Source organism: Gastrolobium bilobum, unplaced genomic scaffold (assembly GCF_033153095.1).
Source record: "Gastrolobium bilobum isolate Gb01-03AN ecotype WA unplaced genomic scaffold, APGP_CSIRO_Gbil_v1 utg20970, whole genome shotgun sequence".
In the NCBI taxonomy this organism is placed as follows: domain Eukaryota; kingdom Viridiplantae; phylum Streptophyta; class Magnoliopsida; order Fabales; family Fabaceae; genus Gastrolobium; species Gastrolobium bilobum.
This window is the reverse complement of record NW_026897067.1, coordinates 120,419-192,507: the sequence shown is the minus strand read 5'-3', so window position 1 is coordinate 192,507 and position 72,089 is coordinate 120,419. Positions and strand designations below refer to the sequence as shown.

The 72,089-nt window shown below is 34.3% G+C and overlaps 4 protein-coding genes and 2 non-coding genes across 7 annotated transcripts; 2 read left to right on the top strand and 4 right to left on the bottom strand.

The window, feature by feature from the left end:
* Positions 1-28,221: 28,221 nt before the first annotated feature.
* On the bottom strand, positions 28,222-30,450 carry LOC133303815 (exocyst complex component EXO70C2-like). Its single transcript, XM_061503792.1, has 2 exons — positions 29,715-30,450; positions 28,222-29,645 (listed from the first exon to the last, which is right to left on the bottom strand). Exons 1-2 carry the CDS (start codon positions 30,448-30,450, stop codon positions 28,222-28,224), a joined length of 2,160 nt encoding a protein of 719 aa, XP_061359776.1.
* A 333-nt stretch (positions 30,451-30,783) lies between these two features.
* On the top strand, positions 30,784-35,588 carry LOC133303816 (uncharacterized). Of its 2 annotated transcripts, none has more exons than XM_061503793.1 (7): positions 30,784-31,300; positions 31,934-32,096; positions 32,628-32,828; positions 32,902-33,147; positions 34,389-34,536; positions 34,851-35,073; positions 35,182-35,588. In XM_061503793.1, the coding sequence occupies exons 1-7, from the start codon at positions 30,985-30,987 to the stop codon at positions 35,517-35,519; spliced, it is 1,635 nt and encodes a 544-aa protein (XP_061359777.1). In that variant the 5' UTR covers positions 30,784-30,984; the 3' UTR covers positions 35,520-35,588. The 2 variants fall into 2 exon arrangements, with proteins under 2 accessions (XP_061359777.1, XP_061359778.1); XM_061503794.1 differs by having other exon boundaries at positions 31,174-31,300; positions 31,934-32,034.
* A 1,858-nt stretch (positions 35,589-37,446) lies between these two features.
* LOC133303823 (U2 spliceosomal RNA) lies at positions 37,447-37,645 on the bottom strand. Its single transcript, XR_009750517.1, has one exon. It is a non-coding gene; the product is annotated as a U2 spliceosomal RNA (small nuclear RNA).
* Positions 37,646-39,210: 1,565 nt separating this feature from the next.
* On the bottom strand, positions 39,211-39,315 carry LOC133303821 (U6 spliceosomal RNA). The gene has a single exon (XR_009750515.1). It is a non-coding gene; the product is annotated as a U6 spliceosomal RNA (small nuclear RNA).
* Positions 39,316-41,383: 2,068 nt separating this feature from the next.
* On the bottom strand, positions 41,384-42,993 carry LOC133303814 (zinc finger BED domain-containing protein RICESLEEPER 2-like). Its single transcript, XM_061503791.1, has 5 exons — positions 42,376-42,993; positions 41,982-42,270; positions 41,765-41,898; positions 41,539-41,715; positions 41,384-41,434 (listed from the first exon to the last, which is right to left on the bottom strand). The coding sequence occupies exons 1-5, from the start codon at positions 42,991-42,993 to the stop codon at positions 41,384-41,386; spliced, it is 1,269 nt and encodes a 422-aa protein (XP_061359775.1).
* Positions 42,994-62,663: 19,670 nt separating this feature from the next.
* On the top strand, positions 62,664-68,078 carry LOC133303809 (probable serine/threonine-protein kinase PBL7). The gene is made up of 6 exons (XM_061503784.1): positions 62,664-62,793; positions 65,773-65,966; positions 66,086-66,275; positions 66,391-66,779; positions 67,600-67,977; positions 68,035-68,078. Exons 1-5 carry the CDS (start codon positions 62,664-62,666, stop codon positions 67,972-67,974), a joined length of 1,278 nt encoding a protein of 425 aa, XP_061359768.1. The 3' UTR covers positions 67,975-67,977; positions 68,035-68,078.
* Positions 68,079-72,089: the final 4,011 nt, after the last annotated feature.

Genomic DNA, 72,089 nt, shown 5'->3' with positions numbered 1-72,089 from the left:
GTAAGGTGGCGGTGGGGCCCACATCACTTAAGTGAACCTTGCCACTTAGACCTCACCACCAAATCAGCTCAGTCTATCTCCTCCCTTCACCAAAAAACCGACCCACCTCCATGGGAGTGGAAGAAAAGCTTCCAAACTTCTTTCTCTCATAACTCCTTCAATACAACCTCAAATCAAGTAAAGTTTGTGAGCAAAGTTGTTGGAAATCATCATCCGAATACATCTCACCTATTAGTTTTCCTTGAAACCCTCTCATTTGAGAGAAAAGGGGCAAAACCAGCCACGAATTTTGGAGGAGTTTTGTGATTTTGGAGTCGTGTGTTCAAGCCATTGCTTGAGGATCACTTGGAGGGGTCTTAGGACAAGCTTGTGAGTATATTTCAACCCTTTTTATGGCTTGATTCATGAATCTAAATTTTGAAAACCTAAAGCATGAGTTGTGTAATTGATGTAGTTAGAGAGCTCAAATTGAAATTGTGTATTAGATGAAAGTGACTTAGAATGATGTTTTAGAGTGATTAATGTCATAAAAATTATTGGTGAATTGTTTAGTAACTTAGCCAATTTTGGAGTTGATGATGCATGACTTTGTGAATTTGATTGGTTGTAGGATTGTGTGATTGAGTTGTTGAGTGTTTGTATGAGTTAATAGTAGGATTGAATGAGGTGTGAGAGTGTTGAATTGGATTGAATACCCTTTGATGGGGGGCCATGTACATTTCGGCCAAGAAAGCTAATTATGGGGTGTGATGTTGTAAAATCATGTAATGGATGTATAGTGTGGTTAAATGGTATTTAGAGGTGTGGTGTGATAAGTGGATGCATGGAAAATCAAAGGAAAAATACTTGGATTGTGTGGAGTTTTCGATTGGACCTAGAGTGGAAAAAATGGAAAAATGGTGTTGTGGTGGTGTAGATTGGAAAGTGGGACCTAAAATGGTGTTGTGGCATTAGGATGCTAAAGAAAAATAAAAAGAAAATTTAGAAAAATATTTTGGAAAATAAGCCTTGCATGGCCGAACCTACCATGTGTAGGGGAGGAATTTTGATGTTTTGTAATCTTGGTGGATTTCACCTTGTATTGATGATCCTTGTGTGATCATTGTAGGTTGCCTCCAGCGAAATTGAACTCGGAACCGTGAGCTTGGTGGGTTGCCTTTGATCCCGGACCAAAGGGATTTTGGCAGTTCTATTTGTACCAAGCTCGAGAACGTACTGAATTGGAGCTGTAAGAAGGAGATTATTCAGGTAATCCTTTGGTACTGGAGTTTGATTTCCATGTGTGCTCCACCATACCCGTTGAGGGTAGTAGTTGGAGGTGTATTTGAATAATATAGTATAACATGTTCATGCATTTTTGAATGTTAGTGGTACATTGCATGTACCGAGTCTCTGGCCAGTAGACAGTTGCATTCGGGCGTTACGGACTTCCACTGGATAGGTCTCCATGAGGGAGTTCTAGTTGACTTGGGGTCGTGGTGTGTGATCGTAGAGGAGAACACTAGGAAGTCTTGGGTGGATATGGATGGAGGGTGCCTTGATTGATGTTCTAGGAACACTCCTTGGTTTGAAACCCGTAGGCTATGTGCCGAGGCCACTAGGCCGGACGTTGCGTGGTATTGGCATTGACCATTCCAGCTTCGTCGTATTTTGTTTCTCTATGCTTCCCTACTTCACTAAATCCCTTGCTTTATCCCGTTTTAAATGTTATATTATATTATTGATATGCATCGAAGTGAGCCATTGGGCGGAGTATTCTCCAGAACCTCTGGGTTACTGAGATATATCTGTATATCTCACCCCGCTTTGGGAACTTTATTTCAGCTAGTGCCAGTGGTGTCGGAGCGGCGGGAAAGAGGCCCGTAGGGTGAGCTCGTGGATTATGATGTATTTTGCATTTTGTGGCCATTGGGCCTAGGCTATACTTAGGGTATGTACAATGTATGTAGGGTTAGGCTTATGCATTGTATCATCGTTGTTCATGCCTTATTTTGTGTAAGTTGAGCTTATGTTTATCATGATTTATTTTGGTGGATTATTCTGTATATTTGGAGAATTGTTGTAATAGTTGTAAAGAAGGTTGTAAATTGTAATTCTAAGACTCTATGTAATACTGATGCATGTATATGATGAAAGGGCAATAGGCCTATTCTAGGATTTGATTTATGTTTTATGTCAAAGAATTGCATGCAAAGGAATTAATGTGATTGAAATGGTTTAATATTTTATAATGAGATAATTGAATGGAAAAGTAAGCATATTGATATAAATTGTGAAGGGTTGTAAGAGCACCAAGGCATTGCTGGTCCTTGAGTGCCACCCATGTCTATTAGGTACTTTTGAGGTTAGATAACACACCTTTAAAGGTGGGATTTATTGGAAAAACAAAGGAGACTCTGGCAAATTTTCTAAGAATTGGCAGAATTTAGGTGAACTTTGGAAGAGCATATCTCCCTCCACAAAAGTTCAATAGGGATGTGCCATACACCGTTTTAAAGCTTGAGATGTCAACTACCTTTTATCTAAATTTGAGAACCAAAGGAGAACCACGCAGTCCTATAAAAGCTTGTGAACACGGACTATCCAGAACGCACTTGGCAGGGGCTATTTCTGGCAGTTTTTGAAAATTTTATTCCCGCTTCATTTCTTGTTCAAATTAGGTGAATGATATGTAAAATTGAAGCTTGAGGTGTATAGTTTTCTGTATAAAAATTTTAGAGCAATTGGTGAAGTGGTTTGTCCGAAAAAAATTTAGAGCGAAGGCTGTTTTGGGTGCTGTTTGAGGTTGGCTGGCAGATTTTCTTGTCCAACTTCAAACGACGATATCCAGAGCAAATGAGAACTTTATGACTCGTGTGATAGCTCTTCAGAAAGGTAATTAAGTCTAGAATAACATACTAAAATATGAGAGGTACACGACATGCGGTTTATCCACAGAAATTAATAGACCGAACCATATTCGGATAGGTAAAAAACGTAAAAGTGAGATTTAGGCTAAGAGGGTTTATGGGAACCCCTTAGTGACTTGAGATAGGTAATATATGATATGTAAGTAGTTTAAATAATTATTCCGCAAAGAGTTTACAATTACAGTCATAGCTTTTAATTATTACGCTTTATTATTGTTTTAAATGCTCGCATAATGAAACAGAAAAAGTTTACTCGCATTTTTATAAATGAATTGCTGTGATTGTAACTGCGCTTAATATCATAATCATTGTTAACAATACCGGTACGTAACGAGCTGTTACATTTTATGGTATCAGAGCAGTTTACTAGGAAACTCTGATTGTTGTATGATTGTGTTAAGTGCTGTATAGTTGTATGTAGACTCTTATTGATTATTGCATATGTGATTCCTTAGCGTGGGTCTGATCAACCCATTCCTTTGTGTTACATGTGTGGTCATTATAAGAAGCCTGCATGGCAACCCTGGAGCACCTAATGTAAGTCCTTAGCCTGATGTTGTGGCTGCAGTGTTGACTGCTCCATGGACAGAGACGGCAGTAAGTAAAATATGAATATTAGAGGACTGAAGGAAAACTAATTTAGATGTTTTATCTGACCCTTTTATGTACAGTGTTATCATACATAAAATTTGGGATTTTATGACTAGTAAAGAAAAGGAGATGAGATAATATCATGAAGATAATGTTAGTAAACCTCTCCTATATGTGAGGAGTAGTTAAAACAATTATGTACAGGTGAACATAGTGATTTGACTTTATTATGATGAGTGACTTGGAACATGATGAATTATTGAAAGCATGTGAACAGGTAAGCTTAGGTATGAGCCTAAATAATTTGATATTTGATTAGAAGTTATAAGTCCCTGATTTGAGGGTGTAAACTTGAATAAATTGAGATGATTAATGTAGAGAAATAAATGGAATATTTGAAATCTGAACCTGAGGGATGTGCTTATTTGGAATGATTATGTCAGTGATGTGTTAATTTGAGATATATTGGAATATGAAATTTAAATCCATATAAGTAGGTAGTATTGAATAATCATAGGTGGGGTGAATTAATTATCTGTTAGGTGTATAAGGACGAAGTTGAGAGAATCACTAAGGATGGCATATGATAAATGTACAATGAAGGCACCATTGTAGTTAATAGCTGTCAATTCTAATTGGCAGACTTGTTATAGGTAAAATGGACAGGATGTATAAATTGTATTATCTTACATGAAATGGTAATGAAAAGTTATAGGAAATTATGATCCAGTGGGGTGTATGGATATTACTATAGTAGTGTGCTTGTGAAATAATCTGATAATTGATATGAATTTTGGAGAAAATAATATGATGTGATATAGTATATATACATATAGATATGGTCTCCTAGTTGTGGAGATGAGACTTTCCCTGGAGCAATGCACTGTGTGGATTGTCAGGTAGTGTTGACCAAAGAGTAGAACTATAGTTAAGGGATACTCTTGGAAGTACCCATTAAATCTTATGTCTAAGAACATACTAGGCCTACAGGCCATCGAATAGGCTTATATGTCATTGGATAAACTTACATGACAAAGGATATCCGTAAAGGATAGGTGGATTATACTTAATGGACTGATTGTCAGTCTACATCTTGAAAGGATAAATAGACAATGATCCTGTGATGGCTTAAGTGCCAGTATATATATATATATACCTCGAGTGGACCTGAGTGTCAGCACGCATATTTCGTGACCAGGAAATTGTTCTGGGTTTCCATTTGGGGATTGAATCCTAAGAGGTATGACTCTTGTAAGCCCAGGTGGACATTGTTTGAAGTGGAAATCATCGGATGGCCTCTGTGTGCGGATCGCGTGAACCAGTAAATGATGGCATTCCTCGTAACATATTGAAGAATTGATAAACACAGTGATGATATTTTAAGCGTAATGGATATTCTACAACCACCAAGGGGAGTAACGAGCAAGAAATAATGGACAATGGATTTGAACTGGAACACGATAGAAGGAACTACTAAGAGTTAGGAAATATGTACAAAATTATGAGAATATGAATTCTTGTAATAGTGACTATTTTGTAAACCAGGTTAGAGGATTAACCAAAATGAAAATAAACTATCGGTGGGAAGAATTAAACGAGGAAGTTATAATGAATTTACCTATATGTAATATGTTTATATTATACCACTACTACTATTATTATTGGGGGTAGCCCCATGTGAATATACCAAACACATTTTGCCGTTATATACGGATATGATATAGACACCAAATGGACAGGGTCCATGTGTGATTTGGAGTGTATTGGGTACACATTTTGCCGTTGTATACGGATATGATACAGACACCGAATGGACTGGTTCCATGTGTGATCTGGAGTGTACTAGGTACACATTTTGTCATTATATATGAATATGTTATAAATATGAATTCCCCTGTGTACTGGGTGCATATTATATGACTTGATATTACTATCTCTGTGCGGCTTATGTGCCCGGAGAGTATGAATATCTCTGTGCGGCTTATGTGCCCAGAATGTATGGTTATCTCCGTGCGGATTATGTTCCCGGAGACTTTTGCTATCTCTGCGTGAACTATGTTTCCGAAGACTATTATTATCTTCTATAAGGACTTTGATGCAAGGAAGTATCCTGCATTGATGTGACTGCTTGTACAGATGAGATGTCTTATGTTAATGCACATCGAAGATTGTGCTAAGTGAAGAACGCAAGATGTGATGTCAGATACTTTAGGTGAACAGTAACATGTCAAATTGGATAAATTATGTGAGAGGTCATGAGATGGTATATTGAGGTGTGATTTCGAAGCACTCGGTGGTGTGTGGATGTGTGCACCAAATGTGGTGACATGAATTTTGGGTTTCACGAAAATTGTGAAGTTCGTTGAGATTCTTACCCTATGTGAAAGGAATAGTAATTTGTTTAGTACTGATGGATTGAGTAAATATTCATCTAGGAAGGCTTGTGAGGATGAGAAGTTAAGTTAAGACAATGGCCTAATGGTCTTCAATGGGAAGTTAGTTGTGATGAAGTTAAGTAATAATAACTGGTAACTTAAATTGTGTTCGGTTGAAGGAAAAGTGGATAACTCTGTGGAGTAACTTGGAGTATTATTATGTTTATACATGCTTGGTGGGAGAATTATATTCTTGGGAGAATTATATTCTTGGGAGATACAATATATGGATAGAATTTTAGAAATTGAGTTATGGATTAAATTAGTTTCAGATGATTAAACAGTTATGTTTGGGAAATTTCTGTGAGAAGGGACTTATATGCAATAATATGATATAGTATATTGAGATGGACACTCATGACCAAATGTCAATGATTACAAAATTGAGGTATAAATAAGTGGAAGATATGTTTAAATTACAACATTGGCATTGAACGAGAAGTTAAAAATGGTTAGTTGGTGAAAAGATTAGTCATGAGGCCTTTGATGCGGAAGTCATTGATGGATGTTGTATTTAGGCTTCGAGATGGCTAAGTTGATAAATAGATGAACAATGAGTGTAAATTATAAATATGACGTTGTAGATAGAAAGATTCATGAATGGAATTGTGGGTGAAGACCTTGAAATGACTGATAGGAAATATAAACTATGATGAAGATTGTTAATCCCTGGATCACTAAGAGAAAATATAGTGGTAATTATCTAAGAAGATGTGGAGACATGTGATAAAGTAAAGTAAAGTATATAAGTATAGATTTCACTGTGAGTTGGGATTATAGGATACTGTAGGGTATCGTTGAAATTAGAAGGTACATTCTTATGAAAAGCTAAGACGTCAATGAAATTGTAAGATTAGTATCATTAGTGAATAGGACTGGTATGTTGGGGTATTGTTGAAACAATATTGACAACGAAGGAATTGAACCACTATAGAAAAGAGAGTTAAAATTTTCAGGAAATGACCGATAAATATACTTGGGGACCATCGGATGTTGTTGCACATGACCTTGGGTCAGAAAAATAGATAAAGATGAAAATGAAGTGAGGTTAGACAGACAAATTTGTAATATAGCTATATTGTTCCTTATAAAATTAGTGAAAGTGCAACTGTGGCCCATGGAAAATTTAAAATATTGTGAATTAAAAGTCATATTACCAAAAGTGGCAAGTGTTTGAGAAGGATTGGGGAACGAAGAATACCACAAAAAATGAGGATATGCCTGTGACGAAAGTAAAATGATAAAGACGCACACCTGAGGAGGCGACTTGAGAGCGGAAGAACGTGATTCTCCGGCTATATCCCAAGTTAGTGGACCGGTACGATGCTAATTTTGCGGACAAAATTTCAAAAAGGAGGGGAATATAACACCTCGTATTTCTAAACGTATAATTATACATGAAAATAAGGATTAAAGGGTAGGATTAGTGAAAATCTTGAAATTAAGGCCAAAATACAAAGGAAGGGTAAAACTGTAATTAGCCAAACACGTAACCCTAGGAAGGTAAAATTGAGTAGGAGGTCTCAAATGAGAAAACTAATCCTGAAAATGGATTCAGAACAAAAAATTGAGTGGCTAGGCAAGTTTCTAAAAATTTGGTGAATAATGTTTTTATCGGGTAAAAATATCGCGGTACAGTTGCACCGTAAAATGCGCCGAATGAATTTTGAGCTCTAGGTTTGGTTAAAAGTTATAAATGATACATAGGACTAGGAAATATGATTTCTGGTGAAAATTGATGGAAATTAATGTGTTTGGGGAAGCGTGCCCACAGCGCATAACAGCTTAAAACTGTAATTTCTCCGAACGACCAGAAAACTCCGGATTCATTTGATCAAGGGCAATTAAAGGACAATGGTTAATGTTAAAAATTAGAGTTTCTAATTAGTTTAGAAAATTATGAACGTTTAGCGGAATAAGAGGAAAATTCGAATTAGTTTGAAATCGCGTGAGGTGGCGGTGGGGCCCACATCACTTAAGTGGACCTTGCCACTTGGACCTCACCACCAAATCAGCTCACTCTCTCTCCTCCCTTCACCAAAAAACCGACCCACCTCCATGGGAGTAGAAGAAAAGCTTCCAAACTTCTTTCTCTCATAACTCCTACAATACAACCTCAAATCAAGTAAAGTTTGTGAGCAAAGTTGTTGAAAATCATCATCCGAATACATCTCACCGATTAGTTTTCCTTGAAACCCTCTTATTTGAGAGAAAGGGGCAAAACCAGCCACGGATTTTATAGGAGTTTTGTGATTTTGGAGTCGTGTGTTCAAGCCATTGCTTGAGGATCACTTGGAGGGGTCCTAGGACAAGCTTGTGAGTATATTTCAACCCTTTTATGGCTTGATTCATGAATCTAAATTTTGAAAACCTAGAGCATGAGTTGTGTAATTGATGTAGTTAGAGAGCTCAAATTGAAATTATGTATTAGATGAAAGTGACTTAGAATGATGTTTTAGAGTGATTAATGTCATAAAAATTATTGGTGAATTGTTTAGTAACTTAGCCAATTTTGGAGTTGATGATGCGTGACTTTGTGAATTTGATTGGTTGTAGGATTGTGTGATTGAGTTGTTGAGTGTTTGTATGATTTAATAGTAGGATTGAATGAGGTGTGGGAGTGTTGAATTTGATTGAATACCCTTTGCTGGGGGGCCATGTACATTTCAGCCAAGAAAGCTAATTATGGGGTGTGATGTTGTAAAATCATGTAATGGATGTATTGTATGGTTAAATGGTATTTAGAGGTGTGGTGTGATGAGTGGATGCATGGAAAATCAAAGGAAAAATACTTGGATTGTGTGGAGTTTGCAATTGGACCTAGAGTGGAACAAATGGAAAAATGATGTTGTGGTGGTGTAGATTGGAAAGTGGGATCTAAAATGGTGTTGTGGTAACATTAGGATGCTAAAGAAAAATAAAAAGAAAATTTAGAAAAATATTTTGGAAAATAATCCTTGTATGGCCGAACCTACCATGTGTAGGGAAGGAATTTTGATGTTTTGTAATCTTGGTGGATTTCACCTTGTATTGATGATCCTTGTGTGGTCATTGTAGGTTTCCTCTCGCGGAATTAAACTCGGAACCGTGAGCTTGGTGGGTTGCCTTTGATCCTGGACCAAAGGGATATTGGCCGTTCTATTTGTACCAAGCTCGAGAACGTACTGAATTGGAGCTGTAAAAAGGAGATTATTCAGGTAATCCCTTTGTACTAGAGTTTGATTCCCGTGTGTGCTCCACCATACCCGTTAAGGGTAGTGGTTGGAGGTGTATGTGAATAATGTAGTATGACATGTTCATGCATTTTTGTATGTTAGTGGTACATTGGATGTACCGAGTCTCTGGCCAGTAGACAGTTGCCTTCGGGCGTTACAGACTTCCACTAGATAGGTCTACATGAGGAAGTTCCAGTTAACCTGGGGTCGTGGTGTGTGATCCGTAGAGGAGCACACTAGGAAGTCTCGGGTGGATATGGATGGTGGGTGCCTTGGTTGATGTTCTGGGAACACTCCTTGGTTTGAAACCCGTAGGCTATGTGCCGAGGCTACTAGGCCGAACGTTGTGTGGTATTGGCATTGACCATTCCAGCTTCATCGTATTTTGTTTCCCTATGCTTCCCTACTTCACTAAACCCCTTGCTTTATCCCGTTTAAAATGTTATATTATGTTGTTGATATGCATTGAAGTGAGCCATTGGGCTGAGTATTCTCCAGAACCTCTGGGTTACTGGGATATATCCGTATATCTCACCCCGCTTTGGGGACTTTATTTCAGGTAGTGCCAGTGGTGTCGGAGCGGCGGGCAAGAGGCCTGTAGAGTGAGCTCGTGGATTATGATGGATTTTGCATTTTGTGGCCATTGGGCCTAGGCTAGACTTAGGGCATGTACACTGTATGTAGGGTTAGGCTTATGCATTATATCATCGTTGTTCATGCCTTATTTTGTCTAAGTTGAGCTTATGTTTATCATAATTTATTTTGGTTGATTATTCTGTATATTTGGAGAATTGTTGTAATAGTTGTAAAGAAGGTTGTAAATTGTAATTCGAAGAATCTATGTAATACTGATGCATGTATATGATGAAAGGACAATAAGCCTATTCTAGGAATTGATTTATGTTTTATGTTAAAGAATTGCATGCAAAGGAATTAATGTGATTGAAATGGTTTAAGATTTTATAATGAGATAATTGAATAGAAAAGTAAGCCTATTTATATAAAGGGTTTTATAAGAGTTATGTTGTAGGAAAAGTGATTGTGTTATGTTATAGAGATTCGTTTTGCGTGCCAAAGTTTTTTTTTCTTTTTGCTGCGGGCCCCACAAAATAATGTGTGTGTAGGAAACTTTTTGTGGTCATGTTAAATGATAGATGATAAACCCTTATATAAATTATGAAGGGTTGTAAGAGCACAAATGCATTGCTGGTCTTTGAGTGCCACCCATGTCTATTAGGTATATTTGAGGTTAGATAACACACCTTTAAAGGTGGGATTTATTGGAAAAATAAAGGAGACTCTGGCGAATTTTCTAAGAATTGGCAGAATTTAGGTGAATTTTGGGAGAGCATATCTCCCTGCACAAAAGTTTGATAGAGACGTGCCATACATCGTTTTAAATCTTGAGATGTCAACTACCTTGTCTCAAAATTTTAGAACCAAAGGAGAACTACGAAGCTCTATAAAATCCTGTGAACACGGACTATCCAGAACGCACCTTTGCAGGGGCTGTTTCTTGCAGTTTTTGGAAATTTTATTCCTGCTTCATTTCTTAGTCAAATTAGGTGCATGATATGTCAAATCGAAGCTTGAGGTGTCCTGTTCACTATATAAAAATTTGAGAGAAATTAGTGGAGTGGTTTTTCCGGAACAATTTTTAGAGCGAAGGCTGTTTTGGGCGCTGTTTGAGGTTAACTGACAGATTTGCTTGTCCAACTTCAAACGACGATATCCGGAGCAAATGAGAACTTTATGACTCGTGTTATAGCTCGTTAGAAAGGTAATTAAGACTAGAATAACATACTAAAATATGAGAGGTACTCGGCATGCGGTTTATCCGCATAAATTAAATGACCGAACCATGTTCGGATAGGTAGAAAACGTAAAAGTTAGATTTAGGCTAAGTGGGCTTATGGGAACCCCTTAGTGACTTGAGAGAGGTAATATATGATATGTATGTAGTTTAAATAATTATTCCGTAAAGACTTTACAGTTACGGTCACGACTTTTAATTATTACGCTTTATTATTGTTTTAAATGCTCGCGTAATGAAACAGTAAAAGTTTACTCGCATTTTTATAAATGAATTGTTGTGATAGTAACTGCGCTTAATATCATAATCAATGTTAACAATACCGGTACGTAATGGGCTCTTACATGACATGACACAGTAAGACACGAATAACTTTACAAATTAACATTACTACCAATTATATGTTAATGTTACAATTTACACTATACAATGACTCACTAGTAATGATTAATGGCAACTAATGTCAACATATAGATATAACGATGCATATTCATATATATGACACCACTTTAAGCCAAAGTTAATATGTCTAACATCATATAATGATATACATACATATTAGGGTATACAATATTATATTATTATTAGTACTTTTTTTGTATTATTATAGGATGTTATGATTCTCTAGCGATTTGGATGGACATTGCCACATTACAAGAAAAATCGTATTTGGAGGTGGTTATATTAGCATATTGAGGCGGTTCAAACCGCCTTTAATTACTTCAGCAGGCGGTCAATGAAACGTCGATGTTATCACCATCGCGAGGAAATCTGGAGCAATTTTCATGAACTGCTAGAATAACCGCCTCCAAACGACAATCTGAAGCAGTTATTTTAACCGCCTCCAAAAGACATTTTGAGGCGATTATTCCAAAATACATTCTGAGGCAGTTATTTTAACCGCCTCCAAAAGACATTCGGGGACTGTTATTTTAATCACCTCCAAATAACGTGTAACTGCTTGCAAATAATAGGTAACTGTGATGCCTCAATAATGTGTTCAAGTTTTCCAAAGACAATTACTTAAATCGCCTACCTAATGGTTTTGCATAGTGCATTTTTTTACGATGACACAAGCTTTATAGTATTAAGCTCAAGTGTCTTTGATGGACTCTTCAATAAGCCTCTTGGTGTGTACTTGTATTCAAGTGTAGGTGAGTGTTAGTGTATGTAAGAACCCGCACCATTAAATATAGAATTATAGAAATTAAATAATAATTAAATGATGATTATTAGATAGAGACATAATTGTTTGAATTAAATCCCTCTTAGGAAAATTATGAACATAGTGTTATTTGGAATAAAACTGCGAGTAGGCAAATTACTCGAAAATTTAAAAAATCAATTGAGATTTTAGGAATTATTTAATAATTAGGTAATATAATTAGAAGGAAATTCTAATTGTTTAAATTAAATCACTTTTTAGTGAAAATGTGGATGCTGCATGTTTCGAGGTGAATATGCGATTGACAAAATTACCCGATAACTTAAAAATAAATTGTGAGGTTAGAGATAATGTAAGGATTTAGACAAGTTAATTAGAAAAAAAGTCTAATCATTCAAATTAAATCACTTTTCAGTGAAATTTGTGAATTCTGCGTGTTTCTCGATAAAAATGCGTGTTGGCAAAATTACCTGGAAATACTGAACTAAAGCGGTGACTATAATTTCATATATTTTTTAAAGTTAAATAATAAGGAAGATTTCATAAATTAATTATCCATTGAGTTACATGAAGGGATTTCAGTGGTTGGGAAATGGGGTATTTACTCATTTAAATATTTTAACTTAGTATATAACCTAAAATCCAATCCCTTCTTCATAATCTAAAACCCTAAGGCAGCCACCACCCATCTTCTTGTGTGCCCTCCTCTTCCTTCATCTGCTCTATCTCTCTATTAGAAACACCCACCAATCTTCCACTTTCTTCAACCCACCATGAAACCCACTAGAAGCTAGTGTTTTGGAGGAGGAAAACATGATCTTGAGGGAGATTTGGTTGCTGGTCTTATGAGTGAGAGTGACACTCGTCCATTTTTGGAGATACTCGAGCTCGCTACTCATCACCTCTCTTCAAACCTCCATGAAAGCCACTTAAAGCTTGAAGCTTGGAGGAGAAAACTAATGTCTCGGACAAGATTGACTTCTGTTTTCATGCAAGGAGCAAGCCTTCTCCATTGTTGTGTGCTTGAGTCTCCCTCCCTTTTGGTGTTAGAGCTTCTTAGTGGGAAAGGAGTAACCTTTGGTAAGAAAGACATAAACTTTCTTTAAATTTTCATTATAAATACATGAATTAGGTTAAAGGTTGAGTTTTGAAGTTGTTTATATGTTTAAAAGTGTTTGTATACTATTTAAATGATAAAATAAACTTGGGAAACCATTGAAAGTTGATTATGTCTTAAAAATCGCATTTTTCTGCATTTTGTTGGGGGTAATCGATTACCCTATGATAGGTAATGATTACCTAGTGTGGTAATCGATTATCACTTGTTTGATGATCGATTACCTACTTTAAATGTGACAACAGCGACCTATTTTAGTAAAATTAGGATATCTGGAGCTACAGAGTCCAAATTGAGTTAGGTTAGACCTAGGTGAAGCTAATGTATAGGTTTATAATTCTGTAAAATTTTGTAGCCATTGGATAAGTGCATTGATTGCAGTTTAAGTTTGAAGTCGCGACTTAGTTGCTAGAAATTCAATTTGCAGCAGTCACTTTGTGAAAAATATAACTAGAGTTATACAACTCCAATTAAGATATATAATATGTTGTTGGAAAGCTTGAGATGTCTAGGTTAACGTATTAAAATATTAGAATTTTTTATAATGAGTTACATTTTCAGTTTTAAAAATGGTAAACAAGGTTTGTTGCTGTATTCACAATTAGAGTAGTCTCTTTGGAATGAATCTCAAGGAAATAACTTGTAAACTCTATTGTGCTAGTGAGTGAATTTCTAAAAGGTATGGAACCCTAGGGAGTTGATCTAATTTCTCTCACCTTTAGTTGGTGTCCTTACATAAAGAATGACTACATAAAAAATAATATTGAAATAAATATCGTAAACTAATATATTTGCTAATTGTCGTTACATCTTTGAAATAGGTTGTGATTTTGTGAGAGCCTATGATTATGGTCCTTTGGATACTGAGAGTACATTGGATTATGTTGCTGATAAAAGTAAGCTTTCGGTTATCGGATTAGCCCACTATTTGTTCCACCAAACTCCATGGGAGGTTGGTTTATGTGCACGGTATATTTTTGAAAATAAGATATGTTTACATCATGATTATTTGATATATTATTGAGCTAAAATATGTTATAGTGCATTGCCATATGTATATGTATATGGGGTATTCCACACGAGACGGTAATCCCTGAGTATGTGGGCCACATATAAGATAGTAAACCCGTGTATGAAGTACGAGGTGGACTCCTTGTACTGTAGGTTGCAGACGTGTGTAATGCCTACCTTTTGTTCTCTGGCCAGTAGGATTGCATACACACATGACATGGACATATGCTGCATTGTTCTTCTATTTTTATATATTACTTATATTGTTTTATACTTAAATTATACCGGTAAGTGAACTTGGGGTGGAGAAATCCATGAAGACCCCTAGTTTATTGAGATTTGTCAAAATTTCACCCCATTTGGGGAATATTTTTCAGGTACTGAGATTATTGATATTGATGCATCTCAAGGCAAGAGGCCCACATAGAGATTCTAGCATAACATGAGACATGTATTGCTAGCATTGTTGTTTATATACTACCATGAAATATGATTACCTTTTTACATGCTATATGTTGTTTGAATTTTGCAAGAGCTAGGGATTGTCTATGCCTTCTTGAACAAGCTTGTTTATTTCTGTCAGGGAACATGTATAAGTTTATGTTTTTGAGTATTTGTAGTTTGTAATATGATGTGTATGTGAGACGACCTAAGTAACGGATTGCTAGATGCCAAGGATGTAAGTAAGACGATAGCTTAGATAACAAGAAATGTATGTTCTAAGTGAGAGATTAAGGTTTATAAGGATCAATCTTATTAACTAAACATAAAGAAATTAACGTAGAGAAAAGATGTATGTTAAAAAGAATTGTAATGTCTTAATTTGATGTGTGTAAATGTGAAAAATGAAGTAGGCAAAATAGAGTAATCAATGGCTAAGAGGAGACATTAAAATTAAGGACATTCTCTTGTAATACATAGATCATTAAACGTGTAAGTAAGCATGTATGTAATTTCTAAGTAAGAAACTTGAATAAATCAAGTATAATAAGTAATTAACTTGACATGCAAGTAATGATTACAATTTAATGAAGAATGGAAAAAGTTTATCCACGGTTTAATGAGTTTAGCTTCCGCATTTATGTGATTATTAGTTGTGCTTAATATCATTCTGATGTTGACAAACTAGGTCGACACAGGGTGTTACAATGTAGGTTCTTATATAGAAGGAAATGGAGAAGGAGGAGCAAAGGTCATCCAATGTGGGACTTCAAAGTGAAGGTAAGATGGTTTTTTTAATGTGCAACAACAATCTTCCAAAATTTATATATAACACCAGAGAATTCAACTTAAAAATCTGAACGGTCAGATTAAAGTATTACAAAAGAAGAACACACTTACCAAATTTGAGGACGATCCAACGGCTGAACAAAGAAATCTTCTTCTTTGAATATCATTACATGAAACTGTGTGAGCAAACCTCTGTCCGCCTCTAAATGTTCAATGGGGTGGTTATTTTAATTGCCTCTAATATACATTTAAAGGCGGTTAACGTATAATAGCCTCTAAATGTATATTAGAGGCGGTTAAAATAATCATCCCTATTGAACATTTAGAGACAGTTGAGGTACACTACTAGAAAATAGTTTATTTGCGACGGGTATTTTTAGTCACAAAATTAGCAATTTCTGTTGCAAATACACTTTGTGACGGAATTTGCGATGGAAAAAGGTCGTCGCAAAAACCCTCGTCGCAAACAAAATTTGTGACGACATTTTGGCTGATTATTTTCCTTCACAAATTGCGATGGCTTTTTTCACCGCAAAACAACATTTTCCGTCGCAAAAGATTGAGCTGCATGTAGACTAATACCGTCGCAAATTGCGACAGAAAAATCGTCACAATTTTAAAAAATAAACTATTTTGTGCACCCAATATTCCGTCGCAAATAAGCTATTTTTTAGTAGTTGCAATGAAATATTTGCGACGGAATTTTTTAAATATACAAACTTCAAATTGTCACGAAATTTTTATAAGTCGTTGCGATGGAATATTTAAAAAATTCCGTCACAATTTGCGATGGAATAATAAATACCATCGCAGTCAACTGTTGAATTTGCGAGGGAATGTCCAACAAATTCCGTCGCAAAATTACGAAAAAATAAAATAAAAATTAAATTCATTTATTTTCCACATTTAAATTGTAATAAAAACCACAAAAAGAATCTAGTAACTGCATCAAACAAGCTTCATTAGTCTAGCACTTCCACCAGTTGGAAGCCACAAAATCGTCTAGCAATTCTCACAAACCACAACCATTTGGGAGTTAGTGAAGAGAATGATTCTACATAAATTTTCAATATTAATGAGCCACATTAAAATTCAAAAACTAGATTTTTCCTCAAAGAAGTACATAGGGATTCACATGTGACTTACATATTGAAGCAACCAAGCTTGACATTTTACATCCTACAACAAATTTGAAGAAAAACAAAATATCAAAAATTATATCATAAAAAAAAATACTCTAACACAAACAAAAATAGGTGATAAGGTGATAACAGTGGCTACATGAAGAATGAGTTTGAGAATTGAGCAAAACACTTGAGCATGTCCTTCCTTTTCTCGAGCTCGGTCGGTGGATTCAACAAATTGAAGTCATTTTAGAGAACCTAAAAACAAAGAAAATTAAACCCAAAAGAAAAGAAATGGAGATGGAAGGGGGTCATGGAAGGGAAGCCAAGGAAGAAAAGATGAAAATGGTAAAGTGAAATGAAGATGAAAGTGATATAATGAATATTTATTTATCACGAAATGTAGAAAAAATTGAAAGAGAATTGAGTTGAAAGCGAAATGAGAGAAATGAAATCGGTGAAGTTAATTTTTGTACTTAACAGCATTTTTGCGACGGAAATTTTTCGTCGCAAATTGGGACGGATATATATCCCGTCACAAAATTCCGCAATTTTTAGAAATTTGAATTTTTAAAAGCCCGCAAATTTTATTTTTTCAAATTGCGGCAGAAATTCCCGTCGCAAATTGGGACGGATATTTTTTCGGTCACAAAATTACGCAACATTTTTTATTGTCAGTTGTAACATCTCGAGCGCTGACGAGGGCATGGAGTGATCGTTGGTGCGAAAGGGCATGGACAAGGAGCGGCTCCTGAATGGCTTTCAGCGACAGGGTACATGAATGAATCGAATCAGCACCCGAAAGAGAGGAATTCCAGAAACTGTGCTGGTATGGGACGGTAGGGGTGTTTGCGGTCTGGATTGGATCGGTTTTGGAAGCAAAACTCATCCGATCCAATCCTTTCGATTTGATCATGTAATCATCCATTCAGTTTAGATTTTCTTTCAAATCCGATCCGATCCAATCCAATTTTCGGTTTGGATTGGATCGGTTTTCGGTTTTTTGAATATCTTAAAATTAGTTTTATGATTATTGTGCAAATAATATCTTTTGTATATATTGGCTTTGTAATTTTTTTTTTAAAATACAAAAATATCAGTAAATAATACTATAGTTGATGAGACGTGACTAAGTTTTTTTTTGGTTTAACTGATGAGTTAATGGGTCTTGGATTTAAAAATTCTTGGGCTATGGTTGGGAAAAAGACCAAGTAGGTAGAGGAGAATTAATATATTGGATCGGTTTGGATTGGATCAGTTTTCGGTGAAAACCGATCCAATCCAATTAAAATTTACGGTTTTTTTTCGGTTTTCGGTTTTTCGGTTTTCGATTTATTCGGTTATCGATTTTTCGGTTCGGTTTTCGCGGTTTGAATCGATTTGGATCGGTTGATGAACACCCCTATGGGACGGTACAATTGGGAATGACTTATAAGAATTAATTGGTACTACCTATATTAACAAGATGCATCTTCTTTTCGGTAGTCCGAAATGGAAGAACTTCATAGTTAAGCGTGCTTGACTTGGAGCAATTCTGTGATAGGTGACCTTCTGGAAAGTTTTTCCAGGAAGTGTGCGAGTGAGGAAAAAGCACACTGGAAAGTCTTGTGTTAGTATGTGGGGATAATCATTGTTTCTTGAAGCGGCCGGACGTTACAAGTGGTCTCCGATTTGAGCGCTGTTTGAACCCACGCGAAGCTAACTGAGAGATCTATAACATAATGTGAGATGAGAACTATAAAGTAAGTATAGGAATTCCAATTTAATAAAAAGTGAAGAGAGTTTAGTATGGAACTCGAACAAAATAATAATATGATGTTAAGTTTAGTTTTGAGTATTCCGCAAGGTAATAAGGTTATGGTCATGCAATTGGTTATTTTAAACTCGGCGTTGTTAAAAAAGAGAAGCAAGTAAGTTTTAAAAAGAAAATGAAAACTTATCCGGGTTTTTAATTGAATCAATGTGATTGTAACTGCGCTTAATATCATAAAATAATGTTAACAAACCGGTTCTAGAACGGGGTGTTACAAGTGACCTCCTGGAAATTTTTTCCAGGAAGTGTGCGAGTGAGGGAAAAACACACTGAAAACTCTCGTGTTAGTATGTGGGGATAGTCATTGATTCTTGAACCGGCCGGACGTTACATCAGTTGCCTATACGTTATTTATATAAGATATATATAAGATTATTAATTAAGAAAAATTATATTTCAATATTTGCGATGGAATGCTATTCTGTTGCAAAATACAAGTGTAATATCATCGCAAAATCCGTCACAAATCTTATATAATAATACCGTCGCAAATTCCATCGCAAATTGCAATGGATTAACTCTCGTAGCCGTCGCAAAGTTTGCGATTGGTTTACCCGTCATAAAAATTTCTGTCATAAACACCAGTCGCAAATTTTTCATTTTTGCGACCGAATTAATTTCCGTCGCAATTTGCAATGGAATTTGCGTCCAATTTTTTTAGTGACCAAAATTTTGACATATTTTTGTCGTAATTATTTTACGATCGCAATTCCCGTCTCAAATTGCGACGATTGATTTTTTGTAGCAATTTCCATCGCAATTTGCGACGGGTTATTTTCCATCGCAAATTTCTGTCACAATTTTAGCATTTTGTAGTAGTGGTATAACCGCTTTCAAATGTATCAATTAGAGGCGGTTTTACTGTAACTGCCTTTAAATGTTCAATGGGGATGATTATTTAATCGCCTCTAATATACATTTAGAGACTGATATACCCTAACCGCCTCGAATCAATATAAATGTCGGAAGAACTGCCTCTAAGTGTATCCTAGAAGCTGTTTAAGGAAATCGCCTCAGATAATCGATCGATATTTACCCATTTTCTTGTAATGTCATAATTGCCATTTAAGCAATTATGGCGGCAGTTAGCTTGTAATCATCGTGGAATATTCGCCACGGAATATGTCATTTCTTGTAGTTCTTCTATAAATTATTTTCTACCAAAATTGATCTATATGTTAGCTCTCCATATGATATCACTGTTAAGTGTATACATGGCATCATACATGAGATTATAATGGTGTATTACCTAATTGATTATGTGGATTTTGTATTACTATGTTGCTAAATAAACATCTCTATTGAGAAGCCCTATCGTTAGGGTTTTTGTATGAATAACTTTTTGTACTTAATGCTTGATTTGCTCTCCAGTGTTGCTTTATCTATTCAAAAATCTTTGTGTAAATTTGAGTGTCTTGGAGAAAGTATTGAATATTGAACAAAACAAATGATGTAGTATTCATATAAGTGGAGGGACAATAAATTCATACCTATATTTGGAATATGGAATTCTAACTACATTAGTTAATTCTTATATACAATCAATATGCATCATTAATTGACAAAATAATAATAATAATAAGTGAAGAAATTACCTTTATTTTGCACATCTAACATGTTTATCAATGGCCTTTCCTTCCACTTGAATTTGGCAGATATTCATAAGAATCAATCTTGCATTACAAGAACTTCCATAAAACAAAACATTTAACCTCCACCACAACAAAGGCAATCAGATACATGCCTTTATTTCCACCAATCGCTATATACGAGAAAACCTCTTGTAAATGGACTCTAAAAGTGATAATAATCTATACGAAACCTTGTTACATTTTCAATAAACCTTTATCGATGCATTTAAGAATACCAAAAACCCATAAAGTCTAAGTGTTGGTTAATTCTAGGTTATAACTCGAACTTAATTACAATATTAGAGTTGTTCGTGTAGTGAGCTTGGCTCAAGTTGGAAGCTTAATGTAAGATAATGTATAGGCCCATTTTTATCTTCATTCATCTTTCTTCTCGCATGATAGAGTAGCATATTTACATTTGGCTATAAAATCCTCCTCTAATAATATGTAAAGTGGTAAATAATATTATAAAAAAATTATAATCGCAATAATGTAAGCATTTGAGCCTTACATATAAAAATATTATCCTAATAACCTTATCACAAAATTTCAACAATGCACCCTCACCACATGATCAATATATCATTTCTACTTATGTCCCTCAGTTATGGTTATTCATCAGCATTCGTTGCAACTAGAGGTGCCAACGCTGTTTTTCTCAAGACCTTCATCCCAACTGCACCCATGTTACCACTATTCTTCACCATGTCAGCCATCACATTACCTCTCTTTTCCCTTTAACAGTATATAATACCAAATTCCTCCATCTCATACTCGTTATTTCCATCAAAATTGAGAATTATTTACATTTTCACCTATATATTGAGCTTCATATCATGGATTTTGATGTTCTTTACCTCGATGAAAATATGAGAAGATTATATAAAACTTCCATGGGGATATCAAGACCTGATACTAGCTCTAAAAGACCTTAAATTGAGCGTGAAATCACTGCAGCAATATTATTATGAAATCTAACCCAATGTTAGAGTTCAATCATATCTAAAGCTATAAGAGCCCGTTTGTCTTGGCTTCTCAAAAAAATAATTTTTATCTCTTATTTATTTTAGAAGTGCTTTTTATAAAAGTTAAAGTTATTTATATTTTTATAAAAATATTTAGTTTTTTTAAAAAATATTTGGCTTTTGATTTTTACTTTTCTTAGAAGTTGAAATTTTTAGCTTCTGGAAAAAATAAGTTTTTGGCTTTTTTGTGACTTCTGCTTTTATTAAAAGCAGACATTCAAACGAATAAAAAACGAGAAATGCTTTTTTTCTTGAAAAAAAAGCAGCTTTTGAAGAAAAAAAAGCTAATCCAAACGGACCCTAAATATCAGATTAGCCATTCTTTGGTATTTTGGAAAGATAAGATGCATGCCTAAATTTTTTATAAAGAAGTCAAAATCTAAGTCTAGTGTTACAGTAGTATATATTGACCTTGAAGTTAGTGGAATTATATTGTCATAGGATCCGAACAAGTTTTAGTATTCTGCTCGTATCATGAGCTACAAACCATGAAATTTTACATTCTATAGTATTTTAAAAAGATTAGAAAAAGAGCTATAACTTTGCTGAAGACACCCAAAGACAATTCAAAATTTAAAAGACTCTAAATGGAGGTCAAAGTTACTACAATATTGTTGTTACGAGATTTAATTCAACTTTGATATTTTTGACATTTTCATGGATTTTGTGACTTTGGTTCTACGATGGAAGTATAATAATGGTGGCAATGGAGTATAGGTGATGGTGTCATACATCATACCGGAATAAGAAGTATTCAACATATACAGGTCCAAAACTTAAGTAGGTAACAAAGATATTGATGGAGACTTGACATTACATTTAATAATAATAATAATAAAAATAAAAATAATAATAGTAATAGTAATAATAGTAGTAATAACAACAACAACAATATCATTGAATAACAATAGGTCATTGATGTTCCTTGCGAGAATAGTATGATATGCAAGATTTAATTCCACAAATCGTTCCATTAATAGATAATCTTGGAGTTCTTTTTCGTTGGCTTCGAATATCTACGATCTATGTTGCACCGATACTGACACGAGACATGACACGCCGACACGTTAATTCTAAAAAATGTCATATTTTGACACGTTAGGATATGTTTTGATATTAAATAATATTTTTAATGTATATAATATAATTTATGTTTAATACATATAACAGTCCATAAAAAGTCATATAACCAATCAAATATTAAAATTCCATAACATAAATATAAAGCAAAAGTAATTTTTCATACCTTGTTAATTTTGTATGTCAAATTTCATAACAGAAAAAAATTGACTTATAAATTATTTTTTCATTTTTAGTTAATAATAATAAAAAAAAGTGACAGATGCGTGTCGGAGCGTTGACCACGTGTCAAAAACACGTGTCAAAACATTGATCGCGTGTCCCAAAATATTGACCGCGTGTAGGAACGTGTCAGTGTCTCACACACATTTTTTTTTACAAAAGACATATCGGTGCTTTCTAGTCTACGATTGATAGTGAGTTCTATGCAAGCCCAATCTTTACTTCAACTTTATTTTGATTTAATTTATTATTATTATTATTATTTTGTTATACAATGCCTATGAATAAAAAAAAATGTTTGATACTTGAATGTTTTAAGGGACGCGATGACATAAAAACAAAGTTAGATCATTTGCTTTTGCTTAATTATTGAATTTTATGATAATTGAGAAATGGTTTGGAATGATATTATAAAATTTATGGTCTGTTTATAATTTTAGAGATTGCCTTTAATAATAATAATAATAATATCCTTGGATAGCAGGAGGTCATTGCTGTTGCTCCCGAGAATAATACGATGTGCCAGATTCAATTCTATAAACAATCCATTAAAAGATATTTTTGTTGGTTTTATATACCTATAAAACAGTGTTATAAAGATCGAACTGGACTGGTCGGTTTGAACCGAACTGGACTGGTTGGTTTGAACCGAAAATCGATAAATCGATCGTATGATCAGTGCTGGTAGAGTAATGGATCAGAAATACAAACGAACCAATGTGATCCGGTGTGAACCGGCCAGTTTTACGAAAATCGATGAGTCGCCGGGTCAAAAGAAGAAGAGAAAAAAAAAACTCATTTGAAATGAAGGAGAAAATAACTCAGATGCTTGTTCCTTTTCAAATGGCGAACTGCTTCGCTTTTTTTCCTTGTTGGTTTATACTCGACTTTTGCCCTTTCTAGCAACTAAAAAAACAAAGAAGGAAGAGAAATGAAGAAAATGTTTGTTTATACTTCCAGCAACCAGAAAACGAAGAAGGAGAAATGAAGAAGAGGTGAAATGAAGAGAGAGAATAAAGATGTGAAATGAAAAGACAATGACAGGAAGGTGCTAAGAAAGTCTCTAGAAAATTATTTTCAAAAATGAAATTGAGGGGCTCGAGAATAGTTTAATTATGTACTTTTAAATTATATTTTTGAGTCAAACTTCCACTATATTGAAAATTGCCCCCTCTCACATTAGAGTAGCACTTGGTAAAAGGAGAATCACAACTTTGACGTAGTTATAGTAGATTAGTAGTACTTATAGTTATTAACATTTTTTTCAGTTTTAAATTTTAAAAATATTAATTTTTAAATTTTATACTTTTGGATTAGGCTTTTATTTTTATCCAAGCCTAGTACTCTTTGGGTGTGCATGAGAACCATTCTGTTCTCCGACACTGTTTTTTAAAAGAAACAATTTTTTGTGTGTGCCTTGGAACAGTTTCTGAGAAAAAATATGTTTGATAACATGTTCTATTTTTATTCTGAAAACGAGAATTGTGTTGATAACACAACAAATGATATAATAAAAATAATTTCTATTAAGCATAATTTTTTTTGGATCATCACTTTTCTTTCCATATAACGATGGTGGTGGTGGAGGTGGTGGCGGCCGGGGGGGGGGGTGATTGGCAGCGTGGTGGTGATAATGGTGGCTGCGGCATAGTGGTGGCGGTGGCGGTGGTGGTGTTGGTGATGACATGGTGGTGGTGGTGACAGCAGTGGCTGCGGAGATGATGGTGGCGGTGGCGTAGTGTGTTACGTGTACAAGCTAAGGTTAGTGTATAATAGTTAGTTAGGAGATGATTAGTTAGGTGGTTAGGAAATAACTGTTCTGTTAGGCTGTGGTTAGTATTCAGTTAGGAGTAATCTTCAGCAATCAATCATGCTTATAAATAAGCCCTTTGTGTACATGTTCTTTCATTCAAGAAATCAATAATCAAGTTTTTCAGTTTATCCTTGTTTTCTCCTTTCTTGCTGGTTCTAGTTTAGGGGTTCATCTTCTAACATTGGTGCTTTCATAATGAACACCATCGAGATCATACAAATGCAGCAGCTCTCCAAAGATGATGTTGCTCTGCAGAAAATTGCCAAAGACCTTGCTTCTTTAAAGTTGAAGATGGAACAGGGGTTCGATGAAAACCAGAAACAGTTTTCTTGGTTGATTGCTCAGTTGCGAAATATCAATAAGCATCTTCTTGCTATGAGACCAATGATCATACGACCACCTACTCAACCATCTTCTCAAGAACCAGTTTCAGTGCAAGATTATGACCAAAGTGATTCAGCGGGTCCGCGTCCCCTGTTTCATCAGCTCTCTCAGCAATCAATTTTCGTTGTGGTTCAAGAAAATCACAAGAGGACACCAACGGTTGATCCGCCGCTGTTGAAGTTCTTTCCCTTTAAGCCTTCTCATGATCAAACAGAGACACATCCAAACCCACACAGCCATGGAAAGATAAAAACGGTTGATCTGCTTTCACCGTCGAAGTCTTTTATCTCCCCGTCGTCCCTTAATCCAATTGAGAAATACTCAATTCCACACCTCCATAGAAGGACCCAAACGGTTGATCCGTGTTCGCTGTCGAAGTCTGTTCGCATGGAGATTCCTGCCTTTGAGCCAGGTCGTTCGTTAGCGGGGATGCAAGGGTTGTTTGATACATTCCAAAGCATACCCACATTTTTAGCTATAGAGATTCACAACAAGTTCTACATTGGGTTTTCAAAACACTACCAGTGGATTCTATTCCATTACATGATGTCCATTTTCCACTACATGTTGCAGACATCGTCAAGTCAGAATAATAGACTGGATTATTTTCCTTGGGACCCAGGAGGTTCCCTTGTTTCTGGTTCATTGGCACATGCCTTAGCTGTTTGTGGGTTATGCAATATAGCAGTGCTCTCTAAAAGGACACCAAAGGTTTCACCTGCAACAAATGATTGTGCTCTGCATATATTTTCCTTCATGGCTACATTTTCAGCAACAAATGACGTTCAAGGGATGTCGAAGGTTGGAGCTGTTTCAAAGCTTTGTATGGTGATGCAAGCAGATTGTGTTTCTTATTTTTTGTTTTACTTGGGACCCACGAGGTTCCCCTGTTTTTTTTTCCATCGGACCTTGAGGACAAGGTCCCTTTTGAAGGGGTGTGTGATGTTACGTGTACAAGCTAAGGTTAGTGTATAATAGTTAGTTAGGAGATGATTAGTTAGGTGGTTAGGAAATAACTGTTCTGTTAGGCTGTGGTTAGTATTCAGTTAGGAGTAATCTTCAGCAATCAATCATGCTTATAAATAAGCCCTTTGTGTACATGTTCTTTCATTCAAGAAATCAATAATCAAGTTTTTCAGTTTATCCTTGTTTTCTCCTTTCTTGCTGGTTCTAGTTTAGGGGTTCATCTTCTAACATAGTGATGGCATGGTGACCCACCGATTGAATCAGAGATCCAGTACCACGATCAGGTCAATGATCGATTCGGGTCTGAAAACATTGCCTATAAGTAAATAATTGGGACTATGTAAGTCCAACTTTTACTTTAAATTTATTTTGATTATTTTAATTTAATTTATTATTTTATTATATAATGACTTTATGAATAAAAATATAGAACGTTTGTTTTAAGGGACAACATGACATAAAATGGAGTTAGATTATATGCTTTACTTAATCATTGATTTTTATGATATTTGAGAGATGGTTTAGAATAATTTTAGAAAATTTATGATATATTTAAATTTTTAAAGTCTGAGTATTCGAACGACATTACATTATTATTTGAGTGATTCTGACGACATGTATTTTGAGGATAAATTATATTTTTGTTTGATTAAACTATTTTTATGATTTGGATGTTAAGATATGTTATGGAAGGGTATTTTGGATTTGAAAATTATTCATAATTTTATGTTTGAATATTTGAGGATTATTGTAGTATTTTTGAATTTTGATTTATGAAATTATGATACGCTTATGATTGGTTTTTGAGGATGATTTCGTCAAAACACTGTATGCTAACAATAGTAGATGTTAGCATTGCATCATAACTTATGTATAAATTGTGAGCTTAACGTTATTATGATTATATTTTCAGGATAAGAGGTTGGTATTGAGATTACTTTATATTTACCAGCGAAGAGCTAATCAGGTGATATATTTGAACAAAGTATTACTATCAACAAAGTTCTGAGTCCTTAGAAAAATGGTATTCGACAAATCATTGGGGGAAAAAAGTTTTAGTGTTATTTTTTGGATTACGGCCCATCACTGCCGCCCTTCAAGCCCACGCCCTTGGAATCTTGAGAGGATGTAAATCACGGGATGTGCACGCAGGGAAGGAATCGAATCCGGGCACTTTGGTGCATTGCTGCCACGAAGACCTTAGGGCTTCGACCCTTTCCGCTGCGCTTATGCCCCCGGGGCAAAAGTTTTAGTGTTTTTTTTTTTTGGATTACGGCCCATCTCTGCCGCTCCTCAAGCCCACGCCCTTGGGAATCCTGAAAGGATGTAAATCGCGGGATGTGCACGCAGGGCAGGAATTGAACCCGGGCACTTTGGTGCATTGCTGTCACAAAGACCTTAGGGCTTCGACCCTTTCCGCTGCGCTTATGCCCCGGGGGCAAAAAAAGGTTTTAGTGTTTTTGATAATATGTGAGGAAGAGGAAGAGTAATGGAATTTGTTGTATATAAAAATTTGAGTAAAGCATCTTTTGGATCCTTAATAAATATCACATGTTCAATTTAATTCTTTTAAAATAAAAAAGTCATGGTTCCTTTAAAATTTAAAATAAAATCATATTTATCTATTTGGATGACTAATATGGGTCTTTTTTAAATTTCAGAAAAACCAGACTTGTGGTTCATTTAAAATTTAAAATAAAACCATATTAGTCTATTTGAGAGATTAATATGGATCTTTTTTGAATTTCAATGTTTCACAGTTCCCACTAACTGAATCAATTTTAAACTTCAGAAATACCACAAATCAACCTTTTTCTAAAGGATTAAAATAGCCTATGTAATTTTTGTTAAAGACACAAAATATACTTTATTCTACAAATTTTATTTTGTCTTTTGACGACTGATTGATTGTTAATTAAGGGGTTCCGTGACAATCTGATATAATTTATTCTTGCTTTTAATTATTTCTAATATCCGCACATGATTGTTGTAAAGGGAGGTCTCTTGACAAACTGATGTGACAAAAAGCAATCACAAAACACAAATAATAATAGAATTTAAACTATTGTTTTTTTAAGTCAATATAAAAAGTTTATATATCTTGTTTCATCGTAAAAAGAAAAGGATGAAACAAAAAATTTACACCGGGTAAAAATGTGCAACTAACCATATATATAACCCATCATCATCTTTTGCGAGTAATTAGGTATTTACCACATATTCTGATTGAAAGGAAAATAAAATTACACGCACTAAATGGAAAATATAATAGTAAAAAAAGTGGTATGATTTGAAGTTTGGAACACAAGAGGGTGGTCCCTTGGCTGAAACACTGACCGAATTATAATCCTGCGTTACAAAACAAGAGTAAAAAGCATTCATTAGACCAAACCTTTTCTGGTTTTCTAACATCAACAGAACCATGCAAAAACAAAGCTTCATTTCAAGATGCACGTATACATACATTGCATGGCCTTTTCTTCCTTCATTCTTTATTGGCCCACCATGCATGCCAAAAGCAAGCACTCCTTCTCCTTCTTCTGGTGTTTTCAATTTTTTTTTATGGGAAAAAATATAATATAAAACATAAAAGTGTTTGCTTTCCAAAAAAAAAAAAAACATAAAAGTGTGATATATATGATATATCTACTCTTGGTGGTGGTGAGGGAATTGAAGGTTATGTTTTCCTTTTAGTTATGGATTGGTGAGGCTTTCCATCAAACAACTCATCAACGTAAGTCTCTATATCTTCAGGTTGATACTTTATATACTTCTCAGTTTGTCTCCCAGGGTCCAATATTTGTGCAAACCTCCCAAGGAATGACCTGTATGCCGGAATCACCACCGCCGATATCGAAACCCTCAGCTCCGACTGAAGCTGCTCGTCCTTCACAACCCACTGGCTCTGTGTCCTGTGAATCTCATCAAACAGAGCATTGAAGCTCTTGAACCTCTCCTTCAGCACTGGCTTCTGCACCTTCCCATGCACGCTCAACCCTTCATGGGTCAGGCATGTCAAAACCCTGTTCCATGTCTCCCTCTGGTAGTTCTTGTGGTATGTTCTCAGCTCCGATGATCTCTTCCGGCACCACGTGTCACCCATCACCTTGCTCATCTCCGAGGAAGCCTTGATCTTCTGCAGAATGTACCTACCATTGTTCATCATGAAGAAGTTGCTCAGTGCAACGTCCCTGTACAGCTTCGCCTTACCTTCAAGGCTTGAGTCTAGCAACTCCATCACCCTCATAACCTGCGCCGCGAATGGCGACGAAACATTGGCGGCGCCGCTGCTTCCTCCTCCGGCTTCATTTTCGTGGTGGGGCCTGCTGGTGGAATCGGCGCGCTCGATCTTTGAGTATTCCTTAAAAACCTGTTCAAGTGTCTCCTTGTAATCGCCTGCTATGTTGAGGTAGTTCATTATGTAGCGGGTGAGGGGGTGGACGGCACCACCGGGGACCGGAGTTCTTCCGGTTTCCGATTTAATTGAGTTCTCGAGGTCACAGAAGATGGAGATGGCCAGCTCGCCAAGCCTAGATTTGGCGAGCAACATCTCTGTCTTCAGCTCCTCGACGGATTCCTCTGGAAACAGTCCGTCTAATTCCGGGATCAAGTCCCGGAGGGTCTCGTACATGTCAAGGATCTTGAAGAGCTTCTCGCCGGCGCGCTTTGTCATGGCTGCGCCCTCCGCGAAGTTGAGGAGTTGAATCACCACGCCGCGGGTGAGGCTGCTGAAGAGCCCTGCCGAAACCGATGGATTCTCAGCGAAAACCGCCTCTGCCAGTTTCCTTTCTCCGGGGAAGTACACGGCAGCACACTGCTTGAAGGTGTTGATCCAGGCGGGGATCATGTCCCTTGCGAGAGTCTCCCATTGCACCTTCTGAACCATCTCGTCGATGCTGATTTTCTCCAACCCTAGCTTCTGCTGGATCTCTTCAAACGCGTTTCTCCTTGAGACGATGTACACCTGGCAGCACTCCGATTCGTAGCCGCTGGAGATCATCTCTGTAGCGATCTTGGTCAGGGTGGCAATGGCCTCATCCGGGTAACCCGGGAAGTTCGTTTCGGATTCAGCAGGTTGATGATGATCCGGATCCGGATCTTGTACTTGATCCTCTGATGATGCCACGTTCTTCCCTTTGTTGTCTTGATTCTGATTCTGATTATTATTATTATTCCCTCCGGGATCCAATTCTGTTATTGGATTTCTAGATTCGTCCATTAACAACCGGAAGTCTTCCTCCAAATACGACATCGCACGCTGTTGGATCGAACCAATGCGGTTCACCAGCGAGTGTTTTCGTGCAATGATCTCCTCCTCTTCTTCTGCTTGTTTTTCTTCTTCTGATTGATGATGAGGAGGAGTCAGATTCACCGATTTCGTCAACTTGGATATCCGATCCACAGTTTCAAGCAACCAGGAATCTTCCTCAGCAACCTCACCCCATTTGGGTTTACCTTCGCCTGTGTCGTACTTCACTATTTTCTCCTCCACCAGATATAAGAACTTCTCCACGAAACTAGGGATCTCAAATGACCCTGACCCTTCTTTATTATAATTATCATCATCATCATTATTATTTTGCTGCAGATTCAGGAGCCATTGATCGATCTCATCTGAAACCATCTCGAGGCTCGGGGGAGGAGACTCCTCCTCCTCCACCACCTCCTCTTCTTTCTTCTCTTCGTTCTTCTCATCATCTCCCTCTTCCGGTTGCGCTTCTGGTTCTTGTGGCGGTGCTTCTTCCGCTTCAGCGGTTTCGCCGACGTCGTCAGGTTTGGGATCCACTTCTACTTCTGCAATGTCCGGCATTGGAGAACGCGGCGTGTCGCCGGCGTTGTTGCTGCTGTTGTTGTGCTCGTCTCTGCGAGCGAAACTGCCGGAATTTTCAACAAGGTTCTTCTCCATGATAGGTTGTTACGACGGTTATCTTTCCAACCTCGGAGAAAGGAAAAAGAAAATAAGTGTTTCCAAATGATAAATGCGAGGACTGAGGAGAATCATCGGTTTGTTTTTTTACCTTTTTTTTTTTTTTTTTCTCTCTTAAATTTAATTAATTTATTTATTTTATCTGTCCTTTTCTTCTCTCCATAAGAAGGGTTGACCGTTGACGTTACTTAATTTATTCTCCGACGTCGTTTCGTTTGTGCTTCACCACTAACTCTGTATCATGGATGGCGACAGATAGAGAGAGAGAGAGAGAGAGACAGAATTGCCTTCTTTGTCGGAGGCGGTGCGTAATGCGCGCCACTCACACAAACGGGTCCAGATTCTCATAATAACAAAGTGGTTTCGGGTCGGATCCAAACCCGAGAAATCTGTGTGTACGCGTGATGGTAAACTAAACTAAACAAAACGTGATAGAACTGGGAGAGAGAGAGAGCACAGTTCAGATCCGGGTTAAGAGGAAGCTAAGCTTAGCTGAACTGAGAGAGAGAGAGAATGAGATATGGCGGAGGTAGAAGGAGGCGAATGCTGTTGCAACCGTTTCTTGTTTTGTGTGCGATTGTGACCGGTGTGGGGCTCTTGATACTGGCGCTGAGGCCGTTGGATCCTCCTATCACGGTCGATTTTCCGAGAGATTCCGAGTTCGGAGATTTCAACAGCTCCAGTTTGGATGGTGGCGCTGCCGCCGAGGAGATCGTCAGGGAGAAACCGTGCGCGACGGTGGAAGAGATGGGGAATGATTTCGGAGCGGGTACAGAGAAGGAAGCCCTGAGAGTGAGGAGAATTATCGATGATCATTTCGTTGTGAACGGTAGTTACTTATTCTTTGTTAGATTCACTTGTTCTGCGGCTTCTGTTCTTTTGCTAGCATTAGAATCTTGCAGTGACTGTTTTCGAGTTTCTTTGTTTTAAGGAGTTGCAAATTGTTTTCGAGTTTCTTGTGAGACTTGAAGGATCTAAATGAATAATACACTAGTTTGTTGGTAGTGCTGAGTCCAAATTTCTTTTCTTTTCTTTTTTATTTTTGTTTTTTCTTCTGTTGTTTTGATTGAAGGTGCCAAATTTCGCTAAAAATGCTTTTTAGTGTAACATAACTTGCGGAAGAAATGGTCTCTTGTTTGGAGACAAATTATCGAGTTAGTTTCTATGCTTTTGACTGTAGTATGTAAATTTCGGCTTGCATAATTATAAATCCATTTCACACTCAAGACAATTGCTCTGTTCTAAAGGATGCACTTCGTAGTTTGTGGACCATAACTGTAATTATCTATGCCATTTTTTCACTCTTCTATTTTATTTTTTATTTTTCTCTTAAGAATACTTAAATAAAGTGATAGTTGTGCACCTCTCAGTGAGATTCGTTGCATAAACATGTAAGAACCTTTTTATTTCTGCAAAAAACAGTTCTCAAATCAGAAGTTAACATTGAAAAACTCTGTTTCAGGTGCTTCAAGAGTCAGGGATTTGCCCCCCGAGGAGTTCTGTAGTCATGGATTTGTTCTGGGAAAGACTGCCGAAGCAGGTTTTGGGAATGAAATGTACAAGGTCTTAACTGCTGCAGCACTGAGTATAATGTTAAACCGGTCCTTGATCATTGGCCAAACCAGGCATATTGGTTCTTTCCCAAGCCTTTCTTTTTCATTTTTAAGAACTAACTTTTGTTCTTTTTTTATGATAACTGAAATTTTAACTAATAGTTCCTTTTAGGGTTTAGTTTGGCGGTATCCCTTTAACTAATAGTTCCTTTTAGGACTAGTTTTGCATGAAAAATTCTATGGAAAGCTAATATCTGAATCATTCGCCCTCAATTTTAAGGACATACCAAACTTACCCTTTAGAGCATCTACTTCCTATGGCTCTCATATGAATGTGTTAACTTTTTAAGCATGCCTTGACATCTTGTTGTAGAAACAATTTGCAACATTCAAATAGCAACCTATATTCATGCACTTTTGTCAGTTTTCGTAGATTGTTTATGGCCACTGAAATATGTAAACCTGTAGCATTTTGCCATTGATGGATTTGCGAAACTGCTCTTATCTTGCAATATAGCATCTTAAAATTATCCACAAATTTTGCTATTAGGACATAGATTTATCTTTCCTTTATCTGATTATCACCTTGGTTCTACATTTCAGAGGCAAATATCCTTTTGGGGATTACATTTCTTATTCCAACTTTACCTTTACCATGAAAGAAATAAAGCATCTGTGGAGACAAAATGATTGTGAAAGCAAATATGGGAGGCAACTTGTAATGAGGACTGATGATTTTGAAAAGCCAGCTCAAACAAATGTTCTCTGTAGCAATTGGAAGGAATGGAAGCAACCTATCATATGGTAAAGTGACATGGTTTTTCTCCTTATCAGTCTCTCAAGCTTCATGTAGTTATTATGAACCCTTATGTTTTAGGTTTCAAGGAACTAATGATGCTGTGGCCGCTCAATTTTTCTTGAAGAATATACACTCACAGATGAGGATTTCTGCTTTTGATTTATTTGGTGACCCACAAGTTCTGGGATCTAAACCAAATGTATTTGGGGAGCTCATGAGAGTTCTCATATCCCCTTCAAAAGATGTTGAGGCAGCTGTTGATTGGGTTATTGGTGGTGGGGAGAATCCTGACATCTCTTTGCATATGCGGATGCTTATGAATAGGTAATGGAGTACACTCTGATTTCATTGAATGGGAACTATCATGCTTGATTGATAAATGAGGCTGGTGAAGCCTACCACCCATCTATCCTGACATGAATCATATTATAGTTAGGAATAGCATCAATCATGCATTGGTTTGGGATGGGTATCGTGATTCCTGTTTCTGCCCCCTATACCTCCATCCCAATAGTAATTCCTCCACCCCACGCTATTCTTTTGTTTGGTAATACTCTTGCCTTCTATATTAAATGGAGCGAGTGTTGCCCATCAGCAATGGAGATTCCTTCTTTGTTTTTATTTTCATCAAATACCTCTTTTTAATTTGTATATGGCCTTCACCATGCCACTCACATATAGTTATATCATATATGTGTATACAATTGGCAATTAAGTTTTAAAATCTAACCAGTCTCTTTTTTTTGTTGTCTTTCCTTAGTATCATTGTAAACTAAAATATTTAAAACCATATATAAATGCATTAGAATATGCAATATATATTAATGAATAAGGAAACTCATGGTCCCTGTTGTAGCATCTCTTGATATTATTAAGCAAATTGAAGAGATTTCTAATATCAAAATCTTAAAAGTAGCTTTTCAATTACTGTTCAAACAGGTCAATTAATATCTCAGACAGAACACCTCCAACTAGTCAAACAACATGTTGCTTAGTCAAATTGCATATTTGAAGCAAAATTGATCTCTATTCCCACCTTCTATCCTCTCTCTATCCTTTTGACACCATCCAGTTCTGTATGCCCATTCAACTACTGGATAAAAATAAATAAAAAGTAAGAAGAAAGAAGAGCATCAACTATTAATTTAATCACTTTATTCTTTGCTGCTGTATTTACACTAGGGTTAGGGCATTCATGAAGCCATCTAACATGGTATTTCTGTTTGAAGGTGTCAAATGATTTAGGTTCTTCAATGACAATAACATAGGATAACAGTATATACAAATAACATAATAAACGAAAAGTACGAAATGAAAACCCAGCCAATCATAAAATAGTATTAAGTAGTGAAAGAACTATACTTTGGTATCCTATCCGTACCTCATATACTCTTGAAATAGGTATCTTTCATCCTTCAGAAAAGCACATGTATTTACATGCATATTTCATACAATATCCATGCGACATCCCAACTTCATCTGTTCTTTGGATAAGAATGGGTCAGCTCACACTTCTCATAGGATATGTCTTTAACTTATTGATGTTACTTCTGTCATTTTTTAAGGTCCATAAGAGCTGTACAGGCTGCATTGCGTTGCATTAAAAAAGCCATACAGAGTCAACACCTAATGTCAAGACCAAAGGTGGTTGTGGTGTCAGATACACCTTCTCTTGTTAAAAGTATCATGCCCAACATAAGTGAATTTGCAGAGGTAATTTTTCAGTTCATATTGGCTGATAATTCGCAAGCAAATATTGGTGCGTGAATCTTTTGAGTGTAGCATATGCCACTCTTAATGCAAGAAATTGTTTTTATTAGTCAGTAACAATGGAAATTACCACTCTGAAATTAGAACTGCAATTTGCTATCTTCCTTGTTGCCAATCTGCTGTATTAAATACTTATTTTCTTCATTATCTAGTCTTTTATTACTTACTTTCTGAACATGATGATGTATGAGGCAACCATCAATATATGCAGTGAAATTCGTGGGCTTTTGATTCTTATGCGTATGTGCTTTGACCAGGTTCTTCATTTTGATTATGAAAAGTTTAAAGGAAGTATTTATGACGGTTTGCCCAAGTCAGATTTTAGAGTGAAGGATTGGGGTCCAGCACCCAGATGGGTTGCTTTTGTAGATTTTTTTCTTGCATCTCGTGCTAGATATGCTGTTGTTTCCGGAGCTCATCGGCGTGTTGGAACTACCTATGCTCAATTAATTGCTGCACTGGCTGCATCACGCAATCTGGGTACTTGCACCACATTCATATCTCCTATTATTTCTTATTATTAATTGCAGATTCGCAATGTCTCTTCAAAAACATACTGCTGAAGAATGTGAAAATTCTTTTCTTCAGGAGGCAACTCGTCAGGTTCAAGTTTTTCATTTTTTAGCAGTTTCCAGAGTAATTTATTGGTTGATGGTTTAAAGAATCAGATTGGTTGGGGTCATGTGTGGAACAGATATTCTGGACCATTAAGTTGTCCTGGCCAGACCAATCAGTGCGCATTCACACCACTTCTCCCTCCTGCTTGGTGGGATGGCCTTTGGCAGTCTCCTACTCCACGTGATATCAATCGTCTTGCTTCCTATGGTATCCAACTATCTGGACTTGGCACGGTTGATATGGATTCCCTTATGAATTACTGTAACTCAAGGAAAGATGTTGTGAGAACCATTACATTCAATTTGTAGCCTTTGGAAGACATATTTCATTGTATTCTTTTTTGGTTTACATTAATAATTATTAGTACAGAATTCGTTACATCATTCTTTTCGCATTCAAGTTTTCTTGGTCCATTTTTGTATCAATTTATCTAGCAAAAAGGGCTATACACATAGCTGGAAAAATGAATTTTTAGGTGTTGAAATTATAGGGTTAAGTAGAAAATGAGGAAAAGAAAGAAATGAAACTCTCAATTAGGTAGTGTTGGTGTAGGATTATCAGTATAGATTGAGCCCGATATTACTCTTACCATTTGATATTTTAACACACAATTTTGTATAAGTGCTAACATTTATGCAAGTATGCGCGCAAGTATACGCAACAATAAATAATATAGGACTTGTTTGAGTCTCAGTTATTGTTTCCACAAGGATTTTTTTGGTGAAAATTTCAAAAACACAAAGTGCAAATGCTTAAATTGAATTTATGAAAAGAAACATAAAAGCAAAACTAATTTAAAATAGCACTGACCATGTTTTAATTTATACCATTATTTTTATGGGTGTTGTTTGTATCATTGATTGTCGTGATTTTTTTATTTTGTTTTTTAAAATTTCTTTTAGTCAGTGGGATTCACAAGTTTTTATTAGTGCAGGAATAACTTTCATTTTTCCTATAACATAACATTTATAATTCCTTATTTTTATTTGAGAAAAACTTCAAAAATTTCTTGTAACTTTCTTCATAATCATTTATCTCATTTTCAAAATTTTGAATCATTTACCTGCTGACTTAATTTTTTTTTATCATTCACACCCCTAAGTGAGGGGTAAGCGATAAAAAAACTTTAAGTCAGGAGATAAGTGAAAAAAAATTAAATAAGAGTGCAAATAATTCAAAAATTTTGTGAAAAAGGTAACCGATAATTGAGAAAAATTATAGGTGATTTTTTGAAATTTTTCCTTTTTATTTTTATATAAATCTCTTATTCCTCCATAGCAGTGCATTATGAGCAACTAATGTTACTCTTATTCAAATATTGCACATAAAAAAATATGATAAGTTGTACAATTCGTTTTTATGCCCAAAGTGGTAGTTATGATGTCAATTTAGCAGGTAGCAAAATCGCAGATGGCGACACTTTCAGATCCTAGACAATTAGGACAGAACACACTAGAGATTTTTTAATCAATTATGTAACATGACAATATTGAATCTTTACATACTTAAAGCACTGATCATCAAACATCTAAGAGTGCTACTATCTATTACCTTATAGAGTCAAAGACAAGCAGCATCCTTTCCTACAAACTGAATAAACGGGACAAACTATTTCCGTTACATGCTTTCGTAAAATATAAAACCTTAAAACATATGCTTCCTCATTCAAAAGATGAGAAACTTGCGAGTTATGACAACTTATTATCTTTGCATCGCGCAGGAGACTTCCCCTTTTAAAAACACAAGGCCACTATTCCTAGCAGTGTTGTATTCGTCCCGAAGAAGTGCATTATACGCTCACAAGTAGGCATGGACAGTGATAAAAATGCCTGAAAAGAGAAGAGCCATACCCATCGAAATAAAAATGCAGAAAATGAAATATACCAAAGAGGCATGAAATGGAAAAATTTAAAAATGACCATTTCTAGATTGGTGTCCTTTATGTCAACTTCTCCCTAAGGAACAACATGAGGTTGTGCTATATCGTAATAAAACTGGGTTTATAATAAAAGAACCAAAGGAAACAAACACAAAAATATGTTGTATTTTTCAGAAATTAAGGGTGCAATTGTGAATAGTAAATATGGAATTAGGTACAGAAATAACACTAGTTTTAATGACATAAAAAAAATAACCCTGCATATTACGATTAATTTAACTTCATAATAGGAAAAATCCTAATTAGTTAAGTGCACAAGGCCTCTCCCGACTCTGAATAATTTTCACTTAGATTTGGTGGGGTGCGCCAAGCCCGTGCAGTAGTGCAAAAAAGCATGGGCGACACTTGAGAGAACCAGTAGCAAGCTATGGTGATGGACTCTTCCCTTTAAAAAACAAATTTAATATCATGTGAACCAATGGTCCACGTATCAGATATTAAACTGATAAGAACAGATACTACACTTGATCTTAGCCAAAAGGCCGAGAAAGGTATGCTTTGTAGAGTGTCTGGCTGTGGCTTTTATTGCTGCTACATGCTCTGCTGCTACATGCTCTGCTGCCTTCTTGACTGGCCGAGGTGAAACTATAATGCAAGATTACAGAGCTTCCTTATCATTCCAATATGAAATATAGTCTCTACTAACTTTCTTCCTTCCTTTGCAGCCTGATCTTTTCTTAAACTTGCACAGGAAAATCAAAATGGTAAATTAATTATTACTGAACTACGAACAATAATATAAAACTGTAATTGAACACTCCAGTTATGCTGCTTCACATTTGCATACTGCCATAAAAACTACTTTTAAAAAAGTAATAATTAAAAAAACAAATCTTAAGAGCATAAATTCTTCGCAGGAAAGGGCTACTGAGTTCCCCTTTTCACTTGCCATTAGATTAAATTTCAAGTTACTAGTACCAAGGAGCTAAGAGCAATTCATGATGCAATCGACTTGTTTAGAATGGACATCAGGACATGAGCATTGAGCAGCAACAATTTTATGTGTAAATAACAATGAAAAATGTGTACCCATGTACCCATAAACCCAGCTACAGCCAATCCTATAATGTTGCATAATAGAGTTTATGAACTTCCAATCAACAAAGCCAAGTTTCAAATCAACAATTGCAAATGAGGATGTAAAAACATTCCCGTTCAATGAGTGAAACGCATGGATGTCGAGAACGCACCGCAAACTCAAGTGTTCTGTTGAACAGGGTCACAAGGCCTGAAGCCCTGAACAAAGCCACACAACATAGTCCAATCAATCTCCTCAGTTTATTCATATTCTGCAGAGGCCAAAACTTCTGGTTTCTCTGATTCTTTATCTCTAGCAATGTGCAAGTCTACTAATAATCCTGCTTGAATTAATAGATCATATAACCCCCTTCTGTACCCCTCTCATCCAGATTGCCTTGGTCAAATCCAATAACCAAATCAGCACCCCAAATGTGCAGATATGCCCATATTATATATACTGTGTACTGAAAGATAATCCAAAAGCCTTTATTTAAAAACTTGTTTTTGTCCAAATAATAAGTGGAGTAATCCCTAACAAAAATACACTGTACTCACTTTAGTCTCTTACGAAAATAAATTAGTCAGTTAGTTCTTAACAAATTCAAAGTGGACTCGATTAGTTGAAATCGTGATCCCTCACAAATTAAAAGAAAAACCCATATTAGTCCCTGAAAAAGACTAAAATGAGTTCACCTTGAATTTGTTAAGAACTTACTAATTTATTTTTGTAAGGGACTAAAGTGGAAACCGTATTTTTTTTGTCAGGATTTTTACTCTAATAAGTGTCTTCAGTCAACCATAACCACTAATATTTATATTTTTATTATAGAAACCTCGGAAAGTGTAGGAAACCTAAGTAAATATAGCAAAGAGAGAAAGGGAGATCCGACACATTATAGGACACTTGGTTTTCTTTGGTACATGCCCACTCAACTAGTAAGCTTATCAAAATCAACGATAAAAAAACCTAAAAAGAGAAGCCATGTACCCCGAGAGACCAGAATAAGATGAACAAGCAGAGAAATCCGAAGAAATGGAAAAAAAAATTGGACAATTTCTCGATTTGTGCGCGTCATCCTTGACGAAGAGCCATGCTGATCTTTTCTTTATCGTTCTAATTTTATCGGATGTTCCCAAAGGGTTGCATAGTTGTTTATAAACAACGGAATTTGTTTAACTGTCGTCAATGTGGTACTAAAAGAACACACATTGCAAAATTACTAAACGAAGCATAATACACTCCTGCTCAGCCTACAGTGGAGGCAAACAAGATGAATAACCAGTCTGTTGTCGAGTAGACAGTTCGTTCCTTCCTTCCTCAAGGCAAACCAACGAAAGAAAGATACTGATATTTTAATGTATTATATTGTTATTGGATTTGGTGTTTGTCATTTTAAATGACATAAGTTATGTCATTTTAAGAGAGAGATAGACACAGAAAAACGGAAATCATGGGAGAGTGAAAATGAGTGGTTTTTTTTAATTTAAAATTTAAATTTTTTGTGTCTGTATCTCTCTTAAAATAACGTAACTTCATGTCATTTAGATGACAAATACTTCTCTCATTGTTATTACTTATTACATTCTTGACTATTTTGTTTTTCAATTATGTTTTGGAACAACATAAATGAGTGGTGTAAATAGAACTAGCTACCGTTATTACTACATAGCCTTGTAGACCTTTTGATCACTTTCCTCCCTATCCGAGCTTTGACACGACTTCTCTTTATTTCGATCTTTCAATGACATAAAAAAAAGTGTGAAAATAAAATTTTGAGATTTGCAACACAGATGTTATAAGAAAACGTGCTTATAACATCTAGAAAAAATTTAATATGTTTCAGGTCCACCACTTATTAATAGGGGTGGCAAAACGGGCCGACTCGTCCTGACCCGCCATCAACCCGCCAAAAACGAGGCGGGGCGGGTTGACCCGCATTTGGATGGTGGGTTGAAAAGTTGAACCCACTCCGTTTTAAAGTGGGTTGCGGGTTGGCGGGTTGACCTGCATCTCACCAAAAAAATAATTGGGTTGGCGGATTGACAGGTTGACCCGCCAAAATATTAATTCGAAAAAAATTTTATAAATGATTTATTAGAATATACATGTATATAATTACATCAAATTGCAAGCTAGGAGATTCAGTTGAGAAAGATGCCACTTTGTCATTGCTAGGGCGCATAGCCTGCTTTCAACAAGAAACCAAATCAAATAAGAAAGAAAATTCTGATAGTTACTATAAAGTTGAACCAGCTGCAGAACATGAAGGTGTGGCTATGTGGATACATCCCCAGATGAAATCTTCAAAGGCTAAAACCATGGAACAAAATAATTCATCCACTGGTTCATTCCTGCTTGGACCAATTAGCGTTACTTAAACTTTTAACATTTTATTATATAATGTCTTATTTGGAATGTACCCTTTTATCTGTTGTCTAGTGTCAGCTCATGCAAATAATCCAAATATAATATTAAAACAACACCCACAGAATCATATTTAAATCCAACAACAACTAGACAAGAACTAATTTCAATTAGAAATCCAAATATAATAATAAAACAACACCCACACTACACAATCATATTTAAATCCAACAACAACCAGACACAAGAATAATTTCAATCCAAAATCCAAATATAATAATAAAATAACACCCACACAGTCATATTTAAATCCATCAACACAGATAAATGAAAACCACCAATCGCAAATCACAATTCTCTTCCATATCAAATATTAAACAACATTAGATGCTCCTTTAGAACACGCTCCTCCTCTTGAAATCTTGTTGTCATCATTGTTGTTGTCGTCGTCGTCGTCATCGTCGTCGTCGTCACTACTTTCATCTACATAAAAAAATTGAAAAAGTGGAATTGTCAAATTGACAAACAATCATGAATTAAAATGAAATTATAATTTTATTTAAATTAAATAAATTACCATCACTGACAAAACCGGCGCACCAATTGCGGGTACAAATCAAAGCTGATACATTCTTTGATACCATCCTATTTCTATATTTGTTAAAGACGTGTGCCCCAATGCTAAATGCAGATTCAGACGCTACAGTTGTGATGGGAATGCTTAACAAATCACGCGCCATTACTGAGAGATCCGGGTAGCGAGCTCTGTTATCCTTCCACCATTGCAATGTATCTAAACTTTCCCAATGTGCAAAAACCAATGCAGTCTCATCCAAATAAGCATCAAGTTAAGACCTTCCAGCATTAATTGCAAGGTCATGGTTGTGCATTTTCAATTCCTATCAATCATATTTGACAAGTGAAAACACATGAAAATTAAAATATGATAAATTTTAAAAAATACACTAATTAAATTATCATGTTAAAATATAGATAAACTTACATCAATGAAATCATCAGACCACCCCTTCTTATCCTTTGACCCTTGACTTGAAGATCTTGAGCTGACATCACCTTGAACATTGACATTGGAAGAAGAAGTTCTTGCATAATTGTCAAAGAGCTCATACAACTTTATCCTTATCTTTTCTACTTTTTCATTAGATGTACTAGCATCAATCTTTGAATAACAATGATAATGTAGAAAACTTCATGCGAGGGTCAAGAACTGCTCCTAGTGCAAGCACAACACTATACTCATTCCAATATTTCTCAAACTTCACCATCATCCTTTCAGCCATGCTCTTTACAACTTCATCTTTATCATTTCTCATACGAATTAGAACACGCTGAATTTTCCAAACTTGCAGAAAATACAAGTTGGAAGTAGGATAAGAAGTGCCAGAAATCAAATTGGTTATCTCAAAAATGGCTGCAAGAACCGACAAAGATTCTCTCCTTTTTTCCAATCATCTGCTAAAGGACAATCTTTAAAATTTCTATCATTCAACTGGAGAATTGCAAACACACGTTGATATTTGACAGCACCGTCAAGCATCAAATAAGTGAAATTCCATCTGGTAGGGCAATCTACACACATCCCATTTAAAGCATTATCATCCCCAACTTGTTCCATGCATTCTTTAAACTTTTTCATTCTACCTTCTGAACTCCTTACATATCTGACACTCTCTCTGATTCTATTCAAAGCATCACTAGAAACTTTCAATCCTTCCTGAACAATCAGATTTAATATGTGTGCAGAACAACGCACATGAAAAAAAGCTCCATCACATAACAACCAATTTTGCATATTGAGTTGACTTCTCAAAAGACCTACCATAGTATCATTGGCAGATGCATTATCCAAAGTAATGCTAAAAATCTTCTTCTCTATTTCCCAGTCCTTCAGCATATCAAGTATTTGTTGTGACAACTCAAATCCAGTGTGAGGAGGAGGCACGTGACAGAAGTTGAGAATTTTGTTGTTTAGCTTCCACTTTGTATCAACATAATGTGCAGTTAAACATATGTAACCATTACCGTTAACGGCTGTCCACAAGTCCGAAGTTAAGCATATCCTATTACGGATGGTAGCCAATGTGTTTTTAAGCTTTTCTTTCTCTTTCAAGTAAGAACTGAAGACTTCTTTTTTAAGAGTATTTCTAGAAATGTGAATCAAATCAGGACAGAGGTAAGAATGCCAACGCCTAAACTTCTTATACTCAGCAAACTTAAAGGGCATACCGTGTTCAATAATCGCTTCAGAAAACATCTCACGTGATATCCTTTGATCTATTTTCATAGACTTTAGTTTGCCTTGCATATCTATCATGACTTGACCAACATCTTCAAATTTTATTTGTTTGCACTTAGGTAAGTGACGGTTTAAACTTGACGTACCATACTGCTTTCCACCCACTTTGTACTCTTGCTTACAAGCATTGCATCTTGCCATATCAATTCCATCTTCACCCGGTCCTATGTTTGTGAAATATTTCCAACACTCTGATGTTCTTGACTTGGCTTTTTTTTAGTCGGTTCAACCGATTGAGACCCTTCTTCAATCTCAATGTCCAAATTTTCAGAATCAACATCAATAGTATTATTAACTGATTCCATAAGATAGGCCTGAAATGTAGTAAGATAATAAGATATTGAAATATCACAACCACATAAACTCACTTCTAAAGCTATTACTCATCACAAACAAAGCCTCTAGAGGAAACAAAGCTTATAGTATGATGCAGATATTGTCAAATGAGTTTGATTATGTAATGCAGACATTACTCACTACCAAAGAGCCTCATATTGAACAATGAGTTTCAATGAACCAAAGCCAAAAGGATCCTTTTTTGTTTCTTCTGACTTCACAATAGCCCTTGCTAAAATTCACAGTCTTGCGTGGTATTGTTGTTCGAACTATGTACCCAAATTTATATAACTTGCAAACGGCTTTATTTAAATCTTTCAGAGCAAGTTTAAATAGGTTCATAAAATTTATGTGCATAATAATTCAAGTTTGAATATCTAAAAATCGTTCACATAAGAAGTAATTAATTATGAACATAGTACATATTTTAAAGGAACCAAAACAGAGTATTCTCATTCATGCTTTATACCTCAAAAATGAACAAAAACAAAACTTTCAAATATATGAAAGTCAAGCCTTAGATTGCGTAACTAATTATCATTATGCCATGTAATCCCTTATTTAGAGGGGACAAAGACTTTTTGTTTTCTTTAGGGGTTAGATATTGCTAAATGAGAACTAAACATATATCCCTCACGTTTTAAGTAATACCCAACAATACTTGGACAATATAAAGACTAATAATAAGAAGAAGAAAAAGGAGACGGATTAATAATAATGGAACAACAATGAAACTGAATGCATAATATATGGGTTAATTTATCAAAATAATAACATAAGCTATGAAAGCGAAAAAAACCCAGAATAAGATCATTGTAAACGAGCACACAGATGCGGACAAGAGAAATCTATAAGGGAAAATTAATTCCACCAAGACAATTCTTTCACCAGGTTTAATCTTGGTCAAATACAGATGCGGACACAGTGCCTAAAATAATTCACAAATCAAAACGAGCACACTCAGCAAATCAAACGAGGACACGGTGCCTAAAATAATCTCAATGCACCCTGGATAATTATGAAATCTGGAGTAAATTTCCATCCAAAGCAGCCAAGGCATCAACAATTTTACACAATTAACAAATCATAGAAAAAATTTCAAACCCAGCCTGCAGCTTAGAACATTGTAAAATTTTATATTTCATAGAATCTTTTTTTTCCCCACAAGATATGGCTTTTCTTTTTATCATCTTCTTATAGTCAATTATTCATCTTCTACAGACATTTCTTTTCAGTGCACATCTAAAAGTATGTCCCAAAATTAAGAAGCAGATTCAAAACTCTAATCCAACCTAACCAGTAAATGGCTTTAGCAGTTCCACCCTAATAGTGATTCACTTCCAAGAAGCCAACATAATCAATCTTAAATTTGATATATTAATTAATGCTACATGATACTTTCGCATTCTGTTAATTACAAGAAAAAAAATATTCCAAGATCCTGGCAGTGAACTTGTGTTAGTGTAATAAGCTACCATGAGCACCACCGTAGAGTTAAATAGCTAAGCTAAGTAAAGACATTAAGACTAAAATCAAAGTCAGTTATAAAACAGTTATAATGCAGAAAGAGTGAAAAACTCTTTAAATTATGTTTCTAACTCAGAAGTGCAGGGTAATTTAGAAGATTAAACCTGGTGAAAGAATTGTCTTGGTGGAGTTAATTGTCTGGCATTTAGCAAAATAATAACATAATATATGAGAATAAAACCAGAATGGTTCTTCTTTTTTCTATATAGGAAAAAAACAGTGGAATGGTTCAAAATAACAAATTGGTGCTTTTAGGGTTCAAAATAACAGATTTCAAAATAACAAATTGAAAGCGAAGACATGAAAACATAAGCAACAAGATCTAATAAAATATTTACAAGAAATTTAAAAGAGATTAAGATCATGCATATGTTATAGGAGTTCAAAATATATACTTCCAGTAGCATCAAATGCACAATATATCAAATACTTCAATAGGAAAATTAACATTAAATTTAAATACCCAATCAAGTTCTATAAGATGGACATGTCAAACTCAATATTTTGAATATACCTGAATTAATATTCCAAGTGTTAAAAACAGATCACTGCCGAGCACAGATCTCAAATGAGTTTTTCCCTTACACCGATGAGCCACTGTCACAGTCAAGGAGAAAGATTAGAAAAAAAATTCGAATAAAGTGAGTGAGAAAGAGATTGCCAGAATACCAGATAAAGTGAGTGAGTGCTAACGTTGGAGCCTTGGAGACTTGGAGTGAGTGCTGCGAGAGTGAGAGTGAGAGGCAGAGACGAGACCAGAGACTGTGAGGTCCGAAGAAGGAGGTTAGGAGGCGGAGGACTAAAGTTGGAGCCTTGGAGGAGCTCTTAGGGTTTCAGATCAGAATCAGAAAAAAAAACGAGGTGAATCTGTGAATGATAACGTTATATATTTTTAATATTTTTAAATAAAATAAAATAATAAAAACCCGCGGGTTAACCCGCCCCGCCCCGCCCATAACCCGTGTTAACCTGCTACTTGACGGAGCGGGTTGAGGTGGGTTGATGGGTTGAGGTATGTAACCCGCCCCGCCCCATTTTGGCGGGTTGACCCGCCGGGTTCAACACATATTGCTACCCCTACTTATTCAGTGGTCCCTTTTCCATAATTGAAAAAAATTCTTCCATTTCTATCCCTCTTTTTTTGATTTTTTTCCCTTCTATCTCTTCTTTTTTTTTTATTTTGGAAAAGGACCACCATGATCCAGGCCCACCAAATATCTTCTCATAACATTTATTATGGGGAGCATCTCTGCATCCGACCCGTGTGTTATCATGTGTTAATGTGAATAAATATAATGTGATGAAATCTATGACAATAAATGCATATTTGAATAAGTTTTTTTTTTGCAAACTTAATTTTATAAAATTAATTTTATTTAAAAGTGAAGTGATTTATATTCTAATTTTATTCGCTTGGAGTGCAAAAGCTACTTCAGGATACTTCTTTTTAAATCACGGTTAACCATATTCTCATTTAAGACATAAGTCGGATATTTTTTTGAACGAGTTTGTAAAAGAAAAAAATCATAGCTAAAAGTGTGAGACTTGAATAAGTTTAAAATAAATGCAATTTATGTTTTAGTTTCACTTACTAAATTGCGAAAATTGGCATTTAATCACTTTTTCTACACTGAACATGCTTATGCTTTTTTATCATTGTGCGCAATCTACTTCTTATTAATTTCTCATCTTTTTGTATGTTAAACTAGATTCAATTATCTTTCCAACAAAGTATCACACATATCAATTGGAGTTCTCTAGCTCCGGTTATAACCGTTTGAAGTTGGACAACAAAACTTCCAGCCAACCTAAAATAGAGCACCCAACCTCCCTGGCGATTTATGCAATTCTGGACAATTTAATAAACCAATTGAGAGAGAAACAATTTTTGGAAGTGATTGGCCCGAACAGCCCCTGCACTGGATCTCCTTGGGCAGTCTGTGTTTTTTTCATTCCACAGGGTTCTATATAACTCCAAATGGTACCAAATTTTGACACAACGCAGCTGACATCTCAACCTTTAAAATGGTGTATGGAACGTCCCAATTGAACTTCTGTGGAGGGAGATATGTTCTCTCAAAGTTGGCCTAAAAATTGTTCATTTATTAGAAGATTCGACGACATCTTCTTTCTTTATTTAACTTATCCCACTTTACCAAAGTGTGTTCTAATTCCTCAAAATGTACCTAATTGACAAGGGTGGCACACAAGGATCAACAAACTTTGGTGCTCTTACAACCCACAATATTTTTACATCATTATCATTAACTTTATAATTAATTGCTTAACTTCATTTACAACTTTAAACTCATTGCAATCACATAATTTCCTTTCATGCATTCATATCATTAATATAATTAATAACCTAGAATAGATCTATTGCCCTTCCGTGAATACATGCTTTATAAATTACACAAGGTTCATCATACTTTAATTACATTTCTCCAAATATAACTACAATTGAAATACTTCAAATACATATAAATACATCAATTCTAGACTTAGCTAAAATAAGACTACATGAACAACAAAATACATAACTCATGCAACTCAAATGTTCATGCACTAAGTCTAGCCTATCAAGTACAACCCAAAATGCAAAATGACAAAAAATATCATGCTCTCCATATGCTCCACAACTACTATTTTTTCTGAATCCATTTTCAGGGTTATTTTTTCCATTTGAGATCTTCTACTAACATTTTACTATTTAGGGTTACGTGCTTGTCAAATTACCATTTTATCTTTTTTACGTATTTTGACCCAGAACTCAGAATTTTCACTAATCCTACTATCTAATCCTTATTTTAACTATCAGGTGTTATAGCTCCAAGCTCTGAGAATACTCTCAAGCTGAACCTATGTAGTTCACTAACTCCTCTCACACAAGAGCTCTATTCTCCCTAGTGCATTCTTGAGGCTCCAGGCCTTGAGACACACTCTCAAGCCAAGCACAAGGTAGCAACCCACTCGGTTGCGCCTACACACTCAGGACAGATTTTTCACACACACGCATTTTACTTTAAACAAGCAATGCAATATCTCAGATTTATAACAGAAAATTTATCAACTTATTACAATGTCTGATCACACTTGATATATCAAATAAGGCACAACAACAAGCTCCAAAATAACATGATGTATGCAGAAAAGTTAGAGCACAAGTATATGTATCACAAACTACAAATTTTCAATAATAAAGAACTTGTATGTAATAATATCAAGTATCTAAATGATGGACAATAAAAATTCTGATTTAAACAGAAACTATCACATTATATCGAGAAAAATCAAATTTGTAATTTCTCTCAAAATTTCACAAAAATTACAGAATTAGTTTTAGATAAATCTCTTAATGATAAAACACAAGAAATCTGAATTTTAAGCACAATATACCTTAATTAAAACAGAAAATTCAGATTTATTATTCCAACAATAAAATTTATAAAACAATTCAATATTAGGCTTCTAAACAGTGAATCTCAAAAGAAAATTTGAATTAAAACAGTGTATGATAAGGTATAAACACAAATTCAGATTTGAGATTTGGAATCGATCTTTCACAAAAATTAGAAACACAAATCTTACCCAAAGAACATTAAGATTTCTATTATATTCACTTAAAATCAAAACAAAGAAATTGGAATACTCACAATGTGTCAAAATAAAAATAGAAAATCAAATCAACAATATCAAGTCTCAAGAGTATATCAAAGGATACTCAAAACAAAGTTTAACACATTACCTCAAGAGATCTCAAATTCTAAGCAAAGAGAAATAGAAAATGTGGTTAGGGTTAGGGTTTGGGTTTGAGTTTTTCAACCTTAGTTCCAAAAATATTGAATTAAATACTTCCAAACGGTTGAGATATTATCAAAGAGCAGAGACATTAGGAGCTTGAAAATATTCTTGCTTCCAAAACTATTTCCCAAATTTTCGAAGAACAGAAATGGTGATAGAGAGAGAAAATGAGCGCTCTTTCTTTTCCGTAACAGTGCATAGAAAATTATGTGCTTTTTTCTTTTTTGAAGTTTTATATTGTTTCCACAACACAAAAGAACGCACGCGTGAACCTGATAGCTTTGCTTTTGAATTTTTTTAAATTGGAAAAGATAAGCTTTTTTTATTTAAAATCTAACTAACTTTTTATATATATTTCAAAATGAAAACACGTGACAATCAGTTCCGTTACAAATGCTGATAACTTTTCAAATTGGTAAAGAAACATTTGATGAGTTTTATTTTTATATGTTTATTCTTTCTTTTCCTTTTTTTATATATACTAAATGAAGCATAATACCCTATTGCTCACCCTTCACCGGAGGCAAACAAGATGAATCCCAGTCTGTTGTCGAGAAGAACAAGTTCCTCCCTTCTTTCCTCGAAGCAAACCAACGAAAGATACTGATATTTTAATGTATTATATTATTATTATTTCTTGGCTATTTTTTTAATTATGTTTTGGGATAACAAAAACTTAAGCTAGGCATGATGTTCCTCTTGAAAGGTTAGCACAAAACAAATAAATGAGAAAAATCTCAAAAATATTAAAGTTTTCTAATTATAATTATTTCAACCATAATAACAGAAAATATTATTATATCAAATAAGTTTATAATGATTAAATAATAACATATAATGAATGGTATAATATTTAACCGAAACTGTATAAGCCCAATTTTATGGGTCTGTATGTGAATTTTTTTGATTGGCAGAGCTTAAGCCAAGTAAGGCGTCATTTACAATATTACTATCTGATCTCAAACTTTTGTGGGTAAGTTCACAGCAGTGTCATATAGTTAAAAATTACACATTCTATTATCATTCTTTTGATACCAAAGAAATTATTATTTTTATATCTACTGCATAATGAATTTAAATTTAAAACTAGATAAATATTTAAAATAAAACTAAAGGTAGAAATAAAATCAAATAGAAGAAGAAATTTAAGAAAATACTTTGGAAGAATAATGACATTATCACAGTTTTCTAAAAATCAACTTTAAAAGAATAATTGAGAAGAAGAAAATAAGATCATGTGTTACTTTCACTCAATATTACCTTCCTTTTTATTTCACTACTTCCTTCTTGTTTTTGTCGTCTTCCTCCTTTCTCTTCTCTTTTCTTTTCCCTCAATTCTCTTTTTTTCTTTTCCTTTCTTTTGTTTTCTGTTTTTTCGTCAGGTGGTCATATATATATATAGAGAGGTAGATATGCTTACTTTCTTTTGACTATTTCAATTATTTTATTTAGTTAAATTTTAATAATACTAACTAAATCAAATAAAATCTAACGACAATATAACTAAATAACATAATAGAGAGAGAGAGAGAGGTAGATATGCTTACTTTCTTTTGACTATTTCAATCATTTTATTTAGTTAAGTTTTAACAATACTAACTAAATCAAATAAAATCTAACGAAAATATAACTAAATAACATAGGTAAAAAAAATCTACGCATCGTTATCTCTTTGGTTATATGTATCCTTCTCATATTTAATTAAAATTTATATGATGGGTGCCTATTTCTTCTCACATCAGGGCTACTACATGCGCCAACTATTATGTGAGCATGGTGCTTTAAGCGCCACCATAACACACAACATGACGCATTTTGCGCTAGCGCCTACTTTGTTTAGATGGCGCTTTTTGTGCCAATCTTAGAGAGACAGTGGCGCTTTAAGGGCCACTTACAATATTATTATTATTTGTTACAATGCATTTAGCGCCACCTAGAATATATGTTTGGCGCGTGTAGCACCCATCTAATGTATATATATATATATATATATATATATATATATATATATATATATATATATATATATATATATATATATATATATATGAGGCAGGATCTTTTTGACACCGGTGTCAAAGAAAAAGTTTGACACCTCATCTGAGAGGCGTTAGATTAAAAAAAATCAATGGTGTCACATGCTTACAAATCAGAATCGTTGATTTTTTTAATCTAACGGCTCTCAGATGAGGTGTCAAACTTTTTCTTTGACACCAGTGTCAAAGGATCATATCTCTATATATATATATATATATATATAAGGTAAAATTATTTCTGCAGTCGCTTTACGTACAGCAACGACAGATGTATGGTTATGATTTTTCACATTTAATGCTTTCATCCTTTGTATAGTTATGATTCTCCGCATTTAATGCTTTCATCCTTTATATAGTTATGATTCTCCGCATTTAATGCTTTCAAATATATATATGGCAAGTATTTGATTGTTACACGTACAGCAGCTGCAGAAATGTAAACCCCTATATTTAATGACACTACAAGTGCCAATTATGCTACTTTATTTTATTTTTTTTTATTTGAATATTACATGTGGGGCTTTTTTTTTTCTATCTCTTTTTTTCGTATGACTCCACATGGATCCCACACACTTTTATATGTGTGTAAAAATTATCTCCTATAATATAAAAAATATCAAACCATTTTCTTATCTATACAATTCTATCAGTTTTCTAGTTTATTTTGAACTTTCAATGACAAAAAAAAAATGTATAAAAAGATATTTTTGAAAGTTGAAAGAAAAATATTATAAGAAAACATTCTTATCCTTTTCTGGGGAAGCTTCTCTGCATTCGAAATAAATCTTTACTCCAACTAATGCATTGAAGATTCGGTGCATCTGTTATAACACGTAACAAAAAAAATCACATTATTGATCAGCTGTTATTCAATTTTTTTTCAGATGATGTGATATTTTTTGTCCATGTACAAAATAAATGACAGATGTACTGAATGAGTTGCATTAAAAATTTATTCCTGCATCCGACCCATGTTATGAATATAATATGATGAAATTTATGACAGTAACTGCATATTTGGATTTATTTTTTGTAAACTTAATCTTAACGATATTGAGTTTATAAAATTAATTTTTTTTTTTTTGATAACATATAAAATTAATTTTAACTAAAAGTGAAGTTATTTATATTTTAATTTTATTTGCTTAGAATGCAAAAGCTACATGAAAATACTCTTTTAAATCACAGTATTAACCATTTTCTCATTTAAAAAAAAAAAATCAGATCTTTTTCAACAAGTTTGCAAAAAGACAAAATCATAGATACAACTTAAAAGCGTAAGAGTTGAAATAAAGTAATTTATGTTTTGTTTTCACTTACTTAATCGCAAAAACGATATAAAATTACTTACGTTAATATCTCGTTTAGCCATGTTTTTCCATTTAAAACAGACATCAAACATCTTTTAAACAGATTTACCAAAAACAAAAGGGGAAATTGTTTGTTCTTTTAAATAATATAATTTATCTCATTTCATTCTCACGAAGAGATGAGACCCACAACTTTATATTTTTTGTTTCACTCTCTCTTCTCTTTTATCTATCTCTTTCTCTCACTTAAAATGACACAACTTTACATCGTGATATACAGTCTTCCCAAAACAAAATTATGGTTAAATGTCTCGCAATGGGTTTGAAAACCTATTAAGTCAATAACAGTAGTGTTACAATTCTACCTGGCAACAAACCTGTATTCTGGGTAAGGACAGACAAAGCAGAATTGCAAAAATGCCTCTTAGCTCCAAAGTTACAATTTCTCTTTCACGATTCAGCTCAAACTAAGATGTCTCCTCCTTCACATAACGTTTTTGGCCAAACAAAAGTGATAAAAGACTAGGAATTCAAAATGATGTTTGTAGAGTTCAGAAATAAATATTGACATTTTACCAAAAAATTTGTAAATAACAAATTTTGTCTCTCGTTGATTTGACATCTGAGTTGTACTTATATATATTTTTTTTTTGGTATGAGTTGTACTTATATTTAATTATTACTATTTATATATTTGTCTACAATTTTGTACAGGAATAAGCTTTTATATTAAATAATTAGAATTATTTTGATACATAAATAATTTTATTACTTAAATTTATCTGAAAAAATATATATATATTTTGGCAAGCATCTGAAAATATATTTAAATTTGATTAATTCAAGCGAAATCCATTTAATTTTTTTTATACTGCTTAACATTATGCATTATAAAATATGTTCTTTATATTTAGATGTGAAAATTAATATGTTTTTTTAATGCTTTAATAGGCTTTTTTATGTTATAAAGATTAGTTTTTATTACCACAAAACCTTTAGCATAAAAAATATAATTTTTTTAATGCTTCAACTTATATTAAAAAAAAAAAATCATTCGAAATAGAGATAAAATAGTCATAATAAAAAGTATTTTAATACTGAAGATGCATAGATGAGCGAGAGACTGTATCCATTGGCAAATGTCTCTCTTTTAAGATTAGTTTGACATATTGGAAACACCTTAAAGCAATAACATAGCTCGTTAGTTTGACAAATTGAAAACACTTGTTAGTGGAGAAATTTTTTTTATCAGGAAGATATAATTGTTGGGAAAATAGTAGGAAAGTTAGTTTGATAAAAAAATTTAAAAAAAGATGTTTGGTTAATTGAAATATTATCGGAGAAATTTATTTAAATTTGTAAAATTTATATTTGGGAGAAACTTCGTATCTATTTTTTCACTTTCCCAGTTATCTAAAAATATTATATCTCAAGTGGTATTTTGTAATAGTATATTTCACCCAAAAATCAACACCAAAGTAGTTTCCTAGCCTTTCTATTTGCCTAGTTTTTTTTTTCAAAAACTTGAACCAAATATGATATTTTTCAATATCCACCCACATTTCTCTATCAAACCCAAAATAAAACTTGTACCAAACACACCATATAATGTCTTTACCCCTCACCCAAAATAATTAAAATATCAAATTACACAAATTTAAGACTTAATAGTTGAAAATGTAAAAAAAATAATAATAGCATACCAACTGCTCCTGGAAAACTAATAAATAGAGTTAATAATATATTTAATTATTTAGTATTTACTCAAGTGCAGTTTTTCCCTTTTATGTTTTATTTTTGGGTTTTATGTTTATTATTTTACATAACATAACTTCACTTTCCTACACACACATTAAAGAGATGGGGTCCACATATTTTTCTTTCTCTTTCATCATTTCACTTTCTCTCTCTTTATTATTGTGTGTGTTGGAAACTAATATTATGTTATGTAACATAACATTAACAAAACCCTTTATTTTTTTCATGATAAAGTCACTGTCCATAAAATCCGGTTAAGGAGAGTAGAGGATGAGGAAAATACGAATACACTGATTTGATGTGTATAATTTCTTCTTCACTAAAGACAGAAGTCATTAATCTTTTTATTTTAAGAAGAAGGTTATATTTACAGTTTTGTTTTTTATAATCTCTTACAACTATATTTTAATATCGTTGATTTTCGCCAATCAACGATTATCATTTATTGTGAATTAATTAATGAGTTTAATTTGCGAAAATAATAACTGTTGATTGGCGGAAATCAATTATGTTAAAATATAGTTATAAGAGAAAAAAAAGGTTGGAAGTATAATTTTCCTATTATTTTAATCATTACATAAATTGCAATCAATACTCGAAGATTGATTTAAGAGTAAAATTCTTACTCTAATATAATTTGATTTCGACGTAAACATGCATTATCTAATTGAGTTCTTTTTCTCGTATGAAATTTATTATGATTGTGATTATAAATAACTAAACATTACATAGCATTAAACTTTCTTTTTTAGAGTAAATACTCTTTTGGATCCTCAACAAAAATTATGGAATCTATTTTAATCTCTTTGAAAAAAAAAATCAACATGTGGTCTCTCTGAAATTCTTGTTTTTTTGAAATTGTGGTACCTTTGAAACTCACGTTAGTCTCTCAAACAAGACTAATATGAGTATTTTATTAAGGGATTAAAATGAGTCCCGTATTTTTTATTGAGGTCCCCAAATGGTATTTACTCTTTTTTTTTATAACATGAAGGTATCCACATTCAAATTTCTTTGGTCACCTTGTTCTCGGAATACGAACCCAAAAGCTACCTCCTTATTAGAACAGCGGAAAAGGGTATTTTACTCTTTTTTTTATAATTTGGAGGTATTCTCATTCAATATCCCCAAGTCACCTTATCCTCGGAGTACTGTCCCGAAGGCAATTTCCTCATTAGAACAGCGGTGCATTGAGTTTTGTCATCGAAAAAGGATGTGACTAATCCATCATTCGAAGAGAAAAGAACGTCCTCTTACCCCAACAAAAATTTGCTTGAGAGAAGGTTTAAATCTCTTAACCCTAACCCAAGCAAATTCTTGAAAATTCAGTTGCATGCTATGTAAACTACATTTGAAATTGATAGCATTATACTTTTCCTTCATCTTGTGTATAATTTTATTTTAAATTTTTTAACGCATAGATACACCGTAATAACTAATAAATTGACGCATTTCACCTTGGGTGGGTGGATCTCAAACTTGATTATTAATTCTGAATTACTTCTAATTCACTCAAAGTCTCCCCATCTTGCACCGTGCGTATTTCTTTGTTAGTATAAACATGGGCAATCATGTATGAAAAAAAAAAAAAAGGGCAATCAAACATTAATTTTGATGTGACGCTATACACACAATAAACTTAAGTAATCAATATAAGGATTTTTCTTATAATTTATCTTTATTAAAACTAAAAAAAAGAAAGAGGTTGCACCCATGAGTAATTGAGAAAAAACTAATAGCGTTACCCAATTTCATGATTAATAATTATCGTTCCAGCCAGTGGCGGAGCTAGGTTTATTAATCAGGGAGACGAATTTTTTTTTTTTTTGTTACCCGTTCAACCATACACTCTCCAATCCATTCTCGCTCTCTTTTTCTAATTCTGTTTTAATTTTTCACATGAATTTACCACTACACTCTCAGAAGGAATTGTGGTTTAATCATTATTTTATAATTTGATTTTAATATTAAAAATATTTATACTATTAATTGTTTATATATTAACAAATCATCCGATCAATTTAGATGTTAAAAATCATTTATTCAGATAATATGAAATTTATCCTACAAAAAGAAAAGATAATATGAATTTTTTTGCAATGTATCCAACTTATTATTATTTTTAATTTTCATCAGCATTATCCTGATTTACTATTATCTTTTCATTTCCTTAATTGTTTGTTATAAGGTTAATTAGAGCGATCTCAATTCATCTAGAATCTTCATCAAATATTGGGAGCCCCTCACCGTTGGATCATTTCACAGGGACACGTGCATGACACAGCCCAATACCCATCCAACTTGAATAATGAAATGTAGCCACAAATTCATAAAATTACAATGTCCCACGTCATCTCTCCACTTTATACATGAACACCACTCTCCCTTTACCTCTCACCACTTTATACAGTTTAAGAATTCTTTGCACTATCCTCTACTTTCTCGTGCTAGTTCAGTTCTCTTCTAGTTTATTCACAAACACAGCTTCTCTTCAAGTCTAAGAATCCAAACACAGTGACGTTTTGCAGAGAGAAGTTGAGAATGGAAGGGGGCGATGAGTCCTTGCCTACTCCCTTGATCTCCTTAAAAGGCCAGCTCACCTTTAACATTCCATTAATTTTTTTTTTTCAAAACTTGGGGGGAGGGGGGCGGCCGCCCACCCTAGCCTTCCCCTGGCTCCGCCTCTGGTTCCAGCTACGTAACATATGCATCATACAGCAAGTCTGGCTTCATATTTCCTCAATATTAGTGCATGCATTCCCAAGATGCATACTGACTTGCCTTCCATGCTAAAATAATTAACATCTAATCTACTCTAGCACCAACCACATATATTTATAATTTTCCTAAGCAACAAAACTATATAAATGGGGATATGCAAGACAATCAATTAGGGACGTAAATGAGTCAGACGATTTGGTAGAAGCTTAGGGCTTGACTTCTCTAAGGCATAATTTGGCTTGACCCGTTTTAAAAATAGCACAACCTTAAATTCATTAAAAGACCTATTTAAAAATTGAGGAAGGTTATACTTACAATCTTTTTTTTTACAACTTCTTACAACTATATCTTAACACCGTTGATTTTTAACAATCAGCGGTTATCATTTATTATGAATTAATAATTAATTAATGAGTTTAATTTGCGAAAATAATAACCGCTGATTGACGAAAATCAACGGTGTTAAGATATGATTGTTAGAAGTTGTAAAAAAAAGTTGTAAGTATAACCTTCATCTTAAAAATTAGACTATTTTAGCAGCCCTGGTCTTTATGTCTCAAGATCCAGCTTGTATTTTTTAGTAAATAATATTTTATTATTTTTTAATAAAATAATATCTTATTACTTTTCAATAAAATAATAGCTTGTTATTTTTTAATAAAATAATATCTTTTTATTTTTCAAAAAAATAATATCATTTTATTTTTCAACAAAATAATATCTTTTTATCTTCTTATTTTTAAATAAAATCTTTCCATTTTTATTTATACAATCATATTCCTGATTTATAGTCTATTAATTAGAGATTGATTTTTATTGTTTACCAAAACAAAAAAAAGTTTGTTTTTTATTTAATAGGGATTTGATTTTTGAATTTGTTTCCCTTCTTTTTTTCTCATTTACTCTTGTTTAAGTGCCCGTTTGGATGAACTTTTATTTTTAAAAAAGTTTTTTTTTTTAAATTAAAGTCCTTTTGAGAATTTATAGATGTTTGGATAACATCTTTTTAAAACAGCAAAATTTAAAATAAAAGTTAAAATGCTGTTTTTTTTTGTAGCCAATAGTTGGTTGCTTTTGAAAAAAGCAAAAATTAAAAGATAATATATAATTTTTTTTGGAAATAATATAATATAAATTTTTAAAATACAATTTTAACCTCATCTTATCATATTTATTTTATCTCTCCTTATCCCACAATCATTCTATTTTATCTCTCCTATATTGTAATTTTATATATAAAAGTGCTTTTTTTATTTTAACATCCAAATAACTTTTGAATGTACAAGTAATTTTCAGATCATACATCCAAACGTAAAATAATTTTATCTTTTAGAAAAAGTTCTTTTAAAAAAAACAGTGCATAAAAAGTCATTTCTTTAAAAGCTCATCCAAACGGACCCTAAATATTCCCTATCAGTATAAATCAAATTGTATCAATTTATAAAACCCTTTTTCATATTACAATACGATATTAGAGCGGGCGTGACTAAGTGATCACGAGTTCGATCCTCACTGCCCTCATTTTATCAATAAAAAATTAAAATATTATGGAGTTTCTTATCACTTCTAGGCTGAGCCTGATACATTATCCACCCTTCAAGCTCAATGACCTCTCGTGCGAGGGAGAAATATAAACTCATTAATATAACATAGAGGTGGCAATATGGGTTGAACCCGACGGATCAACCAGCCAACCCGCCAAGACGGGGCGGGTTGGGCTATACCTTTCAACCCACCAACCCACCTCAACCCGTCCCGTTTAGTTGTGGGTCAAAATGGGTTGGTGGCGGATCGGGGCGGGTTGGCCCGTAGGTCATTTTTTTTTCCTATTAGGTAGTATTTCATTTGTCACTAAGCTTTTGTGATATATATATTTTTTTATTTTAGTACTCCCTTAGAAAATAAAGATGAAAAACTTTATTTATGACAAAGATTATCCATATATAAAGGCAAAAATAAGTTCTTAAAAAATATCTGACTGAATATTAGCTTATATTTAAGCTTGAGATTGAAAAAAAATTAAGGGGAGTGTGAAATAAAAATAAGAAATATTATAAAATTAGTAAAATATAATTTATTATTTTTATTTAATTTTTTTTTTTTGTGGGTTGACCCGCCAACCCACCTCAAAATGGGGTGGGTTGATGTTTTAAACCCACCATCAAACGGCGGGTCAACCCGCCCCGCCCCATTTTTGGCTGGTTGAAGGCAGGTTGAGGCGGGCTGGCTCGTTTTGCCACCTCTAATATAACATCACCCAACATCTTAAGATTTTACGTTGAATTGGTTCTTTACCCTAAATTCCTTTGCTGTCATCGCTCTCCCCTCCCCCACCAAATTTTGCTACTCTTCTGCCCGTTCTCAACTTCTCATTCCTTCCAAATCATTCGACTCACCATTGACTCTCAAAACTTTCGCAACAGATAGTATGTTCTTATTCTTTGTATTTTTTTCCCATTAATAAGATTGCCTCTTTACAAAAACTTTATTAAAAAAATTATATTATTTAACTTATGGGTATTGTATGCATCTATATATCTTGTTCTTAGTTTGTTGGGTATGTGTTTATGTGTGTGATTTATTTTTTGATCCGGATATAATATAGGCCTAACCAGGGCCCAATAAACACATGGAAGCCCAAGCCCATAAAGGACCTAGAACAAGGCATAAAAGACAGGCACGGGACGCGATAACCCTATCGCGTCACACCAGCGCGATGTCCATATCGCGGAACACCAGGCGCGATAGTCCCATCGCGTCATACACGGCGTAATGCCTCATCACAGCAAGCAGGATATACTTACTCCCCACGCAACGGCATACCTTCTACAGACAGTAAACTTAAGGGCCAAGGCAACACCACCGCGCCTTCACACCAGTAAGCAATGGACAGCTCCAGCTCGCCACAACTCTACTAATAGACACCATGGCAGCAAGCTCCTCAACATTTAAACCATGACAGCCACACTGCGTTGGCACCAAGGAACCTTTGCCTTCACCATGAAGAAAGGTCTCCTCCAAACACACATCTCGATTACTATATAAACATACGTTGTGCCACCAAGGTATGAGCATCATTTACTTTCACAACATAAACACCTGCCTCTGATACTGACTTGAGCGTCGGAGTGTCTTCGCAGGTACCCCCCATCCGGTGCAACGTGAAGGACGAAGGACAAAGAGCTCAGGCTCATCCCACATCAACAGTACCAGGCCCAGGCCAGTAACCATCTAAGGAGTCTCAACCGTGCGTGATTTGGGCTTGATACGCATTGGGCCATCCCTACCGTATCTGGTCCGATCATTTTTTTTTTTTTTAATTATTTTTTGTTGGGATATTCTTAAATAAGTTATTTAATGTATATTAGTAAATCCTCATTCTTCATATTTTTTTTTTGCTTTTTTTTCCGTCCCATTGACAAGTTCTGCCTCTTTTTATACAAAAAGTTAACATATTATTTGACTTGTTAGTGTTGTATGATTTACCTATCTATGTTTGTGTTTTATTAATTTCTCTCTCTCTTTATTTATTTAATTATTTTTTATTGAAAAATTCTCATATAAGTTGGTTGGTTGGTTGGTCGAGATCTTCGGATCTGAGTTGCATTATTGATGTTCTACTTGTATGATTTGTTTACGCAAATTTTGAATTGTAACATACTTGTCATTTTAAAAATGGATTCGCTTTTTTTGCAATTACTGCAGATAAGTTATCTGCAGAAAGCCCAATACGACGTCGTTTTGGGGCAAAAATCATGATATTTTTGTAATTTTAATTTATTTCAGGGTTATAATAGTCTTTATATTTATAATTTTTTAAGATTTCAACACCAAAACGACTTCGTTTTGGAAATAAATGCAGATAACTTATCTGCATTAACTGCAGAAACATTTTTCCCTTTAAAAATTGACTTCCAAATATATTTAATTTTTTTAGTCTAATTTGACTGACTTTTACTTGTTTGATGTTTGCTTCTTTTATGTTTAAATATTATGGTCGTATAGTTTTAAAATAAAGGGGAATAATTATCTCATGTTACATGAGATAATTATATCAAGCAACAGAGACAAAGTAGTGAGATCCACTATTTTTTCTTTTTTTCTTTTTTTGAAAAAGTAGTGGACCCCACAATTTTATCTCTGTCGCATGAGATAATTATCTCATACAACATGAGATTAATAAATCCCTAAAATAAATACTTTTGTACTTATTTTTATATACATATATGTATGTGTATGCACGTGCGTGCGTGCTTGCTTTTACAAAATTTTAATTTATTTTAAATTTAATTTTATAATTAAAAATCAATACAATTTGATTCGATTTTGTTTTTTATTTTCAATCACATAGTTAAATTATCAATATTTTTTGGGGTGGTTTCAGCTATTCTACAAAGTAATCATAGTCTCTAATTATAAAGTGCAATATATTATTTTTGAAGTGTTGATAGGCCAGACCAAGTTTTGTAATTTTTAGAAATAAGTCAGGCCAAGCTTATAATTTTACTTAGGGATATGATCCGTTTACAATTTTTTTTTGCAAATTACACTAAGTACGACCGGTCGTACACTGCATGATTAAAGTATGACCAGTCGTACTTAGTGTAGTTTGTAAACAAAAAAGTTTGTAAATATAACCTGCCCCTTTTACTTATATCAGCTAAACAAGTCAAATCATGCATGGAATGATTTACATAAGATTAGGATTAAGATTAGATATATGAACCAATCAAGGGTTAAAATTAGGTATAAGAACCAATAATTAAGATTAAGATTAGGTATACGAACCACCCAAGGCCTAGTTCATTTAGGTTAAAGACTAATTTGATCTGTCTCATTTATACCCCTAGAATCAATGATTAAGATTAGGTATAGCGAACTAATCAATGATTAAGATTAAGTATAAGAACCAATAAACATGTGGATCAATTGATATTGAGTTATTCAAACTTAATCAGTAGTCTCGAGTTCAAATTTTGGATATATAGTCATCATATATATATATATATATATATATATATATATATATATATATATATGAGGTAGGATCCTTTGACACTGGTGTCAAATTTAAAATTTGACACCTCATCTGAGAGCCATTAGATCAAAAAAGATCAATGATGTCACATGCTTACAAATCAGAGTCGTTGATCTTTTTTGATATAATGGCTCTTAAATAAGGTGTCAAATTTTAAATTTGACACTGGTGTCAAAGGATCCTACCTATATATATATATATATATATATATATATATATATATATATATATATATATATATATATATATGAGGTTGGATCCTTTGACACCTCATTTGAGAGTCGTTAGATCAAAAAAGATCAATGGTGTCATATGCTTACAAATCAGAGTCATTGATTTTTTTTTATCTAACGGCTCTCAGATGAGGTGTCAAACTTCAAATTTGACATCAGTGTCAAAGGATCCTACCTCATATATATATATATAATCGTATATTATAAGGGTTCGCTTTTTGTCATGTCACATGACAAGACCATTTTCCTGCACACACAAATCAAGTGTGGGTCCCACGTTTAAAAAAAAAAAAGTCAAATCAAAATCAGGATACGACGCCGTATCCTCAAGATACGTTGCCGGATCCTTATTGCAAGAATGAACAATGTCATTTCTGCAACATGATTCTTATGATTCTTATATTTCGCATATTATAAACTAATAACTAATAAGCTCGTATACGTCAGTCACCAACCTCCAACCTTAAATTCAGCAATCAAACAGCAACATGTTGCTCCAGGGACAATTGAGGCATAACAGGGTTGAGAGAAAGCAAATGGGCATGCACATCATTTTAGAAACTGTTACCATATAAGTGCCAGAAATTTTCGTGTTAAGGGAAGGAAAAAAATAAAAAAATCTTAGAATTCAAATCGGGGTATGAATGAGACAGGGATTAGCCATTTATAAGAGAATCACGTTATTATTATCTGCATATATAGTTCCTCCAATTTGGCGAGAAACCAGATAATCCAAAACATACGACACATATGAAAACCATATATATAATAGCAAGAGTTTTACATCATTACGAGGGAAATTTGAATAACTTCAAGATTTTAACGGGTTTATCAAGATTAGATAGATGCGGGGGGAAATCTGTTGAGATCCGTGTACGCATTCAGCGTTGTTATTTTGAAACGGGCATATTCATTCTTCAAGGGATTAAAAAGCCTCCATTTTTTTGTTGTTTTTTTATCCTTCTTTCTATCTTTTCACGTAATTGTTGGCATTGCTGCATAACAACACAAGAAAGGGCTTGTTTTTGGTTCTGAATTCAGATAGGGGCTAATGGGTCGTTTCCCGTGTTTTGGGTCGAAGAAGAAGGCCAAGGATAAGAACCTCAAGCCTCGGGAGGAGGAAGGAAACAATGTTGGGAGGAACCGTAACTCTGTAGAGACTGTCTCTGAGAGTTCTTCAGGTTACCCCTTGTCACAATTCATTTCTGCTCATTGAGTTTTTTGTCTTTTTGAAGATTAAACCTTGTTTGAATTGTAATTTATATGATTTATGTTTTCTGCCATTTTTTTTTAATTTGGAGTCTTTCTCGATCATCTTTTTTATCATGTTTGTTTCCAAGATTTAAGACAAATTGTCTTTAGACTTTGTTAGAGTGATTCGTAACGTTTCTACTGATTCTTGCATATAATTCTTATAACTTGCTTAGAAAAAAGGAAAAGGAAAAAGGTCTGGGTTTTATCTTAGGGTCATTTTTTATTTTGAGTCCAGATAAAGCATACACCTTGCAAAAATAATAAACAGAATATAAAAAGAAATTAAAGAAACACTCCAAATTTATCCCACTTAAAGGCCTTAATTTGAGGTACTGTACCCTTTTCACTTTAATCTTAGGGAAGCACAAGCATAAATGTAAAGACAAAAAAAAAAAAACTTAGGGGTAGCAATTTTCTAACTGTCTCTGCAAATCAATTGTCACTAGCCTTTGAGCCTCTATTTTATATGATATACCTTCTTCTTTTCTACACCTTTATGGCTTTATCCTTTTGGCCTTTGGGGAGGTGAGTCTTGCATACCAAGAACTTGTTTAGGGAAATAGTATTTCATTTTTTGCAAAAGCTATCTAACAAAGCTTTTGATTATAAATTGTTTTGAACACAAAATCTAATCTAATACACACTGACTGTTCAACTTGCCCTGTTCTGCATGATTGGAAACTATACCAAATAGTAATTCTGTGTGCTCCATTCTAACGTGATTAAACTGATAAAAGAAGCACCAATGCTAACTATCCTGCATCAAAAGAATATCATGTCTGCCTTTAGTGTATAGAACCTCCTGCACATTTTTAAAGGTTATGCTTCATCTGAAAACAATTTAATATTGTAACTGTAGGTTACAAAATCTCCAAGTAAAAGAGCTCATCTCCCTTGTTTTTGAAGACAGCCTTAGAAACTCACACCATAGCAGAAGGAATAGTCCTCCTTTTGAATTTATTAATTTTTTTCATTGGCCCTAGTGTCATAGATACAGGTCACAGATGCACTTGTGTGGTGATTGAGCTCATATTTGCTTCTCCTGATTATCAGAATCTCCTTCCTTCTCTACCAATAAAATTTAGGTCTAGACTGCACCTCCACCTTTTCCAAGAGGAAATATTGGTGTGACTGTGAGATCAGAAAACCAAAATCCACGTGCTGAGTATATGCTTTTTGTCAACTCTGAAGGACACTATTTGTCATCTTAATTTCTTTCATGTTCCCCTGCTTCACGTGGAAACTCATCAGTTGCTCAAATCTCATCTATTGGGTTTATCATTGCTTTATCTTATTGCATTTTATATTTTGTGACTGAATGGTTTCAAATCTGAAAAACAGTTTCTTTGCAAACATGTAAGGGTGAGACTGCATATAAAGTTTGCCCTCACATGTATCCTTTTAGTCGAGGTTTGATAGAGAGTAGTGTAAATTGTATATAATGCTTGTTATAAGCTAAAGGATAGCTCCACTAATTCTTCAACATATTTTCAACCCCCGCACTGACATACAGACATTCAAAAAAATCTAATAGAAATTTCAAATTTAAAGACTAAATGTTCTATTTTTTCTGTGTGTCTACTTAGTGCTAACTAGAGATTTCCATTTTTACATGAAGCTAATATTTTGCTTGCAAAACGTGTCACCTAGATATGTGGACACGACATATATAATTAGTCCAAATTACCCAATAATAGTTTCAACTTTCAACAACTTCCATGGATTTAGAATATCAGTCATCTATCCTTCATATAGCACATACAGTGAGTTACCTTTTCACTGAAGGAGTAATAGCATGCTTAGACTTTAGATGCAGCAATATAGTGGTGTAACTCATTTTTATGCTCATACCAGTTTCAAAAATTCCATTTTTATTTTATTTTTTATTTTTTGAGTTGCTGAATTTACCTGCTCATCTTTCACTATCCGTACTAGACAAAGGGTCTCTTTCAAAACTGTCCTGTCTTCTTATAGAGTAACCAAATGCTTTGACTTTCCTGTTAGTAAAAATGTGTCTCATAGTTTGTCCACACCTGACAGTTTTCAACATTATCCAACCCAGTAACACATGCTATTAGACAGAGTAAAGAACAATGTAAAATAAGGGATGGAAACTGTAATTTACAATTAATATTAAGTGAAGCACACATAATCCTCAATACCTGCTTGCTGAATGTTTGGTTTTGGACTGATGTAAGCCATTGATTGTATTGATCTTTTGGTTACTCAGAAAATATTGTTGACTCCAGAATGCTTGAGATAATAGGAAACAAAAGTTGTATTATCAACTTAGAACGCGTAGTAAACTATAAATATAGACGTAGATTCCCAAACCATATATATGCTGAGGGATTGGAAGCTCCTATGAACTGATGTTTACTCTAATACTGAATATCTCTCTTGATTTTTAGCTTGTTTTAGAAGGATGTTTTCTCCTTTTCTTTTTTATGAATTCTTCTTTTATCTACAAAAGTTTTAGTTTAAAAAGTGGATTGTCATTTAATCGTTATTGGTTTTTTGATGACCCTTTTAAACCATGTCTTATGGCTTGGTCTTGAGCGACCGATCCGCAGAACAACTCAAAAGATAAAGAAGTATTGTTAATTTATTCATGCTCGTTCCAAGTTTGAAGTATCACTTGTACAAATAAGAATCCCCCTCGATACAGGATTTCTTCTTCGTATAGATAGATATAGGATCTATAGAGCAATTATTTAGAAGTACATTTTGTGAAACAGCTCTTCCTATCTAATAGAAAAGGATCCCATGATCCTGAACTGATCTTACCTGAGAGCACAAATCCCAAGTTTGTTTATGAAGAGCAGATCTAATTAGATTAGTGTTTGTATCATTGAGAAGATCACAAGCTTGATTGAATTTAAGTGCTCTGAACTTGTGCACTCAAGTTGAAATGACATGGTTTGACACAGGACTGGGATCAGAAGCAACTCAAACAGAGGAGACTGGCAGTTCTAGTAAGGCTAAGATATTTACCTTCCGAGAGCTTGCAACGGCAACAAAAAATTTTAGGGATGAAACCTTTATTGGGCAAGGTGGTTTTGGGAGTGTTTACAAAGGGAAGATAGAGAACATTGATCAGGTATACTTTTATCGTGGGATGGTGTTTTTTGTTCCCATGTCTTGTTTACAATGCCCCATTAGTCTGTTACATTGATGTGCAATATAAATCTTTTACCAAGTTTTGGAAAATTTGATCAGGATGTAGCTATTAAAAGACTTGATACTACTGGGCTCCAAGGGGAGAAAGAATTCCTAATAGAAGTTCTAATGCTCTGTCTTCTACGCCATCCCAACCTTGTTAATTTGGTTGGTTACTGTGCTGAGGGGGATCAACGTCTTCTTGTGTATGAATACATGCCTAACGGATCCTTAGAGTCTCATCTTCATGGTAATATACTATAACGCAACATTTAGTTCTTTAACATCAAACTGTCATCATTTACTTACTTGTTACTCCACTTATTATATTGTAGTAGTGATGATTTGATTACGGTTATTTGCAGAACTTGCACCTGATAAAGAACCGCTTGATTGGAATACTAGAATGAAGATAGCTGCTGGGGCATCAAAAGGACTAAATTATCTGCATCATGAAGTAACGCCTTCTGTTATATACAGGGATCTGAAACCATCCAACATATTATTAGATGAAGACTTTCACCCAAAACTTTCTGATTTTGGGCTTGCAAAATTTGGTCCATCTGAAGACCAATCCTATGTTTCCACTAGGGTCATGGGAACACATGGTTATTGTGCCCCTGAGTATGCCACTAGTGGGAAATTAACAATGAAATCTGACATTTACAGTTTTGGGGTTCTGCTATTGGAGCTAATTACTGGACGTTATGCTTATGATGATACCCGTGACCGTGAAAAGCATCTTGTTGACTGGGTAATTACTTATATTTTTTCCCCCTTTATTCTCCCAGGGTTAATTTACATCCATATTACTCTTTTTCTCAGTTGAATAACATATATTATTGTAAACATATCAGATTTGCTGCAACAACTTTATGCATATTCTCTCCGGTATCACTTTTGTTTTATTGTAAATTTATCATTGTGCACTTGAAAGGGGGAGAAACTAGGTTATTAAGTTGTTAATGTATGAATGTGCAGAGGAATTATTATAGACTTATAATTAGCTAATGTTTACTTTTTCAGCTTGCTGCATAATATGCAGGGAATATTGTTGCATTGCTTATTCTGTTGCCATGATCTAACATAAGTTTCAAAATTATATGATCTAAATTAGGTTAAATGTTATCCAAATACTTAATCTGGAGGAGATAATCTAAACTCATCATTCTTCAAGTAACCATATCATGCATTAGGAAGTTGTTGCAGCTTAAAGGTTAACATTATCTAACATAAGTTTCAAAATATTACATGATATGAGGGATTAATGTTTCTCATGTTGTAGGAGATAATTTCATCTCTTACACAAATATAAAAGTGTGTGGAGCCTACATGTGAAAAGAAGAGAGAAAGAAAGAAAATATAGGCCCTACATATTTTTATGTATAAGTAAGAGATAATTTTATCTCCTACAATATAAGAAACGTTAATCCTTGATCTAAATTAGGTTAGATCTTATCCAAAGTCTTAATCTTGAGGAGATAATCTAAACTCATCATTCTTCTAGTAACCATAAATTGAGAATACATAATGTATTAAGGTTAACTGAGCTTGGTTTCCTAATGTCTTTATAGGCACGCCCAATGTTCAGAGACAAAAGGCAGTTTCCAAGATTGGTAGATCCGCAGTTGCAAGATCGCTATCCGGCATCTGGTCTAAGGATGGCCGTTGAATTGGCAAGCATTTGTCTCCGAGAAGAGCAACGTCACCGGCCGGACGCAGGTGATCTAGTGCATGCTCTAAATTACTTGTCATCCAAGGAATACACCCCAAAAGTACCCAACACAGTTAACACAGAAGATGTGGGCAAGAGTAGTGACTCCCCAAAAGGAAAATCTTTGATTTTGGCTGAAGACTCACAAAGAGAGAAAGCTGTTGCAGAGGCCAAGCAGTGGGGAGAGACTTGCAGAGAAAAGAGACGACAAAGTGGCCAAAGTAGTCCTGAGTAAGTAGTAACTAGGTAGTGAAATTGTCTTTCTATTAAAACATACTTCAGGTGCAGGAGTAAGAATTGTGAAAGCAAATCCTTTGCCGCAGATTAGAAGTGGCTGGTATAAAAAACAAAAAAATTCATTAGCGAAACTTATGAAAATTCAAACGATAATCTTTTCAAGATTTGATGTGGCTGAATAAAATTGGTTGGCCAGCTACTTTTAAGAAGTGTGGTTTGAGCTCACGTGAACCTTTTGCTCAACTTTACTTGGGATGTCTCATGAGTTTTCAGTATTCATGGTTGCTGCTGCATTAAAATATGATATATGATCCATACTTTTTTTTTGGTGTATCAAATTTAATTACTTGTTCGAGGCGAGTCGGCTCCTCGGATATCCCCGTAAGTAGTGACGGAGCCATGTTGCCTTCGGCTGGTGCCAAGGGACTGGCTGCTTTTCAAAAAATTTAGAAGACATTGCAGGCAAGATAATATGGGAGAGTTTACTTCATTGATTTTACTGTAAAACATGGGCTTGGTACGGGCTAAAACATGGACAAAATCTTTTTTTTTTGGATAAAGCTTTAGCCTGGCTCATAAGCTTTAACTCTTTGATTATGTGACTAATTTCGAGTCGAGGTTTAATCATAATTAAAGTTCTTCTCTCTTTCTAAAAATGTATTTGGTAGGACTTCAATGTTCTAACATATTCGGACTTAATTACATCCTCACATAGTCGGTGTGCATTGCTAACTGAATTACATCTATTGGGACTTCAATATTCTAACAAAATGTTGCTAAAAGCAAACACTTAAAAAAACTACGAGCACAGGTATACCTTAAAGTAACCAAAGTTTATGGCATGATTCAAATATAATTGCATGTGGTGATTTATAAAATAATTTAAAGAATACAATATTTATTTAATGGGTTAATATTTTCTCATGTTACATGAAAAAATACTTTTCTCCTACACACACAAATCAAAGGTGGAGCCCACTCTATACTTTTTTTCTCTCTCCTCTACTTTGTGTGTGTAGGAGATTAATCTTTTCTTATGTAACATGAGAAAAGATTAACCCTTATTTAATTCAGTGCCAGAGATTAATTCATGTTAATGATGTTTTCAAAAATAATGAGTCATGTGATTATTTCTTCTGTTGAATATTTAATGGTACACAGATGAAATGTGTACCATTGAGAGCTGCAAGTCTAATATATACCCTAGAGAGGGGTAAAGGTCATTATAGGGGTATCGCTACTAACAAAGGTAGAGATCAAGCTAGACAATGACATCCCAAGTATGATATTCAACAATAAAAGTGAGGGGGGGGGGGGGGTGTTGTAATGAGTTGCAGTAGAGGCTCATGAAATTGAGTAGGGTAACGACACATAGAGATCGGATCTCATTGCTTGGTGATGGAGGGGATATTTATAGGGGGAAGGGATGCCTTGCTCGCATGACAGGACGAGCTAGGTCAACTTTCCTTAGGAATTGCCAAGGGCGTTTGACATTGCTGGTGGCAAGTCGCTGTGAAGTGAAAACATCTATTTAGGGGATCTGGAAGGGCTATCAAAGGAATGTAGCATCCCGACGTAGGATATTTTGGTGTCTTACCTTAGAGAATTTATCAAATGGGAACAAGAAGGGGGCAAGGTTGGTAAGCTGTGATCAGTAGGGCTGACGTGGATTAGTGGAGAGGGATTGAGCCTGCCTTAATGGGCCAACCGGTTGGGGCCTTCCAGAATAGAATATTATATTAGAAAAAACTTATTTTTTTAGTTACTCAAAAAAATAAAAATAAAAAAATGATAATTTATTATTACTATTTGCAATGACTTCAAAGTTAAAACTTAAGAGGTGAATGTGTTTAAAAAATATTAAAACTTTAAAATTATTTTGCTAGAGCCTTGCATGCCTCATATTATGCGGTAGAAGAGTACATAATTCATATGTATGCATGTATTATTGTAATGATTTTATATTTGATTTATAATTTCAGATACTTATGAACTGACGAGGTTAATTTAATGATAATATGTATTTTTTTCTGAATATATAAATAAAAGAGGTAAAAAAAAAGTTAGTAATAATTTTGTTATTTTTTAACTTTAGATAATTAAGAAGAAAAACTCTTTAAATTCTTCCAAGAAAGACGTGTGAATTTGCACAAATTGAATTATTTAAGTCAGGTTCATTGAAATTTCTCAAATCCCAGATTTAGATGAGATACCCCCAATTAAATTGACAATTTGATTGATAAAACCTTAGTTTACGAATAGCTAACAACGTAAACTTAATTTAACTAAGAATATCTGGCTTTTTCACTTTTTTGTCCCTTATTAATTAATTAATAACTATTTTGTCCCTGATTCGAAATTATCTATCAATCTGTCCCTCTTTAATCGACTACCTTGAATTTTTAATCGACTAAATGGCCAAAACAGGCAAAAATGGCTGTTGGGAGATTTAATCGACTAAATCTCCCAACAGACAACAAAGGAAAACAAGTAAGTATGATTTTTTAATCGATTAAGTAGGGAGATTTAGTCGATTAAATCTCCCAACAACCATTTAGTCGATTAAAAATGCAAGGTGGTCGATTAAAGAGGGACAGATTGGTAGATAGTTTCGAATCAGAGGCAAAATGATTATTAATTAATTAATGAGGGGTAAAATGGTCAAATAGCCAAGAATATCTTCATATTTCATTAATTCAATGAAATTCAATTTATTTTTTGTTCTTCCTATTAATATATATTTTTAATTATAACTCAATTACAAACAAATAAAAAATAAACTCATCTAAAAAGAAAAAGATTGGAATTATTTGTCAATTTAAAGGGGAATGGATTAGTGGCTTCTCTTCTTTCTTAGGGTTTTGCTCTCCTGCTTTACAAACAGAATTGTGAACAATCCTTAGAAAATTGGAATTTGCTTGGTTCCATGAATAAAAAAAAGGTATAGTTGAGACTGGCTAATTTCAATCTATTAACTTGCTTATTGTTTTAGGTAATGGTGCTAAAAAACTACCTTTGGTAATTAGGATTTGGGCTTCGGTTATTAAGGATTCGGGGATTGAATCTATTCATTAGAAGGAGAATAACATATGTGCAGACGAACATGTGAAGGAAGCTCTAAACATACCTTGTGGCTTTTATTATGTTTCTTCTCCGCATGAAGATCTCCAAAAATTGGTTCTGGCTGACACCTTGGATCCTTTTGAGAGGAACTGTGTGTTAGTTTTCAAGATAACTCTAATCATATCAATCAACGTTAACACGAATAAAATAAGAAAATAACTATAATTGAATTGGTCTTAAATTAAAGGAAAGTTTTTCAAATGAAAACGGGCAATTAATCAAGTTCAAAACAAGTCCCTAAATTTGAGCTTCTACAGGGTCCTAATTCGCACCATTCTCTCACTCTCAAAATGATTTGTACTTATTAACATATACCGAGCTATCATTTATCAGTTATTATTTAGATTAGTCATTCAATTACTCATTTTCTGTTGTAACTAATAGATAGTTAGTTTTCTGTTATTCTGTTACCTTTCTAATCTGATATATAAATCAGATTTTCAATGTAATCATCACTTCTTGAATAATGAAAATTAGTTTCTCCTTTTCCGCTCATAATATGGTATCAGAGCTCTGACATAGAGTTCTGGTATTCATCTGAACCTTCTTTTCTTGATCCAATTTTTTACTTTCTTGAAACTCTCTCTTCTCGTCAGAATCATGGCTAATGTTCTTCCTGATTATCTGACAAATCCAGGAAATGCATACTTCCTGCATTCAGGTGAAAATCCTGCATTGATTCTTGTATCCAATCTTCTTGATGGAAAGAACTACTATTCATGGTCCAGTGCAATGAAAATGGCACTTCGCTCAAAGAATAAACTGTGTTTTATTGATGGCACAATACCAGTCCCTGTTTCCACGGATGCAATGTATGATCCTTGGCAAAGATGCAATATGATGGTGCTTTCTTGGATCCATCGCTCAATAAGTGCAAACATTCTGCAATCGGTCTTGTGGACAGAAAATGCAATAGATGCGTGGAATGATCTTTATCAAAGATTCTCACAGGCAGATGCTTTTAGAATTGCAGATCTTCAAGAGGAGATT

Coding starts and splice junctions, on each gene's coding strand:
- LOC133303816 (XM_061503793.1), top strand. CDS start 30,985: ATGAGATATGGCGGAGGTAGAAGGAGGCGAATGCTGTTGCAACCGTTT. Junction 32,829..32,901: donor TGGAAGCAACCTATCATATG/GTAAAGTGACAT, acceptor CTTATGTTTTAG/GTTTCAAGGAACTAATGATG. Junction 33,148..34,388: donor ATGCGGATGCTTATGAATAG/GTAATGGAGTAC, acceptor TCATTTTTTAAG/GTCCATAAGAGCTGTACAGG.
- LOC133303809 (XM_061503784.1), top strand. CDS start 62,664: ATGGGTCGTTTCCCGTGTTTTGGGTCGAAGAAGAAGGCCAAGGATAAG. Junction 62,794..65,772: donor TGTCTCTGAGAGTTCTTCAG/GTTACCCCTTGT, acceptor TGTGCACTCAAG/TTGAAATGACATGGTTTGAC. Junction 65,967..66,085: donor AGATAGAGAACATTGATCAG/GTATACTTTTAT, acceptor AAATTTGATCAG/GATGTAGCTATTAAAAGACT.
- LOC133303814 (XM_061503791.1), bottom strand. CDS start 42,993: ATGGCAAGATGCAATGCTTGTAAGCAAGAGTACAAAGTGGGTGGAAAG. Junction 42,271..42,375: donor CATCTGCCAATGATACTATG/GTAGGTCTTTTG, acceptor CTGATTGTTCAG/GAAGGATTGAAAGTTTCTAG. Junction 41,716..41,764: donor TTGTGCTTGCACTAGGAGCA/GTTCTTGACCCT, acceptor TGTTATTCAAAG/ATTGATGCTAGTACATCTAA.
- LOC133303815 (XM_061503792.1), bottom strand. CDS start 30,450: ATGGAGAAGAACCTTGTTGAAAATTCCGGCAGTTTCGCTCGCAGAGAC. Junction 29,646..29,714: donor ATTGGATCCCGGAGGGAATA/ATAATAATAATC, acceptor AGGATCAAGTAC/AAGATCCGGATCCGGATCAT.